We start from the raw sequence: 53390 nt of genomic DNA, 5'->3' as shown, positions 1-53390 counted from the left end.
ATATAGTGATATAGATATTAGTGCTCCCTAAATCGAGCTAAAGGTATTTACAGTGAAGACAGTCACATCGTACTATCCGGCCTCTGACAGACAGAGACTAGGGACACGTGGTGATATCAAGCTAACTGCCTTAAATTCTAATTTATCTTGTAGCATAGACATAGCCTCTCTCTTGGCTAATGAGAAGCCAGTTTGCAAAGGCAGTATGTCGCTCTCTGAGGTCGCTTTGCTGTTTTGGTAGAACAGTCACGTGGCAGAAGAGAAATAAAGTCACTTAAAAATGCGAATTGCCCCAGGAAGATGCATGTCATTCTCATTATCCCTAGATGGTCAATAAATGGCTTTGACTAGTCTTGGAATTTCTCTGAAGGGGTAAATCATTGTACGCAGAAGGAACCACAGGCCTGAGCATGTTTGTAAAGGTCCGCAGGGCTGCTGTGACCTATGCAGGGTAATTAAGACATCTGTGGGAATGACTCTTGCACCAGCCACGTGACAGACCAGATGATGTATAGAAGTTATTTCTTCTTTCAGTAACAGATCATCTCCCTCCCTCATTCCTACAGTTCTTATTTCCTGTGATGATCCTTGGCCCAGGAAGAAAAATAATTGCACAGTATTAAGCAGGGTTTGCTGATATTTGCCAGTCCTCATTAATGGAAAAGAATTGGGCCCAACCCTAGTTCCCTTTACACTGAAGGCCAAACTCCCACTGAATTCAGTGATGGACAGGACACAGCTCTTGCATTGGTTTTATGATTTTTGTGGTAAAAGAAATGACCAGCAGAATCCCAGTTACTCAAGAGATCTCAGGCGACACCTAGGGGGAGAGGGTATTACGGATATGAGAAATAACCTCTCGTACATCAGACCCCCAGGGGTCCATGAAAAAAATAAAAGATAAATGAAAATGATCATAGAAAATAAGTTTTTAAATAAATGGCCAAGTTACAATCAATCGAACAGCACCAGGGATCTCACTAGCTAAGCCAAAAGTTGTGATGTAGGCCCAATCATTGTGGTAATTTGTTGTGATGAGATGTGCAATCAAATTGTTGTGATGTCGGATTGTTTTAAATGTTAATGATTTACATTTCCTTCTTCATTTAATGAAGTGTGCATAGTAGCTAGAATTGGCTTTCATGGGGTCTGCGAATGGTTTGGGAGGTGATTGAAGGTCTGCACAAGTGAAAAAGTTGGGAACCCCTGTTCTAGCACATCAGCGTGCAGAAGGGTGGCAACATGCTTTGTGCTGAAAGTGCATCCATCTGTGTAATGAGCATCCTGCTGCATATGTCATCTAAAAATGACAATTTTGACATCCAGCTCTGGCAGTGCCAGGTGACCCAAAGGAGAATTAAGGTCAGGCAAGGGGACCCAACGGCATTTTGAGACAGGAATGCTGCAACAGTTTTTACGATGAGGGTGCCAAGAGCCATTGAAGCAAACAGTAAAACTTATACATAATGGAAACCACCTCTAGCTGGGGATAGGGGAGCCAACAGCTTCTGTGGACCCCTGGGCAAGATGTGAGGGGAGCCTGTTCTGCATTCCGAGGAGGGGCGGGGCCTCAGGCAGAAGGGGTGGGGCTGGGGCAGCCAGATCTGTGTGCCAGCCGAAGCATGGGGTAACCCCCTGACCCAGACCTCCATGCAGTGCAGCACTCCAGTGGTGATTTAAGGGGCTAGGAGTTCTGGTAGCTGCTGCTACAGGAGCAGCAGTGGCAGTGAGGAGCCACAGGCTCCTCTGACTCTCCAGCCCCTGAGGCTTGTGCCCTCTTTACTCCAGCTGCTGCTGCACCTCTTGCACCCTTAGTTCCAGCACCTGTGTTGTGTAAGAGGGGAGCTTTTAGTGTATTTAAGGTTTATCCAATATACTGACTGGCTCATTATATTAATTTTAAAAAGAACCCACACATAACACAAGCTATCACAGAGCCAGCTAACTAAACATTGTGGGTGCCCCAGCACTCAAACATAATACCTCCAAGAGAGAACCAGCAACCCCCCAACACCAATATTCAGTACAAGTTGAACCTCTCTCATCTGGCGCCCACAGGACCTGACTGGTGCTGGATGAGAGAATTTGCCAGACAATGGAAGGTCAATATTGTCTAGCTGCACATTACCATCGCTTCCACTGCTTACGAGGCTCTTAGAAGACATTTAGGGGTAAATTAGAGCTAAATAACAGCACAGGACACTGAGAGCCAGGACTGGGGTCTGTAAACAAACTTTATGGGGCCAATGGAAATTTGGCCACACCTATGATAAACCTGGCTACTTAGAATCATGCCAGATTACAGATGTTGCCAGACGAGAGAGTTCTGGATTGGAGAGGTTCAACCTGTACAATTAAATAATTGGCAATGTGAAAATTTTACCTAATGCACCATTTTCTCTAAACTTTACTCTGCATCAATTGTTGCTTTGTCAGCAGCTCTTCTAAAACAACCAGAGTTGGATTTCACCATTTTGATTCTGATCAGAAAAGCTTCAGGGGTCTGAATTTAAAATATAGTAAAAAATCTGAGTTTAAAGAAGCATATTTGAGGGTTCTGGGGGTGGGGGGGCTATTTGTTGGTAATAGCAGCTCCAGGCATGGACCAAGACCTGGATTTCCCTGTGCTAGGAGCTGTACAAACATAGAACACGAAGAAAGTTCCTGCCTCAAAGAGGTTATAGTCTCATTACTTTCCACCATCTTTATCTGTATTGTTCTTTATTTCTTTGTTTCCATTTTTTATCATGCAGGGCTTTTGATTTGGCATGGGCACATGCAGAAGAAACAAGCAGGAGACAATGACATGCTAGCTCTGCTCAGAGGCGGTGGGTAAAGATGACAATTTATTAGATTTAAAACAGGATAAGTAACCCTGTTCTCTCAGGACTCTCAAGTGAAGTGGGGATTTTTATATTAGTGTGAATGATTCCTTTGTGGTGTCTGTCTCATGCACAGATTCCAATCAGAGGGTGGATTAAGATGAAAGCTCTGTGTGTGTGTGTGTGTGTGTGAGAGAGAGAGAGAAACTCCAGTGTGTGTGTGTGTGTGTGTGTGTGTGTGTGTGTGAAACTCCAGATCAAATTAGTGTGACCAGCAGCTCCACACTGGTAGAAGAGGACTGTAAAGAGGTAAAGCATTGGTCCTGATCCTGCTCCCACTGACGTCAATGGGCAAAATTCCCTTGACTTCCCTTGGAGCAGGACTCAGCCAAATTTTTCCTGGTGTAACATTAGTGGCTTGAGCGGATTCACAGCCAGGGATGAATTCAACCTATGGTCTGAAAAACACAAAGGTTTGTTCCAGCTGTAGCTTTTTGAGCCACTGGCTAGGTGCACTGGTAATACACTGCCAGGTGTGAGACTCTAACTTACGTGATTTACAACAAGATAGAGATTTTAAATTCATTTAAACAAGATTTAATAATCAGCTCATTTCAAACCAAAAGTTAACCTGCCAGTGCTGAGAATTTCCACCTTCATTAGAGAATGGAAATTTATTCTCCATCTGCTTCTATCTCCTTGGTGATTAAAACTCCCATGCTAGATCTGAATGGAAAAGGCACCGTCTGCATGCAAATATACACAGCCATTTCAATAGCCACAGGGAAGTAGAACCGATGCAACAAAACACTTTGCAAACATGAATGAATTATGCTTAGCCATGGCCCTGTGAGGTGGGGAAATATGGTAACAGCCGGGGGTCTGTGCAAACCGCAATACAGAGATGAAGCAGTACTGTGAACTGACTTTCCCTGCTGTGTGTAGCACCCATGGGAGGGGGTGAAGGAGCTGGATCTCTCTGTGAAGTTTCCCTTTCTGAGGTTTTCCCCAAACATCCCATTGCAGGGGTGAGGTTTACCAGCCCCAGAGTAAGCCATGAAATCCTCCCAACCTAAAATCAATGGAAAGACAGGACCACCCATCCTGTGCTGTTCTTTTGGCCCAGCTTTGTGCCTCTGGCCTCACTGGAGTCTATAGCTGTGAGAAATTCCACAGTACAGCCCCAAGCTGTTACGCTTCCTGGAGACTCTAATTCGGCCTCTCACCACACTCCACTTCTATCCAATGTGAGGCTGCGTAGTGCTCACACCCAGCCCTCCGTCTGCCAACTCTTTCCACTTCACCTGTAAGTGGCTCTCAACACCCAAGACAGCCTCGTGTACAGGCGGGGAGTGGAAGCGGGAGCTGATGACCATTCTGTGCTGGAGGGGAGGGATACACACACTAAGGCTCTCCTCTCTGTGCAGATCTGGGGGCACAATCTGGCGCTGAACCAGACTTAGAGCCCAGGTGTCTTGATTTTCTAGGCCCGGGGTGGTTAATAAGTGGCCCTTAGGCTGGATGCCAGATGCTTTATTTATCTAAGCATCTGCAGGTACAGCTGCTCGCAGTTCCCATTGGCTGCAGTTCACCGTTGCCCACCAATGGGAGTTGTGGGAATTGGTGACCCAGCCCTCACTGTTTCCTGCAGCTCCCAGTGGCTGGGATAGGCAAACTGTGGCCAACAGGAGCTGTGAGCAGCTGTACCTGCAGATGCTCAGGTAAATAAAGTGCCGGCAGCCGTCCAGGAGCTAATCCTGGTGAACTGCGCCCAACCCGTGGGCTGCTTATTGCCCACCCCTGCCCTAAACAAGGCACTCGGGAGCATTCCTTTACTGTTCGCCATAAACGTCAGTCACACTGTCCTCATTTCCTGTGGTGATCAGTCAGTATGTCGAAAGGAGAATATGAGGGCAGCTTTGAGAGAAAGGAATACTGGCTGAATTGTGTCATTTACAAAAAGTGCCGTGTTCCTCCACACAAGAGAGTACAGCTGGTCTGTAATAACACCTTCCTTCAAAACCAGAAGAACAGCAGCCGGTCAGATCTGCCTGTCTATGTGTTGGCTCCAGCTGCACACATATGGAACTTATAGCTGCAAACTTAGATCCACAGGCCTGTTAAAAAACCCTTCCAAATATCTGTCTCCTGTGAGCGTTTCTGCAGAAGTTGTTTAAATGGAAAACGCTAGCTTCCAGCCACGGATGTATCCTTGATCTGAATGATCAAACTCAGCCTGAGCAACAATGAACATCGTAGTTGATCAAGTGTGGAATCCTTGCAGTGGCCAGAGCTCCAGATTCCTTTGAAATGCCACGGTAGCACTGCTCTGCCACTCTGCATGGCTCGGGGGAGGGCAATGCCACAGTTTGGGTGGTGCTAAGGGCTGACTGTCCTAGGCCCTGCCCCCTTGGCCCTTCTGGGGGTGCAGAGCTGTCGTCCCCCCCACACACCTTGCCCTGGGGCCTGCGGTGGCTGTCAAACCCCCTGTCTGTGGCACACAGATGGGTGGAGGAGCACTGATCTGCCACCAGCTCCCTGTCAGCACAGGTCACCACCATCCTTGCTACTGAGGATGTGACCCACTGGCTCTAAGGACCTGATTCTCATATTTGAAGTCCAGGGGATATATGTCATTGGCTTCAGTCAAAGCCAGATCAGAGTCCAAGAAGGCCGGAGGAATGCAGGCAAAAGCAGAATCGGCTACACCAGGTGTTCTCAGATTGTTCTGTCTGAGCTCCCCCACCCTCCAACATGCCATAATAATTCCATAGCTCACCTGTGCTACAACCACCATTTTCCTGCGTACAAAACTCACAGCCAGCATTGGGGGATAGCAAGCAGGGAGACTGCCCTTCACCTCACACCACAGAGTGCCTGGAAAAGCTATGTTGCTTGGACTTCAGCCCTGCTGTGACAGGGTTTAGGCTTTGGCTTTCTGCCCTGGGACCCAGCTAATTTAATGTCAGCTCTGCTTTTTGGGCCCCTTGAAACCTGCTCACGACCCTTGGGGACCACACATCCCTGGTTGAGTGAGAAGCACTGCACTGCACCGTTTCAACCAGTGCAGCCAGGCAAGACACCAGACTAGGCCCTTGGACGTGGTGGTGGTGGGGCAGCTCTGCACTCCTGGACAGGGAGGGGATTCAGGCAGAAGGTTCGGGGCCAGGGAAGCCAGCCCTCAGCACTACCCAGCCCACGGTGTCCACCCAGCCAGTCCTCAGAGCTGCCTGAAGTGTGCCAGTGTGCCATGTGGCACTCTGGTGATTATTTAAAGCATCTGGGGCACTGTCTGCTGCCATCACTAGGGATGTTCATGGTTTACTGCTTACAGTCAGCCAGTAGGGGCTGGAACACCCCCTGCCTGCCTCCTGGCTGGGATGGAGCAGCCCTCCTGCCTCAGACAGGGGCTGCACCAGCCAGACTGGAGTGCCTTTGCCAGCGGCACATCCAGACCTACCATGGATGGGAACTTCTCCAGCTTGGCTGGATTGTCCCAACCCTGCAGTGTGCCAGGGCCCTGGGCTGCTCCAGCCTAGGTGGAGCATCCTCTGCCTGCAGCGCTCCCCCAGAGGAGAACTTCAGAGTGGCTGGAGCAGCCCTGGTCCCTGGCAGCCCAGAGCAGGGCACTCCAGCTGGGCCAGAGCAGTCCCATCCGTGACAAGGGATGGGCCACTCTAATTCCAAGCTGCAGCAACCTCCCCAGCTACCTTCCTCCATCCATTTAATTGGTTAACAAATTAAATGAAATTGTACATCCCCAATCATCACTGGGGTAGCAGCAGTGGCAGCTGGGAGCGCAGGCCCTTTTAAACCACCAGCCCACAGGGCAGTTGCCCCCATTATCCCACCTCCCCTCTGCCGTCAGCAGGTCTGAGTGCAGCTTTCCTGCTTGGGGAGGGGGAAGGACTGCCCTGGTTAAGTTTCTGACGTTGTCAGGGAATGGTGCCATGGTTTAAACACAACTCTAGTTCCCATGGATCTGATCCCAGAACTGGACCAGAAACCCCACTTTGAAAACAAGCTGCTTCATAGGGGCTTCCCTATCGGCTGGCATTGCTCTGTTAACTAAATCTCGGCAGTGTCCTTCTCAAGTCCAAGATGAAAGGAAACACAATCGTTAACAGAGTTTTCCATCTCATGTTTATTTTGCCAACTAATGTCTCTTTCAGTGACCTTTTTCTGGTCTTAAACCTGAAGACTGCACCGTTCTGTAACACAGCTCCCTTGTCCATCAAAGAAGGGTCTTACAGAAATGAATAGACCTTTGCATAGGTCTTCCAAAGTAGCCTATAACATTTTATTGACAAATACTGTGGGTTCAAAAACACTGGAAGGAACTGAGTTTTGATTAAATTCCATAGGTTTTTAGAGGGTTTTCTATCATGCCCTATCAAATGTCTGTGAAGTTCTGTTTCATCTCTGTTGAATTCTGTAAGATGTTTCCATAAGTTAAACCACATTCAAGTGGCAGTGGGGAGGTATAGGTTGGATATGAGGAAAAATTATTTCAATAGGGGATGGGTGAAACCCTGAAACAGGTTACCTAGGGAGGTGGTAGATTCTCCAGCCCTAGCGGTCTTTAAGTCCCTGCTTAACAAAATCCTGGCTGTGCTGATTTAATTAGGGTTGGTCCTACTTTGCACAGGGCTCTGGACTCGATGACCTCCTGAGTTTTCTTCCAGCCCTATTATGTTATGATTCAAAAAATGTTTTGCCTATTCTTCAAAGCGATAAAAAATTATGGTAGAACAGAGATGACCCATCTTCGTGCCCACGAAAGCTTGACTCTTGACTTCCCCCCCTCCTACCTCGCCTCTGCTCTTCTGATTTGCTCAGCTTGATTACTATTTTACTGACTGGTCAACCTTGATAACAATTTTTGGTTCTCTGTGCCTTAAATATTGAGTCTGTTCTGGTATGGCTATGGTCTGAAAAAGTGGCTCTGTCCCACGAAAGCTCATCACCTAATAAATTATTTTGTTAGTCTTTAAAGGACTACTGGACTGCCTTTTTGTTTTGCTCCAAAAATCGGTTAGTCTATAAAGTGCCACTGGACTTCTCATTGTTTTGACAGTTACCTGTCACAGATGGGTCATCTCTGTTCTTCTCCTTGTTTTTGCGGATACAGACTATCATGGCTACCCCTCTGATACAGGTAACTGTACTAGCACACAATCTAGTTTCTCTCTCAGCCTGGGAATTATATGGTCATCATTTCTGTAATGCTGGAGGTTAAACTTGCAGCATGAACAGGCATTTGCCATTTACTAGATAAATCTATCTGTATGAGGGATACATACCTCTATTCTTATATTATCGAAGCACTTGACAATCCCCTGTGAGATAGAGCCATATGATTATCCCCACTTAATAGCAGATGAGCTGAGGCCCAGACAGATTAAATAATTTAACTAGAGTCACACAACGAAATATACAATAGATTAGGCTCCTCCGCATGCTATGGTAACATCCTTAACTACTGACCATTCAACATTTCATGGGCTTGTTACCCTTCCAGATTTTATAAGGATATTTTACTTTGGGTGATTAACTATCAGCCCATCAGTATCATCTCTGCAAGCGGCTTCCATTTTATCCTGGTGATTCTATAGGTTCACTATCCAGCCACAGAAATACCTGTCCTTGATCAGCTCCCACGCTCACCCATTGTGTGATTCACTGTGTTTTATAGGGCTGCAGCTCTCTGGTTCTGTTATGAGTCGTAAAGCCAGCCAGGATGACAGAAAAAGTATTGTGATCAGTATTCCCTGTAAGCTGAGCAACTGAGTGGCTGCCCAGGAGAGAATCAGGTGCCACCCAGCTGATTAGCAGAGTGGCCACAGCCACCCACCATGGGCAACATTTGTTTCGATTGGTGCTGCACATTTGCACATGTTCTGGTGCACATAACAAAATTGATTCCACCCACTGATGGGAGACATTAGAGAGAACACTAATTGTGGTGAGTAAAATGTCTCTGGTCTGTTCAAGAGGTCATGGGAACTTCATGTATGGCCCCACAACAGCCAAATTCTCCATCTTTGAAACACATTGCAGATTGTTCCGAAAAAGACCCCTTTGATCATCAGATACCCTCCGATTTCTGTCCCCCTGGCTATTTTTAGCTTAATCACAAAACTGACCATGCAAACTTGAATTATGCTCTATCATTCATCCTGCAGAGGTTTGGGAATCTTGTTGCAAGAGCTTCCTCTGGTGGACAGTTATAACCCAAGCACTTTAATACATAAGCATGGGAAAAAAAACAAATACTGCTGTGTAAAGCCTGAAGGATGAGGTCGTTGTTTGTCAAAGTTTATTTTAGAATCTAGTCTCCATTTGATCGAAACTTTCAAAATTCCGGAGTGCAGGGGGATGGGACTATTGTTCCAAGTTAGGCCTGACTCCGGAAGATCAGTCTGGGAAGCTGTCCAATACTATTCAGTGGTGCTTCATCCTCTGACACAAAGATCTCTTGGAAGCTCAGCTAAGTATATCCCATTAGGTTGACACATAATCAGGGTCTGGCACTCACAAATCCCCAAAAGCCCAATAATATTCATAGAATCATAGAAGAGTAGGACTGGAACGGACCTCGAGAGGCCATCGAGTCCAGCCCCCTGCCCTCATGGCAGGACCAAGCACTTTCTAGACCATCCCTGAAAGCCATCTATCTAACCTCTTCTTAAATATCTCCAGTGATGGAGATTCCACCACCTCCCTTGGCAATTTGTTCCAGTGTTTGATCACCCTGACAGTTAGGAACTTTTTCCTAATGTCCAACCTGAACCCCCCCTGCTGCAATTTAAGTCCATTGCCTCTTGTTCTATCCTCAGAGGCAAGGAAGAACAAGTTCCCTCCCTCTGCCTTATGACACCCTTTTAGATACCTGAAAACTGCTATCATGTCCCCCCTCAATCTTCTCTTTTCCAAACTAAACAAGCCCAATTCTTTCAGCCTTTCTTCATAGGTCATATTCTCTAGACCTTTGATCATTCTCATTGCTCTCCTCTGGACCCTCTCCAATCTCCACATCCTTCCTGAACTGCGGTGCCCAGAACTGGACACAATACTCCAGCTGAGGCCTAACCAGTGCAGAGTAGAGCGGGAGAATGACTTCTCGTGTTTTGTTCACAACACACCTGTTAATGCATCCTAGAATCATGTTTGCTTTTTTTGCAACAGCATCACACTGTTGGCTCATATTTAGCTTGTGGTCCACTATAACCCCCGGATCCCTTTCTGCTGTACTCATTCCTAGGCAGTCCTTTCCCATTCTGTATGTGTGACACCGATTGTTCCTTCCTAAGTGGAGCACTTTGCATTTGTCCTTATTAAACTTCATCCTGTTTACCTCAGCCCATTTCTCCTTATTGTACCTAACGATCAGCTAACTCAAAACCCCAGACCCCAAAATGCCTGTGAAGTTGGGCGAGTTCAAATGAAAGTTTTGCAGCAAAGTCCAAGGCTTCAGCACAGTTCAGGGAAACACAGATCATTTCCCACACATCTTGTAAGACTGAGCTGTGTTTTATTGTACTGCTGCTTTGTAATGAGGTCCTAGTTTTCCACTGCATACATGAGTCTTCTTTCATTTGAATTGAAAACCCAAGGAAAACTCCTCTGAATCCAACCTGCTGAGATTCAGTGTGCTCAGCAAAGAGCATGGATCTAACAAGTACAGAAGTTAGTGTAACAATTGTCTGATTGGTGACCACAGCTGTCTTACTACATACAGGGCAGGAACACATAAGAAGGTAGAAGGGACCAGTGGTGGGAGTCCCATGTGGCATAGAGCCCCAGATGCTTCTCAGGCTAGAAAATTATGGAGTTGGGAAGTGGGAGACTCTGGAGATCAAATAAAGCTTCTTGCTCCTATTGGAATAACTGAGGGAGAGTGCGGGCACAGCCTGCCCACAACTAAAAGGTCTCCTTTAAGAGGGGGAATCCATTAAAATAACACGGTTCCCAAATGAATATGGAGGAAAACTAAATTAAAAATAGGAAGGGGTGTGGGCATCAAAGGGCTAAAATAAGGCAGCCGGAGGGGGATACCCAGCAGAGAGCCCTGGACAGTGCCCACTGCTCCTCGAAGGTGTCGAGGGAGCCAGCGGATGCTGCCCAGAGGAGTTCTGCCTGGATTCATGAGCAGATGGCGGAATGGAAGGAGACCCCACAGTCACAGTCCAACCTCCTCGACCAGCCTCCTTTCCCTGGTCTTATGGATGGTCACCTTGGCCGTGGCCAGGAGGCTGACGAGGAGGTCCCATGACTATATGGGGCCATGGACGTGGTGTGTCAGAATCAGGAGGTGTGGGGAGAAGTGCAGCCAGAACCTCAACAGGAGGTTCTGGAGGAGCCAGAAGGGGGCTGCAACCTGGTACACTCAAGGTAGATGTGTGCCAGGGTCTCCCTCTCGCCACTGAAGGAGCAGGTGTCCAATATAGGGGTGAACCGCACCAAGTATAAAGCTTCACGCTACTAGTTGTACTGTCTGGACTTATTTTTAAACTGCCTAAGAGCCTGCCTCTCCAAAATGCAATATTCAGTCCTGACACTGCGTATCCAATATCTGGCAGGAGCTCACACGCTTCATGCACAATTAGCGTTTTGCAAACTAGAGGTGAACAAGAAATATATGGTCAGTAAACGTCAGAGGCCACACACACTCACAAATACATTCATACATCTCAGCAATAAATGATAAACATTGAAAATATACACACTTACTGTGTGTTGTCCACTGTCCCATGCAGTGGGACCTAGACCACTTACGTGCACACAACACAAGCCACACAAAGAGACTGCAGAAAAAAGAAATGTTGCTTCTCAAGTGCCTGAAAAATCAGGGAGAAGGGAAAACAAAATATTAGTTTTCATGTTCTCTTACTCTTAATTCCCTTAGTGCAACTAATTGCAAGGAGCTTTGTTGAAAGCCAGATTTTGTTATAACATCATGATTAGGGCAGAACCATATTAAGAGCTGGGCTCCTTAACACAGCTGTAATCATCATATAGAAAATGCCACAGCTACAGCCTAGGACAGCTCTCATCAGAAGACATTTGGATCTTTGTGATTGTATTACAGCCATGTTACAGAACTATGCTAGAGCCCTCTGCTTTTCATAGAATCAGAGAATACTAGATGTGGAAGGAACTTCAGGAGGTAATCAAGTCCAGTTCTCTGCACTCATGGCAGAACCAAGCATCATCTAGACAAAGGGTGTCCAACATGAGGCCTGTGGGCCAGAATCCAGCCCGTGGAGCCTTTTTATCTGGCCCACAGAGCCAGCAACAGCACCATTTTTAAAATGTGGCTGAGTGGCTCCAAGATGCATACAACTCTTTAAGGAAACACTTGCGGCTCGCAACACTGCTGCCTGACTCCTCTTGCCTGCCACACTGGAAGTGTAGCACTTTATGGCCATTAAACCAATTAAATTAAGTCCTTTTGTTTCAGCGTGGCAGGGCACTGAGAGCTATAGCTGCCATGCTCTACGTGCGGGGAGCTGGAGGGCTAGGGGAGGCAAATAGCTGCAGTGAAGAGGAGATGGTGAAGGAGCAGGGTTGCCAGGTGTCCGGTATTGGACCAGACAGTCTGATATTTGGGCTTTCTGTCCAGCTAAAAAAATCAGAGAATACTGGACACATAAATATCCAGTATTTTAATTTTATTATAAGTTCTCAGCCAGTGGAGGGGCTCTCCAGATGAGCCCTGGTGCACCTCCAGACACCAGATGCAGAAAAGTCCCCCCACCCCACACCCCCAGGAAGCCAGGGACTCTGACCTGTGGTAAACAAGGCTTTCATGCCACTTTCGTTCACCTCAGTCTTCACCTTCTGCAGTGCCTGGGCCACATACAGCGATTCCTTGGCTGGGGGGCAGAGAAAGACATGAACATGGGCCAGTGATCCTACCCCTATTAGCCACTCCCAGCTCCTGGCACACAGTGGCTGGGACATCGCTGCTGCCCAGCCTGGCTGACGGCCACGGAGGGACCTGTCTTCCAGGGACTGATCTAGCTCTGTTATGATCCCTGATAAAGTCCTGCCCTGCACAGCGCCCTCTGGCAAGGAGTTCCCCAGGTTATTGGTGCACCAGGGGGGAAGAACATCCATAATTTCTGTTGTTTTTTAAAGTCAGTAATTATTTTACATGTTTTTCCATTGTGATCTGGTAAAGAATTGGATAGTTTTGCAGCACTGAATTGGGTGGAATTTTGTGCATGTTATGTTATTTTGTTCGAATAAAAGTTAAATGCAGATAAAGTTGATTTTTTTCATTAATACCTAAATGTTTTCAATGTTATTTGTAAATCGCTTGCAATAGTATTTTCCGGTTAAAGTGTTATTTAGCCATATAATTAACTGATGTTGTAAAGCAGCTGATGAACCGACTTGCAAGTAATGAAGAAAATACATTTTTTTTTCAATGACTGCTGGTGTTCGTTATTTTTGTGGAGGACATCTGGCAACCCTATGAAGGAGCAGTGGAGGGCAGCAGCACTTGAGTTCCTGTGCAAGGTAAGTGAATCCTGAGTTTGGGGAGCAGTGGTTTGGGGATGTGGGGAGGTTTAAGCCTGGGAGTGGCTTGGGACTGCAGAGGGAGGGGGGTAAGCCTAGAGGCGGCTTGGGGCTGCAAGAGGGTGTTACGACTGTGGCAACTTGGGACTGCAGAGGGATTTAAACCTGAGAATGGCTTGGAGCTGTGTGGGGTTAAGGCTGGAGGCTTGTGTACTTTTTTACAATATGAAATATTAATTGAACAGTGATGCTTGAAAAATGTGCATGTGGAGAAAATTGGATCCACCCATGTTATTGCAAAGCGATTTGTTTGATGGTTTATGTTGCAGTTAAGCCTGGGACTTGGGGTGGGGTGTGGGAAGCGGTTTGGGGCTGCAGGGGGTTTAAGCCTGAGGACGGGTTTGGAGCTGAGAGAAGTTAAGCTTGGAGGTGAGGGGGTGGTTTGGGGCTGAGATGGGTTAAGCCTGGGGATGCAGGGAGCAGGTTTGGGGCTATATTGTGTTCAGCCCCCTGAACATGTAAAAAATTGCCATGTGACCCCTGATGAAAAAAGGTTGCCCACCTCTGATCTCACCCATCCTTGACAGGTGTTTATCTAACTGTTCTTAAAAATCCCCAATGATGGAGACTCCAAAGCTTCCCTCAGCAATTTATTCCTGTGCTTAACCACAGGGTCTTTCCATGGCATTTATTATTTCCTCTGGAATATAAACTTGCATTTAAAACAATGCCTACATTGTACAAATGAACCCAACATTATCCTCCTGAGGCCTACACTTAAAATTTAGGACAATAAACAATGACCAGCCTTGCAGCTCTGCCATTCAATGTTACCTCTAATCTTTTCCAATCATGTGCAGAATAAATTTTTATGTGCACCAAGGCATGTGTGAATGTGCATTATCAGTAAAAATAAAAACCCTAGTTGCAGGTGCCCTGCTACTCAGCTGGGCTGCACTGGAATCTGTCCTGTACGGCTGCACAAATGCCTAGCTTAATGGGAACATTGCTGCCAACCCATGATAGTAAAATGTTTTTTAAATACATTAGAAGCAGGAAGCCTGCTAAAAAAGCAGTGGGGCCCTTGGATGATAAAGATATAAAAGGAGCGATCAAGGAAGACAGTGCCATTGCGGAGCGATTAAATGATTTCTTTGCTTCAGTCTTCACGGCTGAGGATGTTACAGAGGTTCCTAAATCTGAGCCAGCATTTTTAGGTGACAAATCTGAGGAACTCTCCCAGATTGAAGTGACATTAGAGGAGGTTTTGGAGTTAATTGATAAGCTGAATAGTAACAAGTCTCCAGGACCAGACGGTATTCACCCTAGGGTTCTGAAAGAACTCAAATGTGAAATTGCGGAGTTATTAACAGTGGCTTGTAACCTATCCTTTAAATCCGCTTCAGTACCCAATGACTGGAAGATGGCCAATATAACACCAATATTTAAAAAAGGCTCCAGAGGAGACCCTGGCAATTATAGACCGATAAGTCTAACATCAGTACCAGGCAAATTAGTAGAAACAATAGTAAAGAATAAAATTGCAAGGCATGTAGAAGAGCATGAATTGTTGGGCAAAAGTCAGCATGGTTTCTGCAGAGGGAAGTCGTGTCTAACTAATCTATTAGAATTCTTTGAAGGGGTTAATAAACATGCGGACAAGGGGCACCCAGTGGACATAATATACCTGGATTTCCAGAAAGCCTTTGACACGGTCCCACACCAAAGGCTTTTATGTAAATTAGGCGGTCACGGGATAGGAGGAAAGATCCTTTCATGGATCGGGAATTGGTTAAAAGACAGAAAAAGGGTTGGAATAAATGGTAAATTTTCACAATGGAGGGGGGTAACTAGTGGTGTTCCCCAGGGGTCAGTCCTGGGACCGATCCTGTTCAACTTGTTCATCAATGATCTAAAAAATGAGGTAAGCAGTGAGGTGGCAAAGTTTGCAGATGACACCAAGTTGTTCAGGACAGTCAAAACCAAAAGGGATTGTGAAGAACTACAAAAAGATCTCAGCAAACTGAGTGCTTGGGCAGCAAAATGGCAAATGAAATTTAATGTGCGTAAGTGTAAGGTAATGCACATTGGAAAAAATAACCCAAATTACATGTACAACATGATGGGGTCAAATTTCGCTACGACAGATCAGGAAAGGGATCTTGGAGTTATAGTGGATAGTTCTCTGAAGACATCCACGCAGTGTGCAGCGGCAGTTAGTAAAGCAAATAGGATGTTAGGAATTATTAAAAAAGGGATAGATAATAAGACAAAAGATATCATACTTCCCCTATATAAAACTATGGTACACCCACATCTTGAGTACTGTGTGCAGATGTGGTCTCCTCACCTCCAAAAAGATATATTGGCATTAGAAAAGGTTCAGAAAAGGGCGACTAAGATGATTAGGGGTTTGGAACGGGTCCCATATGGGGAGAGGCTAGAGAGACTGGGAGTTTTCAGTCTGGAAAAGAGGCGATTGAGGGGCGATATGATAGAGGTATATAAAATCATGAATGGTGTGGAGAAAGTGAATATAGAAAAATTATTTACCTTTTCCTATAATACAAGAACTAGGGGACACCAAATGAAATTGATGGGTAGTAGGTTCAAAACTAATAAAAGGAAATTTTTCTTCACACAGCGCACAGTCAACCTGTGGAATTCCTTGCTGGAGGAGGCTGTGAAGGCCAGGACTCTATTAGGGTTTAAAAAAGAGCTCGATAAATTTTTGCAGGTTAGGTCCATAAATGGCTGTTAGCCAGGGGTAAAGTATGGTGCCCTAGCCTTCAGAACAAGGGCAGGAGATGGATGGCAGGAGATAAATCACTTGATCATTGTCTTCTGTTCTCCTTCTCTGGGGCACCTGGCATTGGCCACTGTCGGCAGACAGGATACTGGGCTGGATGGACCTTTGGTGTGACCCAGTATGGCCGTTCTTATGTTCTTATGCCCCTGCAGTGCCCATAACCAAATGTTGGCACTGTGATATCACGACATGATGCGATGCTATTGTGATAGATGCACAATGTTGTTGTGACATGATGCTGCAACACACCCATGTGCTGTGCCACAGTGTGCCAGACCCCTTGTGCTGGGCGGCAGGTTGCCAATGGTGACAAGCCGAGAGCAGCCAGAGGGGGCTATGCTCAGGGTCAAGGCTGTAGGATTTTCCACTGCAGGCAGAGCCAGGTTCACACAAGCAACTGGCCGCTATAGCCTCCCCTCTGTACTCCATGGCCCTGGAGGACCAAGCTTGTCTCCTTCCCCACTCCCGTCTCTATGGTATGAAGAGCCCTCCGCTGCCGCCTCTATGGCCTTAGCGGCGGCGCTCTGTCCGCCTGCCGCTTCTCTGTGGCAGCGCTGGTGGAAGCCGGCTAGGAGACGGCGCGGCGCTCCGTCCATCCGGCGGGCCTTTCTCGCTGGTTGCGGCCTGAGGGCGGGCGCGCGCGGGCTTGGCGGAGCGATGGCGGCCGTGCGGGGCCTGCGGATTTCGGTGAAGGCGGAGGCGGCGGAGCAGCCCCGCGGCCCCGAGCCCGAGCCTATGGAGGTGGAGGAGGGCGAACTGGAGACCGTCCCCGTGCGGCGCTCGCTGCGGGAGCTCATTCCGGTGCGGGGCCGAGCCGCGGGCCGGAGGGTGGGGGCCGCGGAGAGCCCGTGCGGGGGGCGGGGCCGGGGGCGCAGCGGCCCCCAACTCTGGGGCCGGAACGTGGTAACTCGCGCGAGCTCGCCTGAGGTAAACCCCGGCGGGGTCCCCGGGGGATGCTGAACCTCAGCGCCGGCGGGGGACGGGAGCTGGTCACTGAGGCACAGGCCGGAGGGGAAGTCAGTGGACTGCGTCTGGGCAGGGAGCAGGGCAGCCGGTCGAGCGCCGCAGAACTAACCCAGGGCAATGGGAACCCGGCTCCTTCCACCCCCAGCATCGCTCGTAATTCTTCGAACGGGACTTGTGCAGGGATTCGGAGCGGGGTGTTTGGGGAAATGGGACTGGGAATCGGGAGTCTTAAAAAATCTATGTTTTTAAAGAGGAAAGTGACATGTAATGGCACCTTGTGCCAAGAGGTTGTTTGAGAACATCACAGTGGGAGGTTGTAAGTCTATAAAATCCTGTTCAATTAGTTAAAATGGTTAAATGGTTAAACATTCTATTTCACCAGTGAAACGGGCGGCAGAGGGAGAGTGTGGCCAGAGGCCTCTTTAGTTCCCACCAGTCAGCCTCATCTTTTTAGGGTGAGGCTAACTCGTTAACCTCTAAGACCCCTAGTATGTTGAATAGTAACAGAGGTAGCTGTTGAATAGTAACGGAGAGTAAGCCGTGCTAGTCTACACACTATCAAAACAAAAAGCTACTTGACTGCTTTTTGTTTTGATAGAGGTAGCTGTGTTAGTCTGTATTCCCACAAAACAAAGCAGCAGAAATGTAGCACTTTAAAGACTAACAGAGTGATTTGTTCGGTAATGAGCTTTCGTGGGCTAGACCCACTTTGTCAGATTTGAAGAAGCGGGTCTGTCCCACGAGAGCTCATCACCAAGTAAATCATTTTGTTAGTCTTTAGAGTGCTACATTTCTGCTGCTTTGTTTTCTTTAACACCCCTAGTATTTTTAGGGAGCCTAATGTCTTAAGGCCACGTGCGAGTCTGCAACTGATGAGCCTGTGCAAGCTGAAGATGTCATTGTCGGACACGACGGACAACCTACACGTCTTAAAGTAATCTGATAGTGCTAAACTCACAAGAATTTTTCAGTTGGAAGACAATTATACTTGCAGCGATAGAAATTAAGAGTTTGTAAAGCTGTTTGATTATCATCTCCATCGTCTTGCTGTGGCAGAAGGTATTTCCCCCTGTGATTGTGGGGATGTTAGATTTTTAACAGCTGCTAAAGATTACTTATATACTATAGGAAGCTGTATGCATTTTTATCCATTCTGTTTGAACATAAGTCCACTGAGGCTACAGCTACATTACCGTGGTAAGTTGATCTTAACTGCTTAACTCCAGCTACCTGAGTAATGTTGCTGGAGTCCATTTACTTTAGGTCATTACTGCACCACAGGAGGGGGGAGATGGAAAAACTCTCCCATCAACTTCCCTTACTCTTCTCTTTGGGGTAGAGTAAAGGGGTAAACTTCAGAGTGATCTGCAGTCAGTTTGGAGGGTTTTAACTAGACCTTACTAAATTGACCACAAATGGATCAATCTCAGAGCTTCGATCTGGGCAGTAGTGTAGACAGGTGTTGAGTACACTTCTTGGTCAAGAATCTACTGGAGCTTGGGGTTTGTCTACAATGCCATTTTACAGTGCAATAACTTACTTTCTTCAGGGGGAGGGGGTAAAAATGCACACCCTGAACACAGCAAGTTACAGCATTGTAAAGCACGAGTATAAACAGGCTCCCAACCCAGGCAGCCATGCTCCCAAAGCTGTTAGCTACTCCCCTCGACGAGGTTACCTACAGCAGGGTGAGCAAATTTTTATATCAGGTCCCCCTTTTCATACCTGCAGTTAGCCACTGCCCCCTCCCTCTGCCCCCCAGCCTGTCTAATCCAAATAGTGGTGGTGAGTGGAGGCAGCAGGGAGTGGCACAGGCTGGGACACTGCTTCCTGTCGGTCACATTCACCAGGAATGGTGATCCTCAGCCAGAGGATTTTGAAAAGTCAGATGCACAAATTCATGCCTCTCTGCCTGCCACACCACAGAGATTTACCAGATTGCATGGTTTTGTTGCCTAAACAACGTGTGTCTCTTTAACATTATTACCATACTCAAGGCTACCACCATACCTCAGGTATAAGGCAGAAAACACACACTGAATGTTGTCCCACAACTCAAGGATATGGTTATGAAGTGTCAACTTTCTTTATTTTATTTTTATTACTCTCCAAGGTGGCACTAATTTTGACAGCTGCTAGACTAATTTTCTGACAGTTTAACAACTTTAGAAACAAGGAATCATCATACAGGGCCAAATCCTCTTTTTCTTGGTTCATGCACCAGGCTTTGCCTCCCATATTTCAAAATATAACAGAATAAGCTAGAAAACTAGGAGGGGGCAACAGATATATTAATAAAGATTGAAGGATTGCAAAATGAGCATGCACAGGAATGGCTCCTTTAAAGTTTCTTGCTCCTGCAGCTGCATGCAGGACTCCACCGCTCACTGTGCCAGCTCTGATCCCCTCTCTCAATTGGTGCAGAGCTGAGCAAGCCATCTTTGCTGCTGGATTGGAAATGGAAGGCAACGGGGCCCCCCAAAGAGAGGACCATCCTCTGTGCATGGTTGTGAGAGAGCTGGGCGTAGGGAGGGTGTTGTTGTGTGTCTGCAGGGCTGCTTGTGCTGGGGCTGCTCTGCTGGAGCTGTGAGGAGGCTGTGTGGAGGCTGTGGGGATTATGCTGCGCCCCCTCCCTTACAAAATTTCGCACACACCCTCCCAAGAGGGGCACCCCTCACTTGGCACACCTTTGACTTTCAGCACTGGCAGAGCTCTCTCCCACCAGTGCTGCTGTGACCATTTTGCTGTGTTAAAGCATTGCTGTGCTTGCACTTTAAACTTAGTGAGCGTAAACAAAGCCTAAGAGCCAGTGAAAGTAGAAGGGAATGGATTTATTTTCAAACTAATTGCCAGGTGACATTTTGTCATTCGGACTGGTGTGTTGTATTTAGCCATCATCACAATTTCACTTTATTTCAGGACACGAGTAGAAGGTATGAAAACAAAGCTGGAAGTTTCATCACAGGAATAGATGTCACCTCTAAGGTAATATTGTGCTGTGGGTCTTTTTAAAGTTTTGTATTGTTATTGTTTGATGGGAAACGTTGGTCTCCAGGAAGTTCAGAGAAATGGTCATTTTTAGGTTCACGTAGACCACTGACTGGCCCTTTAATTTGTCCTCATGGATGTTTTGATATTAAAACACTGCACGATTTAATTATTAGCCCACCAGCATGCTTTTACTATGTAATTAACCAGTTGTAGTTGATAAAACAAAACTTTGTAAGTCATTTTGCTGTGATAAATATGTATAAGTAGATTTACCCGATGTTACTCAGGTTCTTAACGCAATTTTTGTTTTTTTGAAAATAAAATGAAAATGTACATACTTCATTTAAGTCATTACTCTGAGGTGATGCTGGGGAGGAGGGCGTCAGCATGCAGTTTGCCCCAGAGAGAGAAGACTACACCAATCCTTCTACGCTACAGCTTGGGGCCAGGTGAGAGGAACCTCTCAATGGCTGCAGCAGCACCAGGCAGCACAATATGGAAAGGAATGCATGTTCCATGGATGGGAGAGTTCCAAGTTTATCTGCCCCCCTGTGCACTCCCCAGCTAGAGTGAGGAATGGAGCAAACTTCATTTTCCCTTTGTTCCCTGACAAAGAGAAAGAGCCAGTGATGTCCCTCGGGGCTGGGGCAGTCCTGGACAGGAGAGCAGAGGGAATGCTCCCAGCCCAACATTCCCTTTCATCTGCCTGCTGACTCTGTCTCTCTTCTGTATTTTTTAAGGAGACACAATCCCATTCCATGTACATCCCATCTTTCTGGCTCAGTCAACTCCTTACTTTGCTTTAAGTTGTGATAAGAGAAGGCTGTATACCAAATTTGGTGGTCCTAGCTCTTACCATTTAGAATTGCTTGAACAGATAACTGATCAGACAGACAAGCTCTCTCCAATATATAGTAGATTAGTACTATAGTAAGTGAAACTAAATTTGTACTACTGATGCTCTTTTGGGTAGTCATCATCATCAATGACCGGGGGCTCAGCGCACGTTGGTGTCTGATGCCTCTCTCACTATTTCCTTCCATCTTTCTCTATCCAGTGCAGAGTGACTTAGTTGCTGTAGACTAGCTCTGCACCAATCTACAACATCAACTATCCATTCTGTGTGAGGTCTGCCTCTCCTATTTGAGCCATCCATTATGCCGAATACTAGGGTCTTGATTTTTCATTTGTCATTCATTCTGCAAATATGTCCAGATAGTTGTAGCTTCCATTTTATAACCTTCTGCAGCAGGTTCTCTTTCGGCTCTATCTTCCTATATAATTCCTCATTGGTGACCTGTATCCATCCTATTCTCAGAATCTTTCTATAACAACTCCTTTCGAACGCCAATATTCTTCTTTTTGAATCTTTCGTTATCACCCATGTCTCACATCCATACAACATGCTGCTGAACACACACGTTTTCAAGACGCCCAGCTTCGTTCTTAAGCTAATTGCTTTGCTTTTCCAGATCTTATCCATCGCCTTCAAACTCGCTCTTGCTTTCGCTATTCTAGTCGCTATTTCCTTCTTACAGTCTAGATCATATGTTATGTTGCTCCCCAGATATGTGAACTTCTCTACATTTTCTAGTTCAATACTGTCCACACTGATCTTCCTTCCTATTTCCTTATATCCAAATACCATTGTTTTTGTTTTATCGATGTTCCTGATCACTAATTTGACTCCTGAACCCCTGAGATCTGAGTACTACCTACTTCAGACACTCTTTTAATAACTGGAGAACCCTTTTTTGAAGTTGGGTTGGTAATTTTTTTTTCTCATGCTGTGATGTCTGTCTTGTGTAAATTATGAAAGCCAGCAATTCATAAATTGGAAAATCTACAAAATAAGCTTTATGAAAATACTGAGCCACAGATCTCTCTTGTGATTTTACAGGGAGGGAAAGATTTATTTGTAGACAAAGTTCTCATACTCTCCAAAAATTTGTAATACTGTTTCTAAAAGCTCATTGCATTTGCCAAAAAGCACAGGAGGCTCTGTTAGAATTGCAGTGTTGCTACTCCATAGTGCAAAGCAAAGCCTTTCCAGTCATGGCATCTGATTTTTTTTTTTTTTATTGTGTGAGTGACTGAGAAGGGAAAACAAGTGTTTGGCAGGAAAATCTAGTTCCCTTGGCTTGTGTCTTCAAGGAACAACATTGTCTGTTTCCACATGCTGAGACTTAATTAAGTACATAAGTTAACAGCCACTTCAAAACAAAGTTTGATTATTTTGGGTTATCGTGGAACCTTAAATTCGCAGCTGGTCTCCTTGACACACAATGCACTTTTTAAATAATTGGCATTCCAGTGAATGATGACTCTACCTTGTTATCTGAAAAATGAAAAGCAAATTTACTATTCTGTGTTAAGTGCTCTGTGGTAGTATTAGAACTTTACATTTTCAGTGCATAATAAAAATACAAATCTTCACAACAGCAAGAGCCACTGCATGAGTTTTATACCCATTTTACCTAGAGAAAGCCCAGCTAGACAACTTACTTGACCAAGAGCACAAATGGAGCTGGTGTTAGAAATTGAAAAGCAACACTGTTGGCTAAAACGATGTAGTTTCTGTATGTCTGAAACTTGTGGTTCAGGAGAGTTATAGTATCAATGAGAAAATTTCCCTCTCTTGTTACATTTCTTAGTAACGCTTCAAATGGCATTCATAATTAGGGATAAAGATGCACAGTGCTGCATAATAAAATGAGTGAGTTGGGGAGTCTAATAAAACTCATTAGAAGGCCAAATTTATCATGTAGATATATTGGAGAGCAGGTCTTGTTTAATAATATTTTTTAGACAAATTTAATTTTAGTCAATTGAAACATCTTTAGAATACTCTAATTTTTTAGGCGGGGGCATTCTGTATCAGCTGCAAGAAAGAAAATAAATATTGCTTCTCTAGGACTTGCATAAAATCTTTTCTATCACTGGTGTTTGGAAACTCTGTTAATGGGATCCCTGGAAATATCTTGGATTACCAATCCCAGCAAGATTTTTACAGTCAGCATTCCAATCTGTACTGATAAAGTACAAACACAGGGCTATTCCCAAAGGCCACAGGTCTCCGAATACATTTTTAACTGTCTGGGAACTGCACGCTGTATATCTTCTCAACTTGTTTTTCCTCTTTTTCTCCAAGTAAACAGTCCATCGCTCTCAAAATAAAAATTGTCTACCTGGTAGAGAAATACTGTTTTAAGTAAAAGTTTGCTAAATTTTGCCTTTGATGTATTCTCATTTTTAAGTATAGATTAATTTGATTATTCATCAGAAAAGTTAAGAACATGTCCACGGTCATACAGAGCTAGTGGCGGACTATATATTATTATTACTATTACGGTGTTTGGACCACAAGACAGTAATCTTTTGTCTCTTAGTCAAGTTTTGAAAGAATGTTTAATTTTGTCCTTTTCAACATGATTTTCTTTATTGTTAACTCGCCCATGCCTATTGAAAATCTTTGTATTGGTTAACTTCTGGCCATTTGTATGTATGTTTGTTTTTTGTTAGTATTATAAAATTTGTTTGGCACTAAACACCAATTTGTTTTTCCATTGGATCTTGTCTCTTGTAGGAAGCAATTGAGAAAAAGGAACAAAGAGCAAAGCGTTTTCATTTTCGAGCTGAAGTGAATCTTGCCCAAAGAAACGTGGCATTGGAGCGGGACATGATGAAGAAAGGTAGGGAAAGGACCATGATCTTAAACTCAACAACAGGCATAATCTGTAGATTGCTTCCTTTTTTCTGGCTTGACAGATGTACTCTTCCACTTATTTCCATGTCCTCCTGAAAAAGCAGGCATTGGTAAAAGGAAGGTGTTGTATTTTTCACTTTTTTTCCCTGTTCACTTTGCCATTTAAAAAAATACTTGTAGATGATCTAAAAATAAATAAACTGTAGTGAGAGGATGGTTAAAAAACATTTGAAAATAGAAATCGAACCATTTTGAACAGATGCCATTTTTTATTGATGTGGCACCAGTATCCACTACTGCATGTAGATTGACTGTCCACGCTATTTCTGTCAGCAGACACAGAAGCTCTTGGCACATGCATGATTTCAACACTCCAGCAGGTTGTTTCATCAGTATAATGAAAGAGATATTGGCAACTTAAAAAAATTTTTTTTAAAAAGGAGTAATCGTCATCTGAAAACCATTCAGCATATTCCTCTGAACCCCTTATCAGTTTTTGTGGTTTTGCAACCACGTTTTTCCTATTTAAAATATTTTTCTTTGTATGCTCTCACAGCAACAAACAAAAAGAACCTAAGGCCCCAGTTGTGCAACTGCATTAGTGCAGATGGGCAGATGTTCAAATTATCATGTTGAAGTTAGTGGGGCTCAATGCAGTCCCGGGGGAGCACCCATGTGTATGCAGTTGCAGTACCTAGGTCCTAATGGTCCTTCTGTGCAGATCCCTTTACAGGATCGAGACCTAGGTCATTGATTATTCAGAGGAAACTTGAAACTGACTGACTGTACATATGGTTGTGAAATACATGATGAAAACAGGAAAATAAGGTCACTAATTTACAGTTGCAGATAGTCATACTACTGCTTCTAACAACACTAGGTTAAAAAACTTTCACAAGGGCATGATTAGGTTTTTGGTTTTGCTTTTTTTATTGGCTCATGTACCTTTAAAATAATCTGAGTAGTTATTGAAAAGTTAATGACAATTTGTGTGCTGTCTTTAAAATCAAATTATAATCAGTGATTGGCAGTAGAATTTCAATAGCAATGCATTTTTATATTCCTAATGATTTTTGTTCATAAGTATCCTGCTTTCATTTTCAACTAGAAATATCAAAACGTGAAATTATAACTTACATTCCCAGCCACTAGACTAGACGATCATGCCTTTAAATTGGTATAGGGTGTACCTGATTTTAATAAACTACTCTCTACCTTTTAAAAAATGATTTTGATTTTTAATTCAACATGTTTCTTATACATGCACTGAGTTTAGGTTTCGTTTCTTGTTTCCAGCAATCCCCAAAGTGAGACTGGACACAATCTACATTTGTGGGGTAGATGAGATGAGTACACAGGACATCTTTGCCTATTTTAAAGAGTATCCGCCTGCTCATATTGAATGGCTAGATGACACATCATGTAAGTAAACTAAGTCTTTAGCGGTGTTCCTTCTAAATTTTTCCATCTGTGGGCAGAATAAATTCTGTTGTTTGAACCACCAGTAGAAATGCATGCTGCTGTTTGAAGGAGCTCTGCAAATCAGCTGGGCATTTCCTGAATCTCTCCTGGGAGGCCGCCCAGGTGCTCAGCTGACAGGGAACACCGGTCTTTAGACTATAGTTGTGATTATTTTTGGTATTTGAGAGCTCTTGACTTCTATTACTAATTCTGCCACTGCTTCCTTTGTGGCTGTTGGGCAAGTCATTGGCCCTTCTATGCTTTTGCTTCCCCATCTGTAAACTTACTGCCTCAAGGAGGTGTTGGAAAGGACTAGTTAATAAAGAACTGTGAATATCAAAACAATGTATAACTAAGTTATTGCTTAGTGAGAAAATAACCCCAGCTGTCACAGGTTAAGTTGGCTACACTCTGCTGCAATATACAGTGTTGTGAAAGATGACAACACTAGTAAAATGGTAAGCTGCAATCGTGTGTTTTAAATTGGTGCAACCCTATAGTAGCATTTTTAGAGGTCTGAAAAATATTGAGGTAATATCCTTGTTTTTCAGAGTGAGAAACAAAATAAAAGATAAAGACTTAGAAAATACAAAGTTTGGAGGGCACTTGGGTATTTAATTTATGTGTAGGTTTTCTTCAGCCTGCCTTTACATTTAAAATATGGGTGTTTTCCCTTTCAATGAATCTTATCTGCTCAGGCATCTTAATATAAAATAAGATAAACATTTTGGCCCTAGTTTTTCCTGAATCATTAAATGTCAGAACACCATGTAATGCTTGGTGTGGCTGGGTCTGGACTGAATGCAACACAGTAAAAGGGTGTTTGCTCAGTGCTTATTATTAAAAAGTAGCTTTCAAATCTTCTTTCCTCTCCATGTTTCTAACTGAATTATTAGCCTGACATGGTCACTTTTATTGCATATAATTTTAATTCCATCTATTCTTAACAGTATTTTTCTGACATGTACCAAACCTGAAATGTATTTGCTTAAATGCAGAAGAACCTTGGAAATTTTTGCATCACTAATCTACACATTTTATAATCTGTACAAAAAACCTTAACAGTCTTTCTTCTCTGTAAATATTAATAGGAGAGTTCTGCAATGAGGTCTCTCCTTCCTTAATTATTTTATAAACTATACCACCATCATGCTTCCTAGAATACAGTAAGCCCTGTAGTAACGCAGGGGTTGTGTTCTTGCAACCCCCACCCCCTGTAACTTGAATTTCTGCACTAGTTGGGGGTGGAGAGGGAGCCAGTCTGTAGCCTGGTTCCAGGCTCCCCTGGGCTTGAAGGAGCAGGGAAACAGACCAGCCCACGAGTGCTGGTCAGTTTCCTAGCTGCTTCTCCCTGCCTTCCTCCAGGGGCACAGCTGTCAGCCTGACAGCCATGCTGCTGGGGGAAGGCAGGGAGAAGGCTTTTGGCTTGCCTAGCTGCCTGCAGCCCCGCAGCTGGGGGAAGGCAGAGGGAAGAGGCCACAGATCAGCTTCAAGCTGTGTTTAACTCGCGTTAAAGTGAGTTACGCACATCTTGGAGCCACATATGTGGACGGTTTACTGTACTGTCAGGAGTTTTACACGCTGAAACTAAGTAACTCTCTCCACAATAAACGAACAGCTCCTTTTATGAGCCACTGTTCTTGATTTGCTCATGGTTGCTCACTAGCTTATTCAGAAAGTGCAGTAATCTTGAGTGGGTCTTCTAAATAGTCGTGCAAATAAATGAGACCCTATTATTTACGGAGACCTTAATCATTTCAACCTACTTTTTGTTTTAATGAGAAAATAATGTTTATGGCCTTTGTAGTGCTGTGTGGTGAGTGCTATGTGTCCCCTGCTGATCAAAAGTTTTTAATTGTTTGTGGATTTGTTTTTCTTTCATGAAACACAACTGATATTCTTCCTGCCTATTGGTACATATAACTTTATATACTTAAAATGTGACTAAAGTTTTATATTAGTAATGTGTGGTCTACATAAAGGATTGCCAGATAAAGTATTTTATCTTAAGAACCTTTTGTGGAAAATTTAGCACTTTTTTGTGTGGGTTTTTTGTTTTAGGTAATGTGGTCTGGCTTGATGAAGTGACAGCAACACGAGCTCTTATAAATATGAGCTCTATGCCTGATCAGGATAAACTCAAAAACAGAGAAAACAATGAAGAGAAGACAACTGAGAAAAACAGGAAAGGTAGATTCACAGAAGGCATAGGGCATGCAGTTAAAAATCCATATTCTTTAAAATATATGTTCGTGGTTTGGGTGCTGCATAATTTGAATTACTGAAGGAGGCTCTGTCATATAGTTTCAGGTAATGGTATTCTGCCACTTTAAAAAAGGCTTTCATCTTGGAAACCTTTTGAAGGAGCTGCTTCCTAAAAGGTGGGTTGGAGAGATACCAAAATCAGCAATATGATCTGTCCTGAACATTCTAAGCATAAAGACAAATTCAGAGGCATTGTAAGTAGTGGGGCAAGTTGCACAGTCCTTTTAACTCGCAAATTGAGTGGGTAGAAGGGTGGGGTGGTAGCAATAAGAAACAAACGAGTGGCTGTAAGAAGGTGCATAATCTTCTTAAACCATCCGGTTGGTTCCTTTTTCCTTGGTACTACATAAGCCTCTCTGCAAAATTGATTTACCAATGTGTAACTTCATCTCTGTTTATATTATCTCTGAATTTGACCCTGTTAAAACCTGGCCCCATACCCCACTGCATGTTCATAAATCTGTTGCAGCTGGACCCACTTAGTGGGACCCATGTGCTTCAAAGCCAGCTGGGTCTGGCTAGAATCTAGTCACGGTTTCTAGCTTCAAGACCTTAGGGCATGTTCCCAGGCTCTGTCCTCTTGTCTGCCTTTCCTTGGGTTGTGGGATGCCACCATCTAGGACTTTGAAATCAATGTCGGAGACCTTCTGAGGGCTCCCCTCCCCTCTACTACCTCATCACATACATTCTGTACAGTTTCTCCTAGGCTGTGAGCACTCTGCCTGGAAAGCAAGTAATACAAGCTTAACAAAAGATTTTTTTACCCATAGTGACTTTATTCTTAAAGTATATGAAGATCTTTGAAAACAAAAATCCTGAGACCTAATATAAGCTCAACCCTTCTATGAATCTAAGGCTTTATCAGTACTCCAAGCTTGGCAGAGTTTATCTTGTGCATGCACGCTGTTCTGTCTCTCTTCTGCAAATGCTTGTAGGTAGCCTTTGGCCACTCCACCTTCTGCTCTGAGTAGAATCCTGCTTTTAAACAGGATTATTCCTGTGACCTGTGTACTCAGATGTACTCCGGTTCCCTTCAGTCATGCTTGCCCCTGCAGGTCCCCGTGTGGAAAACCCATTGTTCCATGGGGATGGATCAGTAGTTGAAAGACACAGGTTGACTCCAGATTACAGTCTTGATGGCTTTTAATGTTAGGTCCTTTAAGGAATCTTTGTGCATGTCCAGGCTTGTGCAGTCACAGTGTCCAACATTTCCGCATATAGAACAACATAATGTTCATAATTTGACTTGCACATATTCCACTTTATCACAGTGGCCATAATCTCCTTTTCTAGACCGAGCATACTGTAAGGTAAGTTGTGTAACTCGAAGTAGCAAAGGTACCTTTTAAAATTGTGATAAACCTGAAACTTACTTGTTGACACCCCTGTAATCATATCCCCATTATGCTTCCACAAGTAGCATTTGTGGCTTTTTTTCCTTTGACTGTATCCAACTGTTTTGCTGCTAAGGATGATGTTCTTATTTCCAGTGATGTGGTTCATTCAAAGAAGTTGAATTGCACATAACCAACCTATAGTGACAATGCAGTTCATAAAAATATTTAAATGTGACTGTAGGTTTTACTTAGGTGTGAGTTGCATGAACAAAATCCAATTTACCGGTCTTCACTTAATTATTAGCAGAAGCCATTGTATGTGGTCTGTTTTCACAACACAATTATGCTTCCAGATGCCTTCCATAGCAGTTTTCTCCTTGCAGCTTTCCACCACAACTCAGTGGTTTTCTAACCAACCCCTTTCTACCTTGAGAAAACTAAGTCAGTACAAAAATAGGTATTGTGAGGAATATGTAGCTTTTTATACCTTTTACCAGTCTCCTCCATGCTACATTCTCTTTCTTTGCGCTAAAAGCTTTATTGTGCAATTTTAAAATACAATGTAACTTTGTTACAGGCACATACCAAGATGCTACAACATGTAACATTCTGAAAATATATTGTGTTACTTTTGGAGACTCGGGAAAGACCTTATTTAAATTGAGGTCATACTTTCAAATCAATCCTGTTAGGTACAAAATAATTATTCTTTGCCAATGTATATGTCAACAGTAGCAAAATATGTATTGAGCTTAACTGCTACATACATTTCCGTATCTGATCATCAGGAGGAAAAAAACAGGTTATGGGACAGATTTCACATTTTTTCGCTTGGGAAGAATTTGCTGTATTTAAATGCTAGGTGAAGTATTGACTATATTCTATTATTAAATAGGTCTATTGAGAGGTTTGCCCAGTGTTTGTAAAGTTCTTCAAGATAGCTGAATGAGAGGCACTGTTAAAGCAATGTTATGTTGTCTTACAGAAATGTATGAACCAAGTTTCTCCTGACCATATAAACAAAATCTTTTTCTTATCCACAAAAACCCTTGAAAATATCTGCCATCAACTAGCAAAGCACAATGTATACAATCCATAGACTGCTGTAATCCATTATCACTGGTTAAAAGCTTGCTTGCAAAACTGAAATAACTCAGAATTTTTTAGCTGCAGAGATTCTCAGTAACTATGGAGCTTTAACATGCAACTATTTTAACTGGTAGCAAAATTAAGATATTTAATAACCTCTCTGCCATCGATAAACTGAAATGTCACGTTATCTTTTATTGGAGAATTAAACTGAATCCATCCCTCGTACTTCAACCACTTACATGGATTGAGAGCACCAGCATGAAAGAAGCTCTCTGATTCATTAGTTTTGTTGTGTACGCACCTGTTTTACATTTTTGCGGATGTTTACTGTCTTATTTTCTAGGATACACAAAACAATTGGTTTGAGTTCAGAAAATATAAGGAAATGAAAACCAATGCTGGTGACATAAAATCAGGAAGAATTTCTTAAATTTGTTTATTCTTAGACAAACAGGAGGAAAGCTCGGATGATGAGACTGAGGAAGGAGAGGTTGAGGATGATAATCCAAGTGATGTTGAGGTGAGTACATAAAGAAAAATGTTCAACATGAGAGATTCAGCTTTGGGAAATGCATTTCTTCAGATAGTCTATCCTGATGCTTTCAGATATTTTCTTAATTAAAAAATACTATACAGATTTTAGACTGTTCTGTAGAATCATAAATTAAATTAGTAATTGAATTACTAAATCAGATTGAATCCTTATAAAAACACTTAAGGCTAGAGGAAGTCCAGAAATTGTCACAGTGGTGATATCAGGCTAGGATGGCTTTATGAACCCTTGGTTTTGAGGATGACCGGTCAGAAGCTGCTCCACCTTTGTGAGTACAGTATGAAAGCAGGTATGGAAAAGTCTGGAAGGAGGAGATAAAGAAAGGAGGAGGAGGAAGGTAAGTGTGTGCATTTCAGTCACACGCTTCTCATTTGTATTATTCTTACAACAGCAGGGAACAGTAATGCAATTACAGACTGGTAACTCTAACATCAGTTCCAGGCCAATTAGTTGAAACAATAGTAAAGGATAAAATTGTCAGGCACATAGAAAAACATAATTTGTTGGGCAAAAGTCAACATGGTTTCTGCAGAGGGAAATCATGTCTTACTAATCTGTTAAGAGTCCTTTGAAGGGGTTGACAAACATGCAGACAGGGGAGATCCAGTGGATATAGTATGCTTAGATTTCCAGAAAGCTTTTGACAAGGTACCTCATCAAAGGCTCTTATGTAAATTAAGTTGTCATGGGCTAAGAGGGAAGGTCCTTTCATGGACTGAAAACTGGTTAAAAGACAGGAAACAAAGGGTAGGCATAAACTGTAAATTTTCCAAATGAAGAGGTGTAACTAGTGGTGTCTCCCAAGGGTCAGTCCTAGGACCAATCCTGTTCAATTTATTCATAAATGATTTGGAGAAAGGGGTGAGCAGTGAGTTGGCAAAGTTTGCAGATGACACTAAACTGTTCAAAATAGTCAAGACAAAGGCAGACTGTGAAGAACTTGAAAAAGATCTCATCAAACTGAGTGATTGGGCAACAAAATGGCAAATGAAATTTAATGTGGGTAAGTGGAAGGTAATGCACATTGGAAAAAACAACCCCAACTGTACTTACAATATGATGGGGGCTAATTTAGTTATAACTAATCAGGAAGGAGATCTTGGCGTTATCGTGTATAGTTCCTTGAAAACATCCACGCAGTGTGCAGAGGCAGTCAAAAAGGCAAATAGGGTGTTAGATGTTATTAAAAAAGGAATAGAAAATAAGACAAGAAATATCTTACTGCACCTATATAAATCTATGGTCCGCCCATGTCTTGAGTACTGTGTACAGATGTGGTCTCCTCACCTCAAAAACAGTATCCTGGCACTAGAGAAGGTTCAGAAAAGGGCAGCTAGAATGATTAGGGGCTTGGAACAGGTCCTGTATGAGGAGAAGCTAAAAAGATTGGGACTCTTCAGTTTAGAAAAGAGACTGAGGGGGAACATGAAAGAGGTATATAAAATTATGACAGGTGTGGAGAGGGTGAATAAGGAGAAGTTATTTACTTGTGCCAATAATACAAGAACTAGAGGACACCAAATGAAATTAATGGGTCACAGATTTAAAACTAATAAAAGAAAGTTCTTCTTCACTCAGTGCATAGTTAACCTGTGGAACTCCTTGCCAGAGGAGACTGTGAAGGCTAGGACTATAACAGAATTTAAGAAAGAGCTAGATAAATTCCTGGAGGTTAGGTCCATAAAAGGCTATTAGCCAAGGGTAGGAATGGTGTCCCTGGCCTCTGATTGTCAGAGGCTGGAGATGGATGACAGGAGACAAATCACTTAATCATTGTCTTCGGTCCACCCCTTCTGGGGCGCTTGGCACTGGCCACTGTCGGCAGACAGGCTACTGGGCTGGATGGACCTTTGGTCTGACCCAGTATAGCCGTTCTTATTCTTTTTTTCAAAAGAAACCCTCTGAGATACTGCTAGAGCCAAAAGAATTTTTGAAAAGCTGTTTCATTTAAAATGAGCTGCTTAATATAACAATGTCAGGTCAGCGTAGGCCCAAATTTCAGTTTGTGTAAAACAAACTTAATATTGTTAAGTAAGTTTAATTATTTTAAATTTTAATGGAAACTTTTCTAGATAAACATTTTTTTATTTGTTTTGTTGTATGTGATCACTGGGCTAGAAACTGGCTATAAGCAAACAGTAAAATAAACTAGTTGCCTTTCATTCTTCAGGTTACATGAAATGTAAAAGGTTGAATATAGTATGTTGTGGTCAGAAGTAGTGGAAAGTAAATTAGATTTTTTTTTAAATGCTTAGTTTTAGTAACTTAGGGCTTGTCTACACTACCACCTTCCTTTGAAGGAAGGATGGTAATTAGGGTGTTAGGAGTTTACTAATGAAGTGCTGCTGATTTCCGCCCCCCTTGCCAACTTCAAAGTTTTAAACTTCGAAGTACTGGCATGCATCTAGCCACAGCTCATCTGCTGGTACCTCGAGTTTGAAGTTGCCCCAGCACTTCGAAGTACCGGCAGGTGAGCCGTAGCTAGACATGTGCCAGTACTTCGCAGTTTAAAACTTCAAAGTTGTCTCAGGGGGCAGTTTGCTTAATGAAATGCTGCCAATGCATGGCAGCACTTCTTTGGTAAACTCCCAACACCCTAATTACCATCGTTCCTTCCAAGGAATGTGGTAGTGTAGACGTGCCCTTAGGGTTTTAAGAAAGGGAGGGGGAATCTCTTTTTAAAAAGGAAATAATTTTAACCTGCTATTATTCCTTTAATAAAGCAGTCTGTTAAAGAGATACAAAACAGCTGAAACAACAAGAAGTCCTGTGACACCTTATAGACTAACAAATATTTTGGAGCATAAGCTTTCATGGGGAAAGATCTGCTTCATCAGATGCATGAGTTGTTCACAAATCAGATGGAAAGTTCCTAACACACAAATACACTTTCTTGGTAGTATTTGTTAGCTTTGCCGTTGAATGTAATCTGTACTGAAAAATATCTTATTTTCTAAAATATTTTCTTTGCAAAGTTGGATACACTTTCCCAGGTAGAGGAAGATTCTCTCCTAAGAAATGATCTTCGCCCAGCCAACAAGTTGGCTAAAGGAAACAAACTGTTCATGAGATTTGCTACTAAAGGTAAATGATGCACTGCAAAGGGACTATCTAGAGTTTGAAGGTGTCTAATGTCTGTACAATACAGATAAAAATAGCATCATTATGAAAGTGTTAGATTGCTTGTCAAGCATTATATGTTAAGATCTTATCGTACTTGTGTGCGTTTTTACTGTGTGAAGAATATTTATGTAAAACTTACTTTGAGTGAAATTCAGCCAGGTTCAAAGGTTCAGCAAAAGGTTTATTTACCACTGAAGTCCTCAAAATAGGCTTTGTGATAGCCTTCTGCATAAAGGTGATCCTTGCCTTTTCTGAACATCAAGAATTCTTTGTCATGCTAATGGTGCAGGCATTCGCTGTGTGTTATTAGGGGAAGCTGTTATGGTCATATAAATAGATAACATGAATGCATTTAAGGTAAACATAAGCAGTAACTATTTTTCCCAATTTGACTGTGTTCTTTTTCATACAGTCCTCATAGTGACATCTCTAAGTAGATAGTCTCCATATTCCAGCTCTTAAAGTGAAACATGATCGTTGGAAACTTATATCTCCATAGAAGGAAACTAATTAAACTCAGTGTCTTTTACCGTTATGTTTCAAAGGACTTATCAAGCATTGTAAACCTTTTTGTTCCTAGTAAGTGCACTAATGTTTTACTCAGATGAAGGAGATTGGCTATTTCATAGCTCAACAATATTTGAGACTGCCATTTACTATACGTACTTCATATCTTTGAGTGGGCACTCTTTGACTGTGGTATCCCCGAAATAGCTGACATGCATCTATACAAAGTCTTTCATTTCAAAATATTTTGAAGTAACAGGCATGCTAGTTCAACCTCCCTGTACACCTCATCACAGGAAGAGTAAAGGAATGTCTTGAAATACCACTTTATTTTGACATGTCGCACTGTTTAGAAAACGCCACATGCCAAAATAGCCTATTTCTAACTTGATTCAAAATAAGAACAGTCCATTTTTGAACAATATTGTCCTATCTATTTTTGTACAAAAGAATGACACTAACTACCCATTTTTAGGCTGTTATATTGATGTTTGTTTTGGGTTTGTATTCAGTTTTTAAATTTTTATACTTAATTATAGGGTTGCTAACTGTCCTCTGATCAGAAGGACATTAGTTGTTCATTTAGATGATTTTCGCTTGGTTTTTTTGTTCCACGTTAAAAAAATAAATAAATAACAACGTCTCAAAAAACTAACACTTTTTAAAATCAACTTTTAAGCATTATGTATGGCAGTTTTTCAGTATGAAACCCTCCCCGACACCACTGTGTATGCGTTCCATTAATATATTCCAAGCCCAAAAGTGTCTGTGGCCAAATTAATCTGGGAAATGCTGAGCTATGCAATTTGTGTAGTTTATTTTGAGATTAGGTAGTTGTATAGATGTAGTCTTTATGTTTGCTCCAGTATGGTTAAGACACCTGCATGGGAAAAAGTATTTCTATAACTCCAGTGCTCGTTTTCAGATGACAAAAAAGAGCTTGGAGCTGCAAGAAGAAGCCAATATTATATGAAATATGGCAACCCTAATTATGGTGGTATGAAAGGAATTCTTAGCAATTCTTGGTGAGTACATGGAGGCAAGTAGAACCTTGCATTTGTCCAGCTGTGCTTACAAGGCTATTTAATTTGTGTTATCCCTCAAAGTTTTCAAAGACTGGGGCAGGTGGAGGTTGGAAGCATTCACCTGTATGTGAGCAAAATTGATCTGTTGACTTTGTTTATAAAAATTAAGGTTTTTAACTCAAAATTGATTAGTGCTTATGAGTAAGATATTCAGATTGGGCAAAAGAACCATAGGTGTGTTCAACTGCTGTTAGTCAGTGGAAATTACAGCTGTTTACTCCATGGCTGATTTGAGTCACATTCTTTTGGCCTTTACATGGCAGAAATGCATTTGCTTTTTGTTCATGTTCCAGGAAACGAAGATATCATTCACGTCGAATCCATCGTGATGTCATAAAGAAAAGGACACTCATTGGAGATGATGTTGGGTTGACACCTCCTTACAAACACCGGCATTCAGGTAATTGACAGTACTGGAAATGTGTACTTTGTCTTCAACCAAGTTAAGTTGCCACTGTTGTGAAGTTGCAGAATGAAATGAAATATAAGTCTTTGTGCTTGACAGGCCTGCCATTTCTGTCCACTCCACCTCATTAAATAGTTAACCAAGGCAGAGTTTAGTTCAGGAGAAAATAGTGGCTATCGCATACTAATTTTGGGTGGAGGCATTTCAGTAGTTAAGACATGGAACTGAGTCAAGATACTAAGATTCTTGACCCAGCTTAGCCACTGATTTACTCATTCCATGACCTAGTTTTTCCTGTTTCCCTGTTTATCTATCTACTTTATATGGCACATAGTGTCTGAATGAATTATTCTTACAATACTTCTCTGTGTGACAGGACAGCATTACTCACCCTTTGCAGTTGAGGAACTGAGGCACAGAGATTGCCAATTTTCGAAGACCACATACGAAATCTGTGACAGGACTGAAACACAAATATCCATTCAATGCTTTAAATACTGTTCTTAATATTAACTTGATAACTGTTTCTCAAGAACGTTAAGAGAAATTACAGTTGTGGATTCCTTTCAGGATCCTCTGCTGAAAGTATAAAGTGGTACCTAAGCATTAATATGCAAAACGTAAATTCTAAACTAATACTTTTCATTTAAGTATTCTCACAATTAAAACAATAATTGAGATACTTGCAGTTTGGCAGTTATTCCATTAATAGTTGTTACTGTCTTTGGGTTTGGTAACCTGACATTTTTGTAAATAGTTAGCTTGCATAATTAATCTGATAGCCAGAGCAGTGTCAGGTAAGTGAAAGAGAGCTATGATTTTTCTCCATCAGCACTTTGATTTTTTTTAAGTGAGTCATATGATTTTGCAAGCAACAGTTCGGTTACGAAACATCAACTCGTTAAGCGTAGGTACTTCACTTTACTTCGTTGTTTCCTTTTAGAGATTTAGGAAATGTGATCTAGAGTACGAAAGACAAAAATCTCTAACCATTTGTTTACACTGCATGTTACACTGTGATATTTGCCATTTCAGTTCTTGTCTTACAATACATGGCATAAATAAAACAGTTGGGTAGTAGGGCCATATGTTCCAGAAAATCCAATGGAACAAGCTTCTAATTGGTATTTTAGTCTTTACAATGGTCACATAATTTATGTGTATTAGGAACAGCATATGGGGAAAAATATGTTAAGTGCTAAGGAACAGCTGTAAAGCAGGCAGCATATCTACTGACTACATTGTTTATTTATTTATTTAAAACAAAGGCTGATAAAAAAAACAATAAATTTTCTAGACTGCATTCCTGTATATGTGCTGAGTTACATAAAGATTGGAAGAGGGTGCTGAAATTGTGCACCATCATCCATATAACTCCGTGTGATTAACACTGTCTTATTTGATGGAGCTTTCTTTCCCTCCTGTTCCATGTGACTAGTGCCCTACCAAAATCATGATCCACTTTGGTCAATTTCACAGTCATAAGATTTTTAAAATCATAAGTTTCATGACTTCATCTGTTCAAGTCTGAAATGTCGTGGTGTTGTAATTGTAGGGGCCAAGGCCCAAAAAGGAGTTGTGAGAAGCACCGCAACCCACCCCTAAAATATCCTTGGGAACCTCCTGCAAAATCCCTTTTTGGCCAAGTCCCTCGATTTGAGGAAATGCTCGTCACCATGTGAAATCTGTGCAGAATAGGGTAAAAGTACAAACAAGACCCGATTTTAAGATCTGTGACATTTTTAATTTAATTTTTAAATTAATATTTTTAATGAGTAACTATTGTAAATGTAACAGCAACGAAGGGTCCTGTGGCACCTTATAGACTAACAGAAAAGTTTTGAGCATGAGCTTTCGTGAGCACAGACTCACTTCATCAGATGCTTCATCAGAGTCTGTGCTCACGAAAGCTCATGCTCGAAACTTTTCTGTTAGTCTGTAAGGTGCCACAGGACCCTTCGTTGCTGTTACAGATCCAGACTAACACGGCTACCCCTCCGATATTGTAAATGTAGGTCATTGGCAGTACGTGTTGCGCTTATTCTGTTGTGCAAGGATGAATATGGGATCAGCAAATAATCCTGCCCTCTGGCACCAGCAGAGTTCAGATTAAGTCACTGTACAAGCACATATTTTATTTTAGCACATATTTATTCATATTATTCATCATATAGTTATTTGGGCATTTAAAAAAATCCAGATGTAGTACTTAACTGCCCTTCTGAGACAGTGAATGGTACCAGTTACCGCATGGTTCATGGCAATTTTATTTTTTCCTGTATTTACTTGCTATTTTTTTTCTAGATCTTGATTGTAATTAACTTTATGACAGACAAGACACATGTGGTAATATTTTTTAGTGAACAAACTTCTGACAAAAGAGGCAGGTTTTTGAGTTCAATGGACCTTTTCTTCAGAATTTAATGAAAGAGATTATCTGTTCTATCTTGTGTCTTGTATATTGGAACCAACATGACTACCTAAACTCCACAAACATTTCTGAAAAAAGATAAGCAACAGTCTATCAAAATTAATTGTTATACTTCAGGTCTGGTTAATGTCCCTGAGGAGCCTATTGAGGAAGAAGAGGAGGAGGAAGATGAGGATATGGATGAGGATGACAGGGTTGTAGTTGAGTACCGGGATGAACTACAAGCTTTCAAGCAGGCTCGAGATCGCAGTGCAGCAAGACGATCAAGTGCCAGTGCATCTGATTCTGATGAAATGGACTATGATCTTGAACTGAAAATGATATCCACTCCGTCTCCCAAAAAGAGCATGAAAATGACAATGTATGCAGATGAGGTGGAATCTCAATTGAAAAATATTAGGTAAAGATGTAATTTCTTGCATTTTATTATTTAAATTCCCCAGTCACAAAGTATTTGTTGCATTATATTGTATTTTTAAAGTTAGAAAACTACAAGCTGAACCTCTGTAATCTGGGAGTCTCTCATCCAGTAGCATCCAACATGATTTTAGTTAGCCAGAAAACCTCTTATCGTGAGTGTGGCTGAGTTTCCTGTAGAGACAAAGTCTGTTGCCAGCCACAAGTCCTGGCTCTCAGTGTTCTGTGCTGTTATTTAGCTGTAATTTACCCCCTAAATGTCTTAGAACTCAGGAAGCAGTTGAAGTTTTGGTAATGTGCTAACAATATTCACTTCCAGTGGTTCAGCAAATTCTGGCATCATTCAGGTCCCGAGGGTGCCTGATTAGAGAGGATTAACCTGTATTGAAAATTAATGTAATCACTTGTATAAATTGACAAAATCAACTAAACTGCTCTTTTAATTTAAAAAAGTACAGTAACTATTCAGGATCTCATTTACTGAAGTATTTTCAGTCACCTTTAATGGTTAATACCCATGTAATATATTTGATCCTGCAAATGTGTATGTCGTAATTTTATATATGAGTTATCCTGTTGCATTCAGTAGGACAACTCAGGATTAAATTTACTAATGTACTTAAGTGTTTGCAAGACTGGAAGTATTTACTGGTTACGTAAAAATCCATTGAAATCATCATCATCAACAACCACCGATGGGCTCGGCGCCCGTTGGTGTCGGATGCCTCCCTCACTGTTTCCTTCCATCTTTTCCCTGTCCAGTGCAGAGTGGCTTAGTTTCTGTAGACTAGCTCTGCACCAATCTACTATATCATCTACCCACTCTTTGTGGGGTCTGCCTCTCCTGTTGAAATTGTCCATTGTGCTGAATACCAGGGTCTTGATTTTTCATTTGTTTTCATTCTGCAGATATGCCCCAATAGCTGTAACTTGCATTGTATAACCTTCTGCAGTAGGTTCTCTTTCAGCTGTATCTTCCTATATATTTCTTTGTTGGTGACCTTCTGCATCCATCCTATTCTCAGGATCTTTCTTTAACACTTCCTCTCAAGCGCCAGTATCCTTCTCTTCGAATCTTTATCACCCATGTCTAACATTGGTACAACATGCTGCTGAATATACACGTTTTCAAGACACTCAGCTTCATTCTTAAGCTAATCGCTTTGCTTTTCCAGATCTTATCCATCTCCTTCAAACTTGCTCTTGCTTTCACTATTCTAGTCGCTGTGTCCTTCTTACAGTCTAGGTCATGTGTTTTGTTGCTTCCCAAGTACATGAACTTCTCTACGTTCTCAGGTTCGATTCTGTCTACGCTGATCTTTCCGATTTCCTTATCTCTAAATACTATTGTTTTTGTTTCATCAATATTCATAATCAGGCTGTGTACCTCTTCCTTTCCTTGTTTAGCACCTGCACTGAAATACTGCTTAGTAAATAGTAAATATAAAATAATTGTCCAAAAAACAGGTTCAGAAGCTATTTACTTTTCTTTGCTGTGAACAGTATAATCATTTTATGTATTAAGATCATTCCAGCTAGACCATTTATTTCAAAAGAAGTGATGACAGTGTACATAAAGATCCTAACAATCATTGCAATATTTAGCTTTGACTTGATATAATAAGAAACCCTTCTAAAGTGGCACCTATAGGACGATGTGTAGTATTTTTAATGCTGAAAATTCTTAGCACCTGATTAGAGACTCTGTCTTTGAAATCTCATCTCATTTGACTCTTTGTTAAGCGCAGTCATTTGTCGGTTCAGTGACAGAACTGTAATAACTTAAATAAAAGGTAAACAATGAGAAGTCCTGTGGCACCTTCATAGACTAACAGATTTTTTAGATCATAAGCTTTCATGGGCAAAGGCCCACTTTGTCAGATACATCTGATGAAGCGGGTCTTCGCCCATGAAAGCTTATCCTCCAAAAATCTGTTAGTCTGTAAGGTGTCACAGGACTTCTGATTGTTCTGCGGAAACAGATACCCCTCAGATACTTAAAAGGGGTGACAGCATTAACATATCCTCTTTAGTCAGCTTTCACATGATTTAGTGAGAGAGAATTAAAAGAAGAAATACAGAAAATTCACTGAAATTGCCCTTACATGAAATGTAAAATTGTTGCACAAATTTAAGTGCTAATGGACTGCTTTTTTGTTTTGATAGTATGTAGACTACCACGGCTTTCTCTCTGTTACTGTTCCCTTTTAGTTTTAGAAATCTAACGTTCCAGCATTGTGTTAATACTTGAGAACCCTATTAAAATAAATCAAATTGACTAGTGCGTTTTCACTGCTGAATCTAGGAGAAATGTGCAAAAACTGACACCAACTGCAAACCAACAATAACCTTTTAATGATAAAAATTAAAGTTAGTTTTAATAATTTCAGCACTGATAATCTAATATATCTATAATGGCACCTTAGTAATATTGCATAAAATGATAGAACCATTATATTGTGAATTAAATCATACTGAAAGTTCTGAGACTGTTCATTTACTCTGAATTACTTTTGACTGCAGTCAAACTGCTTTGTTGACATTAACCTGGTGTATTTTTGTTTGAAACAGATACTGATTGAGCTTTTCACATCAATATTTTTAGTTTTCAGAGTACCTCATAGTGGTCAGAATACTGTAGAATAGTGCTGATGGCAGCAGATCTTTCTAATGAAAAGACATTTTTAGTGAAAGGGATTGCAAGTTCTGAACTATCATAGCCTGCCAATGTATCTCTTAACTGCACTATCCCTAAGAGGTAAAATGTTTACAGGCAGTCTCTGTGAACAGTTACTATAGTCATGAGTAACAAAAAATGATGAACTTGAGTTTAGAGAAGTGTTGGTACTCTTTGTCTTTGTTGTTTTGACAAGATATGCTTATACAATAGATCGCCAACTTGTCGCAGCCCTCGCGTAAGTCAAATTTCCCACACAACTCTGCTGTCACTGGCAGCAGCCATTCGGCTGCCATACCGATAGGAGCCGGGAAACTGAACAGTACAGCAGCGCTAGTCAGTTTCCCTGCCACTCAGAGCCGCATTAACCCAAGATACCTGCGGTTGTGTGTATCTTGGAGGTCTATTGTATCTTGGATTAAAACTGGGAAAATATTGATACCTATTTGTTACAGGCTCCTGAAGAATGCTGAATGCAGAATATACAGCCTATAAAGTTCTGAACATATTTATACAGTAAACTCTTTCATATCTGGCAGCCTTGGGACCAGAAGGGTGCCAGATTTTCAGATATTCTGGATAATAGAGAGGTATACCTAGCAATGCATAACACTAAAGAAAAACACAATTAGATATTTAAACAAACAAAAATGTATGCAAAGTACTTTATTTGACGACAACAGTAGTATTGTACACTATAAACTTATACTGCATTTATTTGTATTTACTTTCACTATACTATATTTATGGAAAACATAATTAAAATTTACTTATGGTTAAAATGCCAGTTATTTGAGAGTTTTAGATGGTAGAATGCCCAATATGGAAGAATTTACGATAATTTGCTGGAAGAAGAGCCAAGACTAATTTTTTTGAAAGGGTTAAGGTTTTTGTTTTTGTTTTGGTTGGTTGGTTTTTTGGTTTATTTGTTTTAAAGTCATAAGTTTTGTGTTTTCTCCCTCATTTCTTAATAGGGTAACACTAATTTCCAAAATGTGTTTATGCACAAAAAGACTTCCTGAGGGCTCTTTTGGGCTTCATACATGGGACTTTATTTGCTGACTAGAAACATATTGTGTCTGTCTATATTTAGGAACTCTATGAGAGCAGATAGCATAGCATCCAGTAATGTTAAAAACCGAATTGGCAGCAAAGGATCGTCAGAAAAAGTGGCTGATGTAAGACTACTGTTAGAGGAAAAACGTCAGAATAATACAGGGCAGCGTCAACCAGTCAGCACTACAAAATCAGGTAAAGCAATATGCAGTGGATGTTTCATATGGATGTGTGCAGTGCTGCAATTTATAAACCTGTAGAATTTATTTTCAGTTGGAGTTCAGCATATATGTAGTTCAGTATTCTTTCAGGTTTTTCCAACTTCATAACTAATATAAAATCTTACATTAAGACCTTTTTTTTTTTTTTTTTTTTTTTACAATTCATAGATAAATTTCGGGTGGTTTGTATTCAGCTGTGAGGAGCTGGTTGAAATGTATGTATACTGCCTACTGTTTTTAACCTTATGAATGAACTGCTCACTTATATAGAGGGCAGATTAGTGTTGAATGGGAGAAGCATAAGAAAACTAGAGACAAAGCTGTGGCTTGCTTTAGGGAAAAATGTATACTTGGATGGAGATGAAGAAGAATTTAGTGATGCTTGTAGCCATTCGCCACACATTTTTATTTGTCTTTTTAGATTCTGGCTTTCTAATGCAGGGTTTCTGAATTTGCATATCAAAATATGTAGCACATTTTGGGGTTAACATGATACAGATAACAAACATGAATCACTTTGAACATCTTGAATGAAATACTTGTTTAAGTGCAGAATATTTTGGTTGCTACCGACTTGCAATTTGTTGAGTTTTAGTCTAAGGCAATTGGTTCTTTTCATTTCTGTTTTTTTAAACTTGTGCTTGTAACTTCTAATGTCCTCTTACATGTGCATAATGCCTAAATAATGCAGCTCTTAAATATCTTTCCTTAATATTTCATGTCCTAGTTACATATCTCTTCCTGTTCCATTTGCTTTCTTGTTTTCGTCAGAGTCCTCGTGCAGAAGCAGAGGTTTTCAATATAGTGTGGTGTATTTAAATTTAAAGCAGGTTTTTAATGTGTTCTAAAATCTAATTAATGAAGGAGTCATAGTTTTCATATAAATAACTCACAATGGACAGAAACCCTTTTCTCTTCTTTCAGTGTTTGTATTCCTAAAATAGAAATGTAATCCAAAACAAAGAGGGCTTTTGGCAGTCTTTAGAACAGTTGTTACTTCTTTTAAACTTTGAGGCAAAGCCCAGCCACGTAAGTGTCAATATCCTAAAAGAGATGCTTTGCAAAGATGCCATGTGACAAATAATTCAAGCCTGGATAATCTGTTATACAGGACTTCAGAGCACTTCAAAGACAGCAACTATGCTGAGATTTAATGGGAAGACTTCAGAAAAAATCAACCATAGATAACCTGTCTAATTCCAAATTGTGCAAATGGACAAAGGACATAGGATTAGCTGGGAGAGTTAAAATAAATGCAGTAAATTATGATTCAGTTTAATCACTGTGGCATGCTATTTCCAGATATACGGCAGAGACTAGGAAAGAGACCACACTCTCCAGAAGTCAAGACCCCAAGTAGCACCTCCAATCCTCGTCGGGAGCCAGTGTCAGACGTACATAGCCGGTTAGGGATACCCAAACAAGATGTGAAAGGCCTGTACTCTGACACCAGAGAGAAGAAATCAGGTTCGTTTCACAGAGAGAATATTTTATTTACTTGAGGTGTGCACAGGTAGCTTGTGACTACACACATCAACGATGTCTTTGTTTGTTTGTTAGTGGTGTTTGACTAGAAAATAACCAAAGGATAGTAACTGAAGAAGAGAATATTATTCTTAAATGTTAAAGTTTGCCATTCGTGTAGATAAAATTCTAGACTTGATAATCTTGCATAAAGATGGGTTTCATGAGCTTTATTACTAACTCCCTATGTGAATAACTTGCAAATAGCTATATTGGTTTTTGTAATGAAGATCACAAGTGTTGGCTTATTCCATTTAGGATACTGTATGGCTTCCATTCTATGGAACAAGAGGAACTTGAAATGAAAACCTGGAGGAATAATATTGTCTGGAGTTAGAAATCAAGCAGTGAATGTTAGTAGAGTGTTTTGAAATTGTAAACCACTTTATCAATGGTTATTAGAAGTCTTAAGTGCTAAATTCTTCCTGGAGAGAGAGGTGTAATTGCTGTGACCTTCATGCTTTTCTGAGGGCAGAATTTGGCCCAAGTGTCTTCAAAATGTGGTCTTGGAGAACATCATAGAATGATGTTTGAATTATTATGTAATTTATTGCATTTAATTTCTACTTTTTTTCTCAAAATATATAGTGTTAAGGAACGTTTTAGTCAATTTTTTTCCTGAATGCTGTTGTCTAATATGTGTTGAATTTTTGCTCAGCTTCTCTGAACAGAGCAGATGTTAAACCTATCTCAAACCCTGATGGGTTAATAGAAGGAATGAATAAAAAGTGCAAAACTGTAGTAACCAAGGAATTTGCATTTCAAACCGTTCATTTATGTTCCTGACCATTATTAATTTTGACTGTGAATTGCAATAACAATTATGTTCATTGTCATTCTATTTAAATTGTGGTTCTGTTTTCAGAAGAGACTTTATGAAAAAATTAGTACAGTTCTGTAATTTTCTTAGCAAGGCTTGGTCCCATTTTCTCACTGTACAGAAGGAAAGCTCTTCTTGGTGACAGCCCTGAAAATATAATCTGGGAGTCACAAGCTATGTCTAGATGGCAGTGCTATTTTGGGATAGAGTGGTTTTTCAAGATAATGGGTGTGCTATTCCGGCATCCCTGTACACCTCATTGAATGAGGAGCATGTGGATGCCTTGAAATAGTCTTTATTTGTGCATGTGGTACCATTTAGACAGTTCCACATGCCGAAATGGCCTATTTTGAGCTTACTGTGTCATGTAGCCACAGCCATACTGTGCTCTTTCATACTTGTGAATTACCAGTAATAAAGCTGCACAAGTGTAAGACAAGTACTGGGAGAAGACTTACAACTTCTTTTGATGATGCATTAGAATCCTACTCTTTTAGATCTGAGCTATATAGATTTTTGTATCAATATAACTGTGTTATTTAGGGATATGGTAATTATTTTTAATCAATATACAGATGCCAGTACAGCTCCTAGCGTGGGTACAATATAAAGGTATCTTAGGGCTTGTCTCCACTAGTTGGAAATAGACACTGCCAGTGCCTTTTTTGTTTAAAAGAGAGAGAGCGAGAGAAAGGAGCCAGTACTCAGCTGGTTCCCTGCATCCCCCTACCCCGACATCCCCAGCCAGTCCCGTGGCTGGGACTGCTGAGGTGCCGGTACTCAGTACTGGCACGAAAAAAAGCACTTGACACTGCAGTGATCAATGTACGGGGGGCAATTTAGCTGGTCTAGTGAAGAGCCACTAAATTGACCGTAGATTGCTCTCCCGTCAGCTCCAGTACTCCACCAGAATTAGGAGTATAAGGTGAATCCATAGGAGAGTTTCTCCTGTTGACTCAGTGTGTTGTAGATGCTGCAGTAAGTCAACCTAAGCTGTGGAGTTGCATAACCTTGATTGGTCTAACCCTGCAGCGTAGACTTGCCCTTATACTGGTTGCTATTCTCATGCTGGTAGGAGAATAAGTTATATCAGTTACTGAGATATAACTGTGCCCCCATTAAGTGGGGTTGTACTAGTGTAATTACACTATATAAAGTGGTACCACTTTCTAGTATAGCAAAGCCTGACTAAATATGTGCAATTCTACAGTTCTAACAGAAATAAAAAAAAAATTAGTAGAAATATACTATTGCTGTTATAAGGAAGGATTGTTCTGCATTCATAAGATAGTAGAACTGAATAAAAGCACCATTTTCACAGTTTTTACAATCTATTCCATTTTTTAAAATGTTGAGAACACAGTTGATATGGTCAAATTTTCGTAAATGCAATGCAAACTGAAGACATTTTGGATATGTTATTTTTTCTAATGTTTTTCATTATTATCCATTTTTGTGCGTTTTTTTTCAAATATGTTGTTTTTAATCCAATTAGGTAACTTATGGACCCGCTTAGGATCGGCCCCTAAGACACAAGAAAAGACTCAAGATAAATCAGAAAACTCAGTAACATCTCCAGAGGAGGATGATTCAGAGCTCCAGCGGGCATGGGGTGCTCTAATAAAAGAAAAAGAACAATCTCGCCAGAAGAAAAGCCGATTAGATAATTTGCCATCTTTACAAATTGAAATTAGCCGGGAGAGCAGTTCAGGGTCAGACACCGAATCATGATGATCTTTAAACTCTGATCCTCCAGATTTGAACTCTGCAGCATGACAAGATTTCCGTTGCCCAAAAGCTGAACATTATGGAGGCGTGGCAGGACTCTGCTTGAGGTTCTGTGAGCCTCTCCGTTCTGTTTACACAGCAGTAAAGACCTGCATACCACTTGACATTTAAAGCAATCACACTCATCTTCAGTATGTGTGGCCCTGTGTTGCGTAGGGCATTATCATATCCATTTTTTACAGCAAACCTATGGTAGTTATTGCAAAACATTTTTTTTCTCCCAATCTTCAAACTTTAAAGAAGGGGCAGAGCTACTTCTGGATTTTTAGAAGACTTTTTGTTCTGAATCTTTTTAACATGGAGTCTTTTAAGAAAATGTTTTACACAGTTCATCCAAAGAACAGGGAACTCATAATAATCACTATTGCCTTGCCCTCATAGCTGTTACCAGCACCATTATTCTCCATGTAGGGTAAGAACAGTGATTCTTCCTGGGTGGGCTGCCAGCACGGGTAAAGATCATAAAGGGATTGCTGACTCCCACTCCTCCAAAATACTAAATGTAAATCTAAACTAAACCTCCTAGGACAGAAATGCTTCAAAATAACATCAGAGAAGCACCACCATATTAGTCTCAAAAAGGATTCTGCTTCATTCATTTTGGTGATAAACTTTTGCTTTAAATGAAGTTTAACAAGTTCAAGATTGCCGAGTTGGATTTGTTGACAGAATTGTGCAAATTCCTGAGATTATTTTTTTTAGTTTAAACATTGAAACAATTTGAAAAAATCCTTTCCATATAGCTATATTATGTTTGAAGAAATCTAATCATTTAAAAGCTTAAAATAATTTTTTATATTTGTGAAAATTCTGTTGGCTACAGTGAAAGCTTATAGTGGTGTTTTCATATGTGCTGTTTAACTATATATATATATATATAAAAAATATAATTGAAAGAGAAAAGGAAAACTATAGGATATGTGTTTCATGTCAATATATTTGAATGTCCTAACTGTATAGTATATGTGGATGTGCACATGGTTGCCTAGTTACATTCACTTTTCTTACCCTTTTCCATAGTAGGTAAAAAGGTTAATGAATGTTCATCTGTTTGTTTGCTTTTTTTGGGGGGGTGGGGGTGTTTGATTTTGTTTTTGTTTTGTTTTGTTTTTGTGGATTTATTTTAATTGCCCACTACTGTGGGAAAAGGAGTAATGTATATCACATTCTGGTAAATAGAACATTCAGAAAAATATTACCTGCGAAGATATGACACCCTGCAAGTCTGTTGTGGTGTATCTAATTCCTCAGTTCTGTTAGCTCAAAATGTCAGTGTGTCCATTTGCCTTCTTTCTTTTTAACATATTTTCTTCTGTTTTCTAATTTTTTTCATACTACACTGATGTAGGTTTGGGACTTTGCAAAAGCAAGGAATCTGCTGTTAACGTCCTGTATCATGTCAGAGTGTATAAGGATAGTAGTATAGGAAAGTGAAAGATAAGCTACAGTGACTAAATACAGCAGGTGAACTGGGGACTGACTGGGCTTGTAACCTTAAATATTTCCTTGATTTAGTGACATTCACCTTTTATATATTTAATATTGAATGTTGTCTGGTAAACATGGCTGCCTAAAATACTGTTCATGACCAGAGTAAATGACTGCAATATCTGATCACTGTAAAGGGTTATTTTGACGTGTACTTTCATTAATATACTTCTCCTCACAAAGCTTTAAAATAGAACCATGCATAAGAATATTTTTGACCCCTGACCCATATAAGATCGTGATAAAAGTTCCCTTAACTGTTGTGTTTCTGCTGTAGATAATTTGACTTGTATTGCTGCTTTTACTCCAATAGCATATCACCTTATTACTGAGGGTGGAGATGATATAGCCCCGCATTATGCAAGCTGTAGATAGGCCCCTGCACAGCTTGGGAGTCCTTGCAGGTTCTGCCAAGCAGAGCAACTGGGCCTTCTATCTGTTTTTAATGGTACTGGTGGCATGTTGCTTGTATCTTCCTTCTCGGTCAAAAAGTGACTATGCCTTTCACACACTTCAGAACTTGGGGTGTGCAGTGTTTTAAAAATCTTTAGGACTGAGTCCCTGAGCCCTAATGGTGAGTGTGATTTAAGTGTTGTTAAAGGGAACGTATAAAAGATTCATAGAGAATTGACCTTGTGCCCCACTTTTATAAAGAGGGTTTGAAAGGTTTTTGCCATATCACACTGGTTTGGCTAGAACACTGTTGATTGTCTCAGACAGAGTGTGTATTGTTTTCTTTTTTGTCTTAATTGAAAGGGGGTATTGAGTCTTTTTAACAAAGATATTCTTTCCCCAAAACATTCGTTTTTCAATGAATTTAAGCAGATGTTAACAAAAGATATAGGGGAAAAGTTTTAGTCAGGTGTATTAGAAATCCTTTTCCCTTATTTTATTAAGCATTTTCCACTTTCTTGTGCAATAGGCATTTCATTAGTTTTCAAGTCATTATTGAATCTTCTGTGGTAGAAATTAAATGAGAAAAGTGGAAGGAATGCAGGAAAAAATAGTTTTAGGTCTCTGTATATTACAATGAAGGATAAAGCACATGACCAAAATATGGGTAACTTTAAGTGAATGGTGTTGACAATAAATGTTCACATAGTGAATGTGAGAAATTTGACCTGTCTATACCATTAGAATAAATGAAGTCAGTCCAAAGTGTTTTAGGTCTGGAAATGAATGTTCTGCCTTGCCTATACTAAGGAAGGGAAATGAGCACTCCTCAGTTCTGTAAGTGAAATGCTATAGAAATACCTGGAGACTTCCTTTAGCTCAGAGGTTCTGAAATGGGATGTCATGAAGAATAATTTTTAATATAAAAATTGTTTTTAATTTATAAATGGGGGGCTGTACTCAGGGGCTTGCTGTGTGCCTGGGGTCACCAATACAATAGTTTGGAGCTGCTGCTTTAGATCATTTTTTGATCAAGGGGGGAAAAACATTAGTGAGGGGTTCAGGTGACTTGCATTCTGTTTTTCAAAATAAATGGGCATGTGGTATTTTAGGCCTCAATCCTCCAAGCTACCCACGCAGGCAGAACTAGGCCCATAGGACTTGTGAAAATCAAGATTTTTCTTTCAGATAAATTAATTCTGTAACAGACCAGAGAAGAAGAGAGTAATAGTAGTAATTTTTTTTCTTTCTTTTTCAGTTCAAGGCAAGAACTATAATTTGAAAATATTTCATCCTTTAAGTGGATATTGCTGAAGTCTGTTGGCTTGGTCGTCTTCCAAATAAAAACTGTTTGAAATTACATTAATGCCCTGAAAAAGGCTTACTGCAGTGCCGCCAGGACCCTAATTCAAGTTGAACCTCTCTAGTCCTGCACCCTGGGGACTTGAATGGTGTTGAATGAGTGAATTTTCCAAACCCTGGAAGGTCAATATTGTCTAGCAGCATTACCAACACTTAGACTTCTTATTGTGCTCTCAGATGCTGTTTAGAGGTAAATTACAGCTGAATAACAGCACTAAGAGCCAAGCCTGGTGGATGTAAACAAACTTTATGGGACCATGGGAAACTTGGCCACTCCCATGAGAGATACCCAGCTAGCTAAAGTCACACCGCATTATGGATGTTGCCAGACTCAGAGGTTCAACCTGTAATACAGGATGTGGGTGCATTGATTAGCCCTTCATTGGTCACTTTTTATGAGGTTAATTGGGATGAAATCCATTAATCTGTATTAAACAACCTTTAGTTTTACTTCATGCTTCTGTAATCTAAACAAGTTGGTTATAGTGTGTTTCAGTGTAAATTGGTACTCCCTGATCGCAACAAGGTTAAAGGAGCTAATTTTTTGAAGTTTGGTTAAACATGTCTTGCAAACGATTTTTAAATGTTTGGGTTTGTAATGCCTTTTCTTCTTTTGTGATGTATCTAAGAGAACAGGGACTGTTATGTTTGTCCAGTGCCTAGTGCAATAAGATTCAATCTGTTTATGGCTTTTAAGACACTACCCACAATATAAATGTTAAATAATAATCCTTTGTGTTAGAGGGTCAACAGTACTTCAGCCAGCCAATGTGTGTGACAGTGCTTACTGTTCGTGTTGTGACAGACTGTAGGAGCCTCAGTCACATGAGGATCTCATTTTCCTGTGCATTATACAAATACATAACAAAAAAAGCAGTTTGCTCCTTCTACTTAAAGGCTTGTTTCCATAATGATTTTCTGAAATAGCTCTCCATGTGGATGCTATGAAAGCTATTCTAGAGTAGCTTTTGCAGAATAACTTATTTTGCACTAGTTATTTCAATCAAGCCCTTATTTGAAAGTAGATCTGATCAGAAAAAAGTCAAATGTTTTGCAAAATTTGAAAAATACTCACTATTTAGATTTTTTGAAAATTGAAATATTTTTTTTCATTTAGCTTTGAGAAAAAGTCCACTGTTTTGCTCTCCTGTAAATGATGGGGAATGACAGTAAAAGAAAGTGGAGGACTGAAGAAAAGAGAAGTTACTTTTTTCATTTTAATTCTCCCCACAGTCAAAAGAAAGAAAAGATAGGGGAGGGACAGGGTGTAAAGTTTCTAAAACAAAAGAGTGAGTGATTTCCCCCCCCCCCCCCCCACACACACAATTTTGAAACAAAAATTTAACCTTTTGGTCAGTTTTTCACACAAATTTAATTGAAATATGATTAATTTTTTCCACAGTTTTATCATACCCCCATTTTTCATTGAAAAATATTCAAGCTGGCTCATGTTAAAATTTTAGTGTACTAAAAATGCACCGTTTATACTCTAGAAAAGCGTTGAGTGAGGGTCATGTCAAATTTTAATAAATAAATAGGGTTCTCTCTTGAATATGATCTGATACCTCGGCGTTGCAACTGTTGTCTTTCAGTCCGAAGGACGATGGAGTAGTGTGCCCATAAATCAGATTACTACACCTTTGTATGCTAATGAAGATATGGAAAGCTGCTTAATTGGCTGATGATCGAAAAGCAGCCCATGGCCCATGCTAATTCTATTAGGACTATATCATAATTTCAATATTGTAACTCTGAGATGGGAGATTTATGATTTGGCATTATGATGTCAGATCCTCCAGACTAACATGGCTACCTCTCTGATACAGATCCTCTCAAGTTTGCTTCCAGTTATGTGATTTTTAGGAAAATTAATGGGTTGATATGAAAGAAATGCTCATTGTGTAAATGTTGTCCTGACAGAGATATGTAAACCTTTTTCCTATTCAGAGGCTGTCTACACTACGAGATAAATTCGAGTTTATTAAAATCGATTTTGTAACTCTGGGTTTTATAAATTCGAATTTCAGTATCCTCACGTTCCCACAAAGTCCTGACAAAGTCAAGTTAGTGCTGCCAGGAGCAGGAGATCGGGCATCATTGTAGAACTAAGCATAGCAGCATAACGTTCAGGTTTCTGGCCACATTCAGTCACCATCCACTATCTTATCCTGCTTTCTGATTCGGAAAAGACTGATACAACACACAGAAACCTGGATGAGATAGGGGAAGTTGCCTCAGTTCTGTAACTGAAACCATCTGCCTCTTCTTCCTCATCCCCACCAAACCATGCAGGTTTGTTGCTGTTTGCAGTGGGCTTGAAGGTAGAATACCGGAGAACAGCCTGCTGCTCCAGACCGAGGGTGACCATGTGCTGACTGCATCAGCCCCTACACCCTTGCCCACTGCCCCTCCCCTTTCAGGTCTCTGGAAAAGGAAAGCTGTAGGCTACAAGCATGCTGTCAGGTGGGGGAACTTGCAAACGTTCCGTCCCCTTTGCAAATGCATACAACAAATAGCCAGGATGGCTGTACCTTGCAAAAATTCTCAGCACATGTTTTCAAAGAGCAATAACACCAACCTCTTGCTTACCATCCCTGCCACCAAAATCAGTACAGCTCCTGGGGTGGGGCGCCTCTGCTGTGTGTTCCACCTTCCTGGTAGGTGGTCAGTTCAAAATTAAAAATTTGGCCTTGTGTGTAACATGTATTTTTTGTGAAGCATAGTGCTTTTTTTCATTGTGAAAGAGTTAACCTGTTTTACCATGGATCTTCCCTAAAGTCCACGCTTCTTTTTTTTTCTAATCCAGCTGCAACCAGGAATCTGTTACCTGCTCCCCACCTCCTCCCATGCTTTGGCTATCATGGATCAGAAGGCGAGAAAAGTACATGGGATAAAATGATGGTTCTCGCGTGAATGCATGGAGGTGAACGCTGCCAGAGGTCATCTGAATGGAACAGGAGGACAGGAATGTGTAAGATTCGGGATGAGATGTTGAGGCTCACGTGGGGAGCAAACAGAACTGATGAGGCACAGGAAAAGCTTCTGGAGCACACAGTCCCCCTGCACCCTATGATAAACCACCCGCCCTCCTCACCAAGTTACGCAGCCTCCTCTTCCAGGCAGGCATCCTAGAATATGGGGAGGTTGTGGGATGAAAGGAAGTCTTTAACTCAAGTCTCAAGGAGCAGAAGGCTTTCATTCCTAGAGCATTGATTGCTACACAGTGGCTGTGTCTACACTAGCTCCCTACTTCAAAGGGAGCATGGTAAGTAGGGTGTCGGGAGATTATTAATGAAGTGCTACGGTGTATATGCAGCACTTCATTAAGCTAATTTCCCCCACGGCAACTTCGAACTGTTAACCTTCAAAGTGCTGGCTCGTGTGTAGCTGCGGCTCACCTGCCAGTAATTCGAAGTGCCTCAAAATTTTGAGGAGTAAAGGGACTTCAAAGTTGCCCAGGCGCTTCGAAGTACCGGCGGTGACCCACGGCTACACGTGAGCTGGCACTTTGAAGTTTAACACTTCAGAGTTGCCGCAGTGGATAATTAGCTTAATGAAGTGCT

The 53390-nt window shown here is 41.2% G+C and overlaps 1 protein-coding gene across 9 annotated transcripts; it reads left to right on the top strand.

The window, feature by feature from the left end:
• Positions 1–13277: 13277 nt before the first annotated feature.
• On the top strand, positions 13278–53111 carry NCBP3 (nuclear cap binding subunit 3). Of its 9 annotated transcripts, XR_012648129.1 has the most exons (15): positions 16745–16959; positions 20044–20109; positions 23702–23807; positions 25118–25243; positions 27344–27472; positions 30423–30496; positions 33505–33613; positions 35085–35184; positions 35538–35644; positions 38199–38481; positions 42269–42426; positions 43755–43919; positions 46292–46996; positions 49724–50017; positions 52634–53111. XR_012648129.1 is itself a non-coding variant. In XM_075013827.1 (14 exons), the coding sequence occupies exons 1-13, from the start codon at positions 16816–16818 to the stop codon at positions 44279–44281; spliced, it is 1614 nt and encodes a 537-aa protein (XP_074869928.1). In that variant the 5' UTR covers positions 16744–16815; the 3' UTR covers positions 44282–44329; positions 46292–46423. The 9 variants fall into 9 exon arrangements, 2 of the variants coding, with proteins under 2 accessions (XP_074869928.1, XP_074869926.1); XR_012648131.1 differs by lacking the exon at positions 16745–16959 and adding an exon at positions 13278–13349 and having other exon boundaries at positions 46292–50017; XM_075013827.1 differs by lacking the exons at positions 49724–50017; positions 52634–53111 and adding an exon at positions 44235–44329 and having other exon boundaries at positions 16744–16959; positions 46292–46423.
• The last annotated feature ends 279 nt before the right edge of the window (positions 53112–53390 follow it).

The sequence above is a fragment of the Carettochelys insculpta genome, chromosome 19 (assembly GCF_033958435.1).
Source record: "Carettochelys insculpta isolate YL-2023 chromosome 19, ASM3395843v1, whole genome shotgun sequence".
Lineage (NCBI taxonomy): Eukaryota > Metazoa > Chordata > Testudines > Carettochelyidae > Carettochelys > Carettochelys insculpta.
Note: the sequence above shows the minus strand (reverse complement) of the source record. Positions and strands in the feature narration are given on the sequence as shown.

What these genes read in the sequence shown, in the direction of transcription:
- NCBP3 (XM_075013825.1), top strand. Translation starts at nt 16,816, where the DNA reads ATGGCGGCCGTGCGGGGCCTGCGGATTTCGGTGAAGGCGGAGGCGGCG. An exon ending in GCGGGACATGATGAAGAAAG is followed by an intron (nt 23,808 to 25,117) that starts GTAGGGAAAGGA and finishes TCTTGTTTCCAG; the next exon opens with CAATCCCCAAAGTGAGACTG. An exon ending in CACCAGAGAGAAGAAATCAG is followed by an intron (nt 43,920 to 46,291) that starts GTTCGTTTCACA and finishes TAATCCAATTAG; the next exon opens with GTAACTTATGGACCCGCTTA.